At 40.3% G+C, this 72,089-nt stretch overlaps 2 pseudogenes; one reads left to right on the top strand and one right to left on the bottom strand.

Moving 5' to 3' along the window:
- The first annotated feature begins 40,612 nt into the window (after window positions 1-40,612).
- LOC142173841 (small ribosomal subunit protein uS4m-like) lies at window positions 40,613-41,668 on the top strand (annotated as a pseudogene).
- Window positions 41,669-42,753: 1,085 nt separating this feature from the next.
- LOC142173653 (cytochrome c biogenesis CcmF C-terminal-like mitochondrial protein) lies at window positions 42,754-57,710 on the bottom strand (annotated as a pseudogene).
- Between the last annotated feature and the right edge of the window lie 14,379 nt (window positions 57,711-72,089).

Raw genomic sequence — 72,089 nt, 5'->3', positions numbered from 1 at the left:
ACTCTGGAGCCCCGAGACTTCCTTATAGATACAGACTTTCCGTACTGCCAATGAAGGAATACACCATACAAAGGATCTACTTAACTAGCAAATGAGCATTTCATACTTTCACGCGCTACTTCCCAGTCCAGTAGAGGTCTTTCCAGTAAAAGGATGTCGTGTACCACAGTTCGAGTTAAAAAAAAAAGTGGCTGCGATAGAAAGAGAGGGCACAAGAGAAGCAAGATACGACATTCGTTAGAACAAAAGAGAGCAACAAAAAACAACTTAAGTAAAGATCTGGTTGATTCCATTCGTTAGTCACTAAGGGAAATGACTCTCGATTAAGAAAATACTTGCCACCTTTTTTGTATCCATTTCGCGGATTAGGTTCCAAACGAAAGATACCAAAAGAAACGAAACACGCTATAGGACACTAGCTGGCCTTTACTTGGGCCCATCCCAAGCTCCCGACTAAAAGATTACAATAAAAGAGAAGCATTACTTGACAGTTTTCGTTTGTTTGATCAAGTAGATTGATAGCGGATCGAAGGGAGGGAGATAGGGCTTCATCTATCCGGGTCGGTGCCAGACTACTTTGTGAATCAGTCCCTTTCCTTGTATTCAAGAGTCGGTTAGTTGATCAAGAAAGCGGCAAGACCGTAAAGCTTAGCCTTGAGTTGGACTGTGGTCCCACGAAGATGGTATCCTAAGACTGCCTAAGAGACTTTTTGGCTGTCGAAGGAAGGAAGTTCACTTTTCAGTGACAAGAAATTGACTAGTTTATTTAATTGACTTAAAGATCTTTCTTTATATTTTACTTGTTAAGGACATCGATCATCTGTCGGTGAAGTTCGATCGAAAAAATGAAAGCTTGATGAAACCCCGTCATTTTTAGCATTAACCATTTTTTCCCATCCGAAGTAATGTTATGAACTTTCACTCCATATCTATAATAGAACCTCGAGCCTCTTTCTTCTTTCTATGCAGCAGGCATTGATTGATAGGTTAAAAGAAGCACGCTGTGGAATCAGACCACAATTGTTTTCCTTACATGGCGAAAGTCGAGAGTGAAAATCTTGACTGGAAAGCATACGCTTGTTAGAGGTGATCCTCGCCTCCCCTTTTCGCCTAACCCATTCGTTCATAGCTTCGCCACTCTACGGAGGGTCGAGCTACCTCGCTCTTGAAACCTTGTAAATTAGCTTTTCTTCAATGAGAATATAAAGAAAACTAGCAATTTCACTCCCCATCCCCACTTAGTGTTTGAGCACCACCAGTTTCACTTGTTTTACACATAGAATGAATTCGTCAATTCGATGCAATAGAGGACTGGATGGATTATCCAATTCATCACTCGGTTGGTAGAGGTCAGAAAGGGTGGAGGCATTATCAAGTAAGTCGTTTATAAGTTGTCGTGCTCTCGCTACCGGAAGCTTGGCAGCGATAAAACGCAGTTCCACCCCTAACTGGATTGCGATAAAATCCGAGTCTAGGGATGAAGTGGCTTAGTTGAACATAGTGAGACTAAGGGATGAAAGGTCAAACCCAGAAACATGCAAGCGAGACCCAGCAAAAAAAGCTTTTCGCACGAAAGCCGTTGCTTGTTCCATAATTTGCTGCGGTGGGAAGTATAGATAGAAAGGTAGAAAAGGGGCGTCGGCTCTGAAATTATGGAATATTGAATCATTCCTTCATTCTATTCTGCCTACTCCTTTCCTGTCTGTGCGATGTTTTTCTTTTCTACCATGACGAATCAATTAATTTAATGTAGGCATCACTCTTTCCTTTGTCTTTCTCTACTATTCATTCTTGACCTTCTTTCCAAACTCGTTAACACCGGAACACCCGCCATGAAGGTCACTCAAAGTAACCTACTCGAGCTTCACCCTTTATATTTTACTGCCTGGAAAGAGGTTCGCTAGCCTTTTTCTTTCCCTGCACCTAAAAGTTGCCTTAGTTCCTTTTTTTTTTTAAAAGACCTAAGCTTGAAGTCAAGGCTTCTATGTTGCTCGATCTTTCTTGACGAAGAGAATGGCATACTTAGGTCTCGAGATGAGATTCTTAAAGAGTAACCGCAATATCAGAAGAAATTCTTCCTTGATTCCTTTGACCTGAGACTGCTACTTGTATTTCCTTTACTACTCTTTCTCTCTCCTTAGTTGCTTCTTGAGCCAACAAAGTTTTTGCTTGTCTTTCCTTGTTAGTTTTAATCAATCAGAAAAGGAGGATTGAGCACTGGCTTGGGAAATAAGACAACACTTGATGAGAATTGAGGAGTAGTAATGAATGATAAAGAGTGAAATACAGTCGCCCTCTCCACTTTCTTTTCATGAGAAGAATGCTCTGGTCTGGCATAAATGCCACTAGGTTATCTATGATTTGCATCTGCAAGAATGAATGACAGAAGATTGGAAAACGAGAAAGAAAGTCAGGGTGTCCGATGGATGAAGTCTATCTTTGTAATGTCAGGTTGAAAAGGAGGGGGGGATAGCACTAGAGTGTCGGGATCTTTCACTGCAGCTGAAGAGGCTCACAACTTACATCAAACTAACCTATCAATAGAAGAACCGGGGTTGATTTCTTTGCAATAGGGAATGCAGTTGAAATAGAGATTCGCTTGAAAAGAGAGTTGTACTACAAGAAAGTTGTAAGACATAAATAAGTCTATTGCTTCCATTCCGGAAATCAGGGTTGAGAAGTCTTTCGTCCATGAGATATAGCTCCTCAGTGCATACATACATAGATCCTGTGATTTGATCTATACTAGAGACATGAAGAACCAGAGGAAGACTCCATAGCTGATAGAACCAAGTACAAGGTCTGGACTGACGAGAAAGCGAAAAGTGATATGCACTATAGCTTCTCCCATTCCATTCCTTATTGTTGCTCTTTGTGCTTATATACGTTTGTTTATTTTTGTTACAATTCGTATTTTTGTATGTTAATGTTTCGTCGTAACATAATCGACGTAAGTTCGGGAATGAGATTATTTTGAGATTATAAGCATTATGCTATTTCAAACAAGTGATGAGTAAATTCGTGAAGGTGAGAGGGTAAGCAAATCAAAGAAAATGAATTTCGTCGAAGGTTGTCAATTTGGGATAAAATACGGTTCGAGCTATAATACCCGGTATTTATGGACTAGTGCCATACAAGGTACCACATGACCATAATAGTAAAGTTTACAATGTGTGTTAAAAGTGAGTAGTATTTTAAGTAATTTGAGATAATTCTTAATTATGTGGATAATTGGTTAATTATTGGATTAGTGGGGGATTAATGAGTTGATTAAGGAATTAAGTGGTTAATTAATGATAATTTTCTCTTATACTAATTTTGTTATCCCCATAGGGCATAAATGAGATGGGTGTGGCCAATTGTATATACCTCTGTTATTGTTGAAGGTAACTCAAAAGGCTGGATGGATTGTTAGCGTTACCTGCCATTTCCGGAAGATATTGCAAATGTACTAATAGATCTCCTTGTAAGGCACCCAGAAGGTGCACTCTAAAATAGTACAACTAGATATGAATACTACAAAGATAGGAACTGGAACCCTTGAAGGGATAAATATTACCTTAGTGTAGCTCCCGTCCCTAGTGGAGAAAGAATGTTAGACAACCCGAAGAGCCAGTAGATGGAGCAAGGGGAGCTAAAAGCAAAAGAATGTCTTGTTCGAGTTTTCAGAATAAAGTGATAGACATAAATGTTAGCGGGAAATAAGAAGAGAGTTAATGAAGCATTATGAGTAGGATGTGATACATGGATGACAATGGTAGATCTAAAAGATGACACTATTACAGAGTCTATAGTCAAGTGAAAGAAACGACGAGAGGTGACAGGCCTTGAGACAACAAAAGAGTATAGGCCATAAAGTCATTTCGTCATTTCTAGAAATATGTTCGTGACTCTAACGCGACTACCAAAAGGAAAAGTTAGACCCCTAAGTGATAAGAAATCAGCATGGACTGATGAACAATAAACTAAATATGAACTAGGGACTGAGTAATAGTCGGCATCATGAGAATTTCAGAGATTGCATCCCGGCGATAATAGAATGGACGACATAAGAATACCCTTTAAAGGTCATTCAGGAAGACGCTTTGCTAAAGCAAGCAAGGTCATTCAATATTGCTCGACTTTTATACCCTTCAAAAACTAAATTATTCGCTCAAAATATAGATCAACGTTGGATAAATTTGCAATATGTAGAGTTTGCCTAATAGTTGAGTTTGACTTTAACTACAATTTCGGCCACACAGAATATACAAGAATTTGGGTTCGTTCTGTGATGGCCCAAAAATGTCATCTTTAATTTAAACATTCATATCTGTGTTTTATGAAGATGTTGGGAGCTTACCTGCTATGAGTTACGTATCACCTGAATAGTTGATGTTAATGTCATTCATTTCCTAGAAATATATTGCTTATGAGACCACTGTTAGTATTGTTTTCATGTTATGTTATGTTGATTGGATTATGTATGTGTTGTTAGGATTGGTTTTTGGGATTCTCTGGTAGGTAGATAGGCCCAGTTACAAACGAAACTCTTGCGAAATTTTGGAAATTTTTGGAGTTAGAAAGATTTTCGAAATTGAAATGTGCGAAAGAAGAGAAAAGTTATGTTATGTGTTTGGGGGCAGACTCTACTTCTCATTCGAGGACTATTAACATGATGGACACCTATTGGGTATGATAATAAGTGTACGAGGCATATTATAAATGATATGGGCTCTAAGGAAAGCCCTAAGTCTAAGCCAAGTTGGAAAATTTCATAATAAACTAAAATTCCAAATGAGTACGCACAAGACCAAACTTTGGACGAGCATATCTACATATATATAAGGAGTTATGTGATGGAGAAACTATAAAATGAAATATCTTCGAGCCTAGTTTCTAACGCAACCGTTTGTCATTTGGATATGTATACAGAAAGTTATGGTCATTTTACTAGACCTGTGTCATATGCGCGTCCAGATGTGCGACCGCGCATATCTCTCAAGTTCTTCAACTAAGAGGTAAGGTTTCATACCCTAGTTTTTCAATTTCGGACTTGGGGAGGAGATGAAAACTCCAGCTTCGGCGCCGGCGACAACCAGTGGCCAGGTAAGCACCCTCTCTCCTCTTTCTCTATTTTCCCTTCTCTCCCCGACCACCTTTTCGTCCCTTTTTTTCTTTTTTCTTCTCTTCGTCTTCTTCTCAAAGACCTAGCAGTTGCATTTCCGGCGATTGTGCCGCCACCGGCCACTCTCTTTTCTTCTCTTTTTCCAGTCCCAACCCCCTTCTCTCTCTAATTTCTCAAAAAGAAAAAGTAGGAACCCGGTCTTGACGCCCCTAAACAATACCAATAGCACGAATCTTAAGCTATGGCACGCGGAGGAATGGTTCCATGAATCATGGGCGGATCTTAACATATTCCCCATCAGAGGACTACTACGACTACATCATCGTCGAGGCGCCCCGGTATGAACATGCCAGGTTGGTTGACAAACCCAAGGGCAAAGCCAGGGGGGGAGGGGGCAGCCGGAAAGGATAGTTCCTGAGGTTCTAGAAAATAATAAACAGGAGCGTGGGTACATACAAACCTGACGGATGGGATAAGAATCATTTTTTGGGCGATCAACCAACCCAACCCCAAAACTGACTCGGCTCGGAGAGATTTTGCATATTAAGTAAATAGAAAGAGAAAAACCTACTTCCGCTCGATTGCTTATTATAGGCCGAAGAGAGGCACTAATAGAGTATAGGAAGATGCTCATAAGATGGAATTAGCTTGATTGCAAGCTTACCAACCAATAGCTACAATACCACATTCCACCAGTCATATTAGTTTGATTAGCTTACTTTTCGCGACAAATTTCGTGTATGGAAATTAATAACTGCAATCACGAAGCAAATGTAAAGAAAAATTATTTTTTAATAAAACTTGTGAGTACAACTCTATGTATCCCCTGATTCTTGTCTCTAATTTGTTTTCCTTGATTCGAGGGCTGAAGCAGCATATTACTCGAGCACAGGATGATGTGGACCTCCTTGTAATTTACTTGATCATCAAGAATAGTTAGTAGCGCTTCGGATTGATCATGAGGGACTACTTTTCTTGATCACTTCTTCATGTTTTCTTCAATTTGAGGGACAATGTAGTGTTTTTCTCAAACAAAACGAGTTCCTTGTGATGTGTTGAATCTTCAATGAACGTCCATTAGCATTTAAGATTGATCTTTAGGAAGAACGTCTCGTGGGTCTCTCCTTACTTGTTAGAGAACCATGGAGAAGACAATTACGTTGATCCCTTCTTGTGATCGATTTTAGCACTAGCATGGTTTGCTTCGGCCGTGTCATTAGCATCAATCAGGATCTTTCCATCTCTCACCAACATCATGATCTTCTCCTTTAAAACAAAGCATCTTTTTCTGAAGTTACAGGGGGACTCTGATATTTGTAATACTTGGGATCATCCACCTATTTTAGATCTTTTACCGCGTCGCTGAGATTCAATGATTCCATCATAGGCTCTTTCTTTACAGCCTAGAAATCCTATAAGCTTTCGGGGCTCCGTAGAGATGGGAGCGGATTCAGTGAAATAGGAGGCTCAAGTGGTTCATCCGCTTATTCAAGGGATATTCTAAGAGGAAAGTACGCTATTCATCGGTGAGGGGTCTATGGTAGGTCGTCTATCTCTTAGCATCAATGGCAGGCCTACTATTACAGCTTGAGACTTCCTTTGCCTTTGAAAGGTTAGAATCCAGGAATCGTGGACTAGAGCCCTTATTCTAGGTCGATGTGCCACTAATACATTATACCTTTGATATATGGCTTTACCTGCGCCTCTTATCGACTGAGATCCCTTCGATGGATGTCACCGTGCTTGTCTCTTCTCAACTGGATTTGGCTTCTATCTAAGACTTTTTGAATATTGAATCTAAATACTAGCATCGGCCCTGACAAACACCCCTCCTTCGTTCGAGTAAAGGACGCCTAACCTGAAAGAGGAAATAGGGGTTTTCCTCGATGCGAAAGAGCTAGATCGGTAGATTATCTAGGACAGATTCCTACTTAGTTTTCTTAGTAATGGTAACGAAGGTATGCCAAAGGAAGCCCGGGCCAACCTACGTCTCAGTAGCTGCCCGAGAAAGGACCACTCAATCCAGACTGGTTCTCGCAACTGCCTTTTAAATAGAACCTCGAGAGGCAAGCCATGGAGCCTATGAAAGAGTATGCCCAAATGGAACCGAGAAGATCAAATGACCTCACAAAGCAGGAAGTGACCAGGTACAGTTGACTACAGAACCCTCCCTTTACCGTCGTTGCAAAAGCAAACAGCCAAAGCTTTCCTGTTGATTTGGCAGGCAGCCGATTTTTCATGCTTTGGTCTCATTATCTCACCTAGCGAGATCGCCCCACCATAGAGAGCTAGGCCTGGGTGCAAGTCAATATATTAGAATATCAGACGGATGTGGCATTCCCAACTTGAAAAGGGTTGGTAGACTTCAAGCTGGGTCCGCTAGACCTATGTAAGTAGGCATCGAAGAAGGGTTGTAGTAAGGAGTTTTGTGATTTGACTACGTTTATTTGAAGAACCTAATGAGCCAATTCCTACTCCTTCAGAGTCTTATGTGGAGCTTTCTTCTGTGATGCAATTCCGAGTGGAAGAACTTCTGACTTCCCCCAAAGAGCTTAATAGCTCTGAGTGAAGCTCCTAAGTTTTCATTAGCCCCTTTTCTTATTGAAGGAAGAAAGTTATTCAGCCAAGAAGGGAATAAGCTCTCAAGCCTCGGAGGAGAGCAATCTCTTGTGGAAAAAAGGCAATTGCCTGGCAAGATCCGACTAAGCCAATCTTGATTCTCTCTGAATGCTTCAAAGAAGAAGAGTCAGCCGGGAATCCAATTTATGCGCTTGTCTTCCTTGCTGGATGTGGAACTGTAATTCATCCTCAACTGGATAGAAGAACTTCGCCTTTCGAGAAAGAAGGTGCCCGACCTAAATTACTGGTGGAAAAAGATCTTTTTGTTGGTCAAGACCTTTTGTTGAACTAAGTAAGTTTGTTTTCTAAAAGAAATTGTTTTTCTCTCATGGATTTCTTCTCGTTCAAGCCAGAAAAGTTCCGTAGCTACAGCTATCCATGAGCGAAAGTGAAATTCAAGCGGGCGTGGATGCTATCGAATGGGCTCTTTGCCACATAATATGATGTCTTAGAATCTCATTCCTTGAAAGCTTCAGTTTTTCAGTTCAGAATCCGATGTGAGGAAAAGAATCCTAGGTCAAGGAAGTAGCACGGTATGGGATTAGTCACTTGTTCTCAGTGCAATGTGTGAAATGACTTAGTCAAGAGATCGATCTTAGGATACCGTCAAAGGAAGAAGGTGGATAGTACTTTGATTCTGATTCGGGCGGAGGAAGACTGATTTAGAGGGGTAGGCATTCCTGCCCGCACTTACACAGGGCCCCCCCAAGAAAAAAGAAATGTGGTACCAGATGTGATCATATGCTAGACACAAATTCGTCATTCTTATGCTTTAGCTTAAACGGTACAAAAGTAGCTATCTGGCACACTAGGGAGTCCTCACAGTATGAGTCCATACACTTGCTAGCTAAGACAGGATTCCTTTTCTTAATACCTTCCTTACCTCTCCTAAGGGTCTTGCCCTAGGCATAACCTGTATACAAAGAGTTCCAACTATCGAATCAAAGCAAAGAGGAACCTTTCCCAAGTTGACGAGAAAAAGAAAGGAAATGAGCCCATTGATTCACCTATCTGAAGTTGTAGGAATGAAAGCATTAGAGTCTTGATCCCCTGCTTAACCTAAAATAAAACCTCTCAAGCCAGGGCAAGAGTGACTACTCGATAGAAAAGGGGTTGCCCCTATGAATAAGGGAAGTGACTAGCCTTCTTTATTAGGCCAACGAAAGAAAGCACAGTAGAACTAGCGTAGCGGGACATGACAGCGGTTGGGGAGAAGGAAAAGCCACCAGACATCAATCCAATGAACAGACAAAGCAGCTTGGCCGAAGGGTCAGGAAGAGAGAACAACTATACTTTCTGAGTTAGAACATTAGGAACCTTACACCCAAGAAAGCAGGCAAAAAGTATAGAAGATTAGTGACGGGTTTAGCGAGAAAATTAGCTTACACCTATCTTTGATGAAAGAAGCCGCATATTTTGGTAGAAAGAACAGCCAGTGTCAGAGCGATGACTTCTGTTAAACTCTTCCTTTACATGAAGGGAATGAATGCCTTAATGGAAATGGAATGGAATCCGGGATCCAAGTAAATTAGGTTAAGGAAAGTATGAGTTCAATCCTTTTCTCATCAGGCCTAAGGAAAGTAGATCGATAGCCGTTCGACCTAAGGAATGTGCGATCAGATTCAGAATCCCCAATGTCTTGGTCTTTACCTTCGCTTTGAGGGACAAGCACCGCATATAGGTAAGTAGCATCTAATTGAATTGATTCACCGGATCTTCCATCTAAGAAAATGGAAAAGATGTCTGTTAAGGTCGGCTTCATGAAAGCAAGAAAGGAAGCAAGTTTAGCGAACAAAGAGATGGAAAGAGATTGATTTTGCCCAGCTGTTGTCAGATCAATTCCCATTCATTCTTTAATGGAATAGGGAACGGGTAGAGTTGTGGTTATTAAGAATGGGCAATAGCCTATGACTAAAAGTGCCGACTCTCTATGAATGACCAGGATCAGAATGCCAATCGACGAGATGAGCCTACAAAATATTTAAAGTTCATACTATGTTGACTGGTATCCTCACTTACGCAACCAAATTGAATTGATGGAGTAGCCAGTTCCCTTGAGTTATTCTCTTTGGTATCACCTTCTCTCATCGTTAAAGGCACCGCAAGGCACTCAACTTGAAGGAGTGGATGTTAGGCACGCAGGGGAAGACTCTGACTATGCGCTGGCACTAGCCTTGGGCATGGATTCTTCTTTTATTGAAGGAACGTGACAAAAGAGAACCAGAATCATACCCTTCACACATTCGGTTTGATCTTATCTGCGCTATTGCCCGATTATAGATGTACTGTATTAGATTAGTTATCTGTCTCCCCTGCCCTATTAGAACAGTCTGGTATGTAACAACACAACCTAAAAGGAAGCCATTCCTAATAGGAAGTTCCTAGCCGTCTTTCTTGAGGAGCGAGAAAAGAGAGGAAATAGACTATCTGGTTTGGCCACTACATTTTATGAAAAAGGTAGAGATGAATCCCCAAGAGTGGAAAGATCAGAAGGAAGTAGGCTCTTAGATAGGGCATTCCCGCTTAGCCCCTGGCTTACCTTAACCGTTGTTATCATGTTAGCACGAGAGTGGATCGGGGAATCGAAAATGGTTCTTTGATTGTTGAGTAAGGAAGCGTAGCAGGGGAAGGGGATAGCACCAGTCTTGACTCTAATACTATTCTTATTTGAGTAGATATCGGCATAACCACTGCTATTTCATCTGCAGCTCTTACTGTTGAAGGAACAAGTATTGCTTTGGCTTGATTGCTTTTACCAGGTCTAGCTAGGCTCAAAGTCGATTAGCCGGAGTTGTGTTAAGATAAGTGGCACTTTAATTGGAAGTAGCCATCGGCCAGGTCTTGGATAGATCTCAAGCGGGATTGAACTACTTTATTTGGTCTTTAGCTGGCCTACGAGCCTACTGAAAGAGAAGAAAAGGAAAGGTGGTACTGAAAAGGTACTGCTACCAATTAGGCTAGAAAGAAGACAGTAAGCGCCGGGTAAAGTGACTTACTTGAATGGTGAGCTATCCTATAAGACTAAGAAGCGGGGAGAGAGAAGGATAACCTCTTTCAAAAGGACAGAGCCCTTTGGCTGCTACTTACATATCTTCCATTCCGGATTGAACTAGGGTACGGAATTCAAGGGCAACGAAGGCCCTTAGATAGGACTTCATCTATGAATAGAAGAGATTTTATTTCTAGTAGAGCTCGTCACGACCATCATAACCTAACTCCAGGACTACTACGGGCACTGATCCTTCTATTCAAAGTTTTCTTTCTCCTCTTGAATGCAATTTGCCCTACAGCTCGCTAAAGTGAAGGTTATTTAGTAGTGTAAGCAAGTCACTCTTAACCCTATAGTGAATTCAGATATGTTGCCCTAGGAGCTAATGAAATTCATCTAGCTTATCAAACTTAATAGGCTACTGGTACTTATTATGTTCCAAATATATGAAAGAAGAGTTGAATTCCCTGGAAGAAGATTCGCCGAACGGAGAATAAACTGTAAATCTTAGTTCTCGAAAGCGAGTGAATCAGTCTTCCTTATAGCTCTTTCCTCCCTTTTCTTTGGTTGTGTTTAACCGCGATTAAATAAAAAGAAATGGTTTTTTAGCTAATAGTAATAGTCGAAGCGGGTAGAAGTCTGAAAGAGAGCGTGCTAACTAATATATAAGTATATAGAGCTAAGCGAGTATGCAAGAAGAATATATTGACCGTATAGGAATTTCCCCTTCATTAATCACCATTGAAAGCGCTTTGTCCTGCCTATCATAAATGCCCCCACCCATCTCTCTGAATTTGGAGCGCCGCTAAATAATGAGGTCCGGCATTTGCTTGAGCAGGAAGAAGAAAGGTTTGATCCACTAGGTTTAGATAATTTCCATGGGCTAATAAGACGGTGTCTAGGATGGCAGCCAACTATCTATCGGTAGGGATTATCATTTCCACTCTAGCTCTCAAAGACTCAATATCAGAGGAAGGTTTTTTGCAAATTAGTCTCGCATTGTATCTAAATTAGTATAATAAAATTCTAATATAATATAGTAAGGTTCGAGGCTCACTATCATAGGCGGATATAAAGTCCTATCTTGTAGTTACAGATGAAATTGATTTATCTTTCTCTTTGAGATCCAATAGATGTTGAAGGTGCAGATGGCTTCCATCGAGTAGCTTTTGTTCACTATTGTATTCCGTTTGCCCTCCCATCCTTGTGTTGGCTTCGATTCTAGTGATCGAGCGAGCAAGCAAGTCATAAATTCTTTTCGTTGAGATAGGAACAAAACTGATTTGGTTCAAAGAATTTTAATGCCAAGGTTCATTTTTTAATGAGCCCTAACTCTCGCATGAAGATTTCTTATTGCAGCTTTATGATGAGAGCTTGAATGATAAAATTGGGCGAAACAAAAAGTGGAAGCTTATTATAAAGAAAAGGGGCTTGAACTCTCAGCTTATTCAACTCAAGCTTTTAGATCTTCTCCTGACTCTACTCTTCCCAACGCAACTCAGTGCCTTAGAGAAGCTTCTTTACCGGCAAGGGTCGGGATCAACTACTCTGCCATTCCTTTATTGACTGGTCTAATGAAAGAAACTTTTTTTATTATCTTTTAAATTGTAAATAAAATGAACTGAAACTTTTTAGCATTCGGAATGCTCTTATGTGTAGGATTCAATTCCAGTATAAAGAGCTTCTTCAATAATTCCAATTCCTCGAAAGCCTAGAAGTACTCTTCCTCTGGTGACCCAAACTCTCCCTTATTAGGCTTCTTAGTTCATACCAGATCCATGCCTATCTACCCTGATAATTCATGAATCAATCCCAATCTCTGAGTTAACAAGGACAAGTATGGATGGATTTTGCTTTGGAGTTATAAAGAAGAGTTTGTCCTTCTTCAAAGAGATAAAGTCACGCGGCCCCTCAAGATAGAGGCTTCACTCATCGTTAGAATCCCTGGGAGGGCCAAATTACATAAAGAAAGGAGACTTATTTCAAAGTGGTTCAGGTAGCTCAGCTGGACTGAAAATCCTTGTGTGGTTCGAATCCACATCCACTTCACAACAAAGAAAAAGAATGCGGGGTAGAGGAATTGGTCAACTCATCAGGCTCATGACCTGAAGATTGTAGGTTCAATCATATCCCCACCTAATCAGTGGAACATTGTTCATTGGGATAGAAGGCCGGTCCAAACTCATCCAAAAAATGGGGCTAGTGTTCAGTCTTGGTTGGTTCCACCTCTTTGCAGGGTGATGACACCAGTAGCTGTTACGCACATATGACCATTTCTTAGACTATTGAATTCCAACTTAGAGCTCCTCTCCTTACAGTCAAGTGGCTTTCACTCCTTCTACTCTAAACTACTGTGTGCCTTTTTTCCGCTTTTCACAGTCAAAGTCAAATGATTGTTGGTGGCAAGATCGGCATGCCTTCTTGTTGTAGTTGACTTTAAGCACACCTGAACTACCCATAGTCGTCTATTTACGGGCTTGTACTCAATAGTCAGTCAATTCATTTTTCCAATTTCTATCGCACACTTCAACTATTTATTTATATACTGTGTGAAGTCTAACTAATGGAAAGTGCCTATGAATTAGTTCCAAGAAAGCGGCCGTTCACGTCAGGAATAGAGGTCGTTAAGGATGTACTTGCTTTTCCTTTTTTTCGTCGAGATGGGTTGGTGTTCAGTGTACCTCTTGTGACGCCTATGCTTTTCAAGCCTACATAGGATTCAAGATCGACAAGAATGCATTAGATGGATGCCCGGGCATTGAGAAGGAAGGACGCTTTTAGAGGCAAAAGACTATGGGGAGATATCGTCTGTGATCCATGGATCTCCGATCGGGAAACCGCATCCAAGCGTAGTGGCTAGTCTTCGCTTTTTGGACTTTTCAACTTAGCAAACTGAAACTTCTTAGTAACTAACGGTAAGGAAAGCAATTGAGACCCCGTTAGTAGCTGCGAACCAGAACGGATTGGGGGTTTGAAGAAAAACAAACACGAAGCTTCGTTCCTCAGTAAAGTATTCACTACTTTTTTTATAGGTTTCATTCAATTTGTTGTGGACTGGATGATGGAAAAATCTGCAAGTTACGACTTCAAAGCTTACCTTATTTAGAAAGGGAGAACTGTAATTGTGAAAAGATAGGAAGATCTGGCCAAAGAAGGTGATAGCCATGTAGATTCGTTCCCATGGTTCGATCCTTCCCAGTAAAATGTGGCGTGTTCGAATTCTTATTGCTTTTACGCGAGAAAGGGGGACCACCCTCTAATCCTAAATATTCCTTTCATTACCGATAGCGTACAAGTACCATGAGGGAAAGTTGAAAATAACTCTATTTAGGGAGTGCAATAGAGAACCTGAGATCCGATGCGAACAATCAGTTGAAGGAGCGGAGCTTAGAGCCTTTACTTTATGTAAAGTGCACTCACTCTAACGGCGTACCTTTTTCATGATGGGTCAGTGAGGAAATGGGAACAACGGCTTAAGAAATTAGGTGTAGTCGCTTTCATGGGGTGGAATCTTCTAGTTCTTCCTATTTGACCCGAAACCGATCGATCTAGCCATGAGCAAGTTGAAGAGAGCTCTAACAGGCCTTGGAGGACCGAACCCACCTATGTGGTAAAATACGGGGATGACTTGTGGCTTGAGGTGAAAGGCCAACCAAGATCGGATATAACTGGTTTTCCGCAAAATCTATTTCAGTAGAGCGTATGATGTCGATGGCCCAAGGTAGAGCACTCAATGGGCTAGGGTGGCCTCATTTTGCCTTACCAACCCTAGGGAAACTCCGAATACAGGCATGGATCATTTGTACTGATAGACCTTTTGGGTGCTAAGATCCAAAACCGAGAGGGAAACAACCCAGATAGTATGCTAAGGTTCCTAAGCAATCACTTAGTGGAAAAGGAAGTGATCGAGCGACGACAACCAGGAGGTGGGCTTGGAAGTAGCCATAATTTGAAGAAAGCATAATAGCTCACTGGTCTAGATCCATGGCACCAAATATGTATCAGGGCTCAAGTGATTCACCAAAGAGACGAGACCTTGAAAGCAGCTTTTTCAAGTGTCAGTAGCAGAACGTTCTGTCAATCGGGGAAGGTTTTTGGTTACAAGTCCTGGAGATAACAGAAGTGAGAATGCTGACATGAGTAAGAAAAAATCCGGTAGAAAACACGATCGCCTGCTAGTGGAAGGTTTTCTGCATTAAGTAAATCTACGCAGAGTGAATCGGTCCCTGAGGAACCCCCGAAAGGGCTAGAGTCTTTTGGGTATATGAATGTGATGAAGTTGTTTCGACTACAGAACCATGCCTGTCTGTTGGAGCGAATTGGATGATCAGGCCACGGGCTGCCCCCTCTTCCCCTCATTCTCCTTTCCCTAATATTAACCTTGAGTCATCAAAGCCTTTCTGACTCGGCCTGGACCGATCGCCCTACAAGACTAGCGCTTCAAAAGGTTAAAATCTCGGCCGTAGTTTGGCGACCTATCTTCGTTAGTGGCCTTTAGTCTTTTGATTTAGAGTAGGGGTCACAAGGGAGCAGAGCATACCGCCCTGCCATAGTCACGAGTAAGTTTATAGTCGCGACTGTTTTCATAGTCAACAAGGTTGAAAATTCCAGGAAAAAACTTTGAATTGTGAGGGTGATCCTCCCGATGAACTGACCGTACCCTAAACCGACAAACGTGAACAAGTAGAGTATACTAGGGTGCTTGAGAGAACCAGAATGAAGGAACTCGATAAAATGATCCTGTAACTTCGGGAGAAGGGGTATTCTCCTATCTTTTGATTAGGAAAGCGGCACATACCAGGGACTCTGCTAAGTGGTAACACGATGTATAGAGTCTGACACCTGCTTGGTGCTGGAAGGTCAGAAGGAGAAGTGTTATAAGCTTTGAATGGAAGACCCGGTAAATGGCTGCAATAGCTCTAACTGTCCTAAGGTAGCAAAATTCCTTGTCGCATAAGTAGCGACTTGCACGAATGGTGTAACGACTTTCCCGCTGTCTCCAACATAGACTCGGTGAAATTAAATTCTCCGTGAAGATGCGGAGTACCAAAGGCTATACGGTAAGACCCCGTGCACCTTAACCATAGCTACATAGTTACAACCTTAATCGAATGTGTAGGATAGGTGGGGGTGGTGACACATAACGACCAATCTTGAAAGACCACTCTTTTGTCTAAGGATGCCTAACCACAGAACAGATCATTCAGGGGGACGTGGGATACTGCGAGGTGGGTAGTTTTTCTGGGGCGGATGCCTCCTAAAGAGTAATAGAGGTGTGCGAAGGTAGGTTCAAGCTAAGATTCTGCTTGTGAGCATAATGTTATAAGCCTGCCTGACTGTGAGACCGACTGGTCGAACAGAGACAAAAGTCAGCCATAGTGATCTGGGAGTCCCGTAAGGAATGGCTCTCGCTCAATGGATCAAAGGTACGGCGGGGATAACATGCTGATGACTCCCAAAAGCTCTTATCGACGAATTTGTTTAGCACCTCGATGTCGACTCATCACATCCTGGGCTTGAAGAAGGTCCCAATGGTTCGGTTGTTTGCCGATTCAAGTGGTACGTGAGTTGGGTTAAGAACATCATTACACAGTTCGGTTCCTATCTACCGTTGGTGTTAAAAGGGAGAACGGCGAGGAGCCAACCCTAGTACGAGAGGACAAGGTTGGGCTAACCTATAGTGTACCGGTTGTTATGCTAATAGCAGCATCGGGCAGCTAATTTGGTATGAAAGAACTGCTGCGCCGCGGAAAATCGATCTCTATACAAGTTCTCAGATAAGGTTTATGAACAGAACTTTGATAGGCAAGAGGTGTAAGCACCACGAGGTGTGAAGCAATCTCGTACTAAACCAAACGACTTTCACTTTCCATAACAAAAATGAAAGAAAGTCGACCTATTCCTGAAATTGCGGTCAGTCGCGCTATCTTTTTAGTTGCCGCCCCCTAATTGCTCATTCGCAATTACTACCACAAGAAAGTTGTCCCTATCTCTAAAGGGGCTTATGCACTCCACGACTTTCTTATGTTATAGGATCTTGAAGACTGAATTTAGTAGCCAGCCCTAGTAAGAAAGCTAAAACACTTTCTCAAGAACATGGAGAGCAGGGACTCTTTAACCTGGCAAAATATAGATAAAGAAATGAAAAAATGGGGCGTTTGGTGGCCTATGCTGAATATTGTTTCTTAGATAGAAAGAATGGAAGAGGGGTACTTGTGTTGTGGTTTTTGTAGTTGCAAGAATGTTTTTTTCGAGAAAAGGTCCCCTCCTTCAATATCATGATTGGGTTGACCAGGCCAGATCATGAGTGAATAGAAAAAAAAAATGTACATAGCTGTTCCAGCTGAAATACTTGGAATAATTCTACCACTTCTACTAGGAGTAGCCTTTTTAGTGCTAGCTGAACGTAAAGTAATGGCTTTTGTGCAACGTCGAAAGGGTCCTGATGTAGTGGGATCGTTTGGATTGTTACAACCTCTAGCAGATGGTTTGAAATTGATTCTAAAAGAACCTATTTCACCAAGTAGTGCTAAGAGGCTAAGGTTTTAAAGTGTGCTAGGAGGTCTTGGAGCTGTGTCTAGTAGAGTCCTTATTATCGGTATGTTGTCGACCACATCTATAATTAGGAAGCTACATGGGCATTTAGGAATAATACCCTTCTTTCATGTTCTTGATCATGCGATAAAGCTGGTTGTAAGATTGTTCCTTCTTTAACTCCTGAGTTGCTCTAATTTTCAGTACATGGCACCTAAGAAGAAGGCAAGAACTGGCCAAAGAGCCAATGTAACCCAGGAGTGACAGTTGACCCTATAATTGATGATGCGGGTAAGCACTCGAGGAGTGAGAATATTCCTCCAGTTACTACACTGCCTGACTCTACTACAACATCAGACTACACCTGTCCCTACACCTACTGAGGGTGCAACGGTCCCTCCAACTGATATACCAATTCCACCTCCAGTTCCAGATTCTGATTCTTGTGTTTCTGATGTTGATCTTACAGATGTTGGCTCAAATAGTGGCATGCCAGGTCCAGAGATCAAATGTTGCACCCACTTCTTCCAGTCAGCCAGGGGATTCTACTAGTTCCCGGGTGAATAGGTTCCTCCAGTTGGATCCTCCAGTGTTCACGGGTACTAACCCAGAGGAGGATCCCCAGGACTTCATTGATGAGATGCACAAGACTCTCTGATTTATGCGTGCTATTGAGACAGAGGCAGTGGAATTGGCCTCCTACCGCCTGAAAGAGGTGGCATATTCTTGGTTTGAACTATGGGAGGAGTCCCGTGAAGAAGGGAGCCCTCCGGCGAGGTGGGGTGAGTTTGCCAATGCCTTCATTGATCATTTCTTGCCTGCCAGGACTAAGTCAGCCCGTGCAGCTGAGTTTGAGAACTTGAGGCAAGGTAGCCTGATGTGTGGGATTACCATATGAGGTTCTTGTACCTGTCTAAGTATGCTATTTATATGTTGCCCACTATGGAGGCTAAAGTGCACAGCTTTATGCAGGGACTTAGTCCCTTGGTAATTAATGAGGCCGCTACAACTGCCTTGAATTATGATATGAACAATGGAAAGATGGTGGCATTCGCTCAAGCCATAGAGACCCGCAAATTAAGGAACATAATGGAGCGAGAGGGTAGTAAAAAGGCCCGGTCTAGGGCAACTTTGCTGGTTCTTCTGGTTGCGGCAGGTCAGCCTTCAGAGGAGGGTTGTCATGGCCATCACAGTCCTTTGGTCAGTCTTCGACAAGTACAACGCCATCAGGGCCCAGTCAGCAGTAGCGGTGGAGCCATTTCAGGCCCAATCAGGGCAACAAGGGCTCATATCAGCAGGGTCATCATGGTGGTATATTACAGCAGTAGAGGAGACCCCCATTCCCTCGTTGTGGAAAGATGCACCTAGGAATATTCTACATGGACTTACCCATATGCTACAGATGTGGATTGTGGGGTCACATTCAGAGGGAATGTCGTTCGTCCCGCCAGGGTACGGGCATGGGCATGGCACAACCAGCCAGTTTTGCAGCTACTACATCCGCAGCACCTCCTCTAGCTCGAGGCACTCCAGTATCCGCAGGGCATGGTGCAGCTAGGGGTGGAGCACAGAGTTCGGGAGGATCCGGCTATTTTTATGCTACGAAGGGTCGCCAGAATTCAGAGGCTTATCCAGATGTTGTCAGAGGTATATTGAATGTCCAATCTCATGATGCATATGCTCTTATTGATCCCGGTTCCACTTTGTCATATGTCACACCTTATGTTGCAATGTAATTTATGATAGAACTAGAACAGCTTTATGAGTAGTTCTCTGTATCTACTCTGGTTGGTGAGTGATTGTGTTGTCACGCTACGTGGTCGGGACACCGTTGCCGATCTTATTGAATTGCTAATGGTCAATTTTGATGTGATAATGAGGATGGATTGGCTTTATTCTTGTTTTGCCAAGCTTGATTGCCGAACCAGGATTGTTAGGTTCGAATTTCCAAATGAGCCAGTTATTGAGTAGAAGGGTGACGATGTAGTGCCGAAGGGTAGGTTTATTTCTTACCTTAAGGCCACAAAAATGATCAACAAGGGGTGTATTTACCATTTGGTACAAGTTACGGACACCGATGCTGAGGCACCAACATTTGAGTTAGTGCCTGTAGTGAATGAATTTCCAGGACTCTTTCCGGAAGATCTCCCTAGGATCCCACCAGACAGGGAGATTGATTTTGGGATTGATGTGATGTCAGACACACATCCTATATCTATTCCACCCTAAAGAATAGCAGCGGCAGAATTGAAGGAGCTAAAGGAACAATCGAGAGATTTGTTAGAAAAGGGTTTTATCCGGCCAAGTGTGTTGCCTTGGGGCACACCAGTCCTTTTTGTAAGGAAGAAAGATGGGTCACTGAGAATGTGTATTGGCTATCGGCAGCTTAATAAGGTCACAATCAAGAATAAGTACCCACTGCCAAGGATAGATGACTTGTTTGATCAATTGCAAAGTGCTAGGTACTTCTCCAAGGTTGATTTAAGATTCAGGTATCACCAATTGAAGATCAGGGAGCAGGATATTCCAAAAAAAAGCTTTTAGGACCCGGTATGGGCATTTTGAGCTTCTAGTGATGTATTTTGGGCTAACAAATGCCCCAACAGCCTTCACAAATCTTATGAATAGAGATTTTAAGCCATTCCTAGACTCTTTTGTGATAGTGTTTATTGAGGATATTCTTAAATATTCACGAAGTTGAGAAGACCATGCCGATCATCTCAGGTTAGTTCTGCAAACCCTACATCAGCACCAGTTATATGTAAAGTTTTCAAAGTGTGAATTTTGGTTTGAATCGGTCATATTCTTGGGTCATGTAGTCTCTAGTGAGGGAAGTAAGGTTGATCCTCAGAAAATTTCAGCTGTGAAGAATTGGCCAAGGCCTATAGCGCCAACAGAGATTCACAGTTTCTTAGGCTTAGCTGGATATTACAGAAAGTTTGTGGAGGGGTTTTCTACTCTTGCCTCTCCATTGACTAAATTGACTTAGAAGGCAATTAAGTTCCAATGGTCAGATGCTTGTGAAAAGAGTTTCCAAGAATTGAAAGCAAGATTGACTACGGCACCGGTGTTGACTCTACCAGAGGGTATAGATGGATTTGTGGTATATTGTGATGCTTCAAGATACGGGCTTGGATGCGTATTAATGCAACTTGGAAAGGTGATAGCTTATGCTTCTAGGCAACTAAAGAATCATGAAAAGAACTATCCAACACATGATTTAGAACTTGTGACTATGGTATTTGCATTGAAAATTTGGCGTCATTATTTATATGGGGTCCATGTGGATATATTGATTTGGCATCCATGTGGTGTCAAAATTTGATATTTTGAGATAAAATACGATTCAAGATACAATACCTCGTATTTATGGACTAGTACTATACAAGGTACTACATGACCATGATAGTAAGATGTATAAAGCGTGTTAAAAGTGAGTAGTATTATAAGTAATTTGAGATAATTATTAATTATGTGGATAATTGGTTAATTATTGGATTAGTGGGAGGGGGAGGGGGTTAATGAGTTGATTAAGGAATTAAGTGAATGATTTTTGGATAAGTCTTATAACCATTTACGTGGCAGCCCATCACTATAATTAGTAAGATTGTTGGCTAAGTCATCCCCAAAAGTGGGGTCCCACAAACCTCAAATATAAGAGGTTGTTATACATAATTAAAGAGGGAAATACATAAGCTTGCTATAGCAAATGGAATTTCTAAAAGGAATTCTTATGAAAAGCTTTCTAGAATGGATGGAACTTTTCCAAGGAATTCTTATGAAAAGCATGCTACAACAGATGGAAATTTCCAAAGGAATTCTTATGAAAAGCTTGTTATAACGGAAGTAAATTCTCAAAGGAATTCTTATGAAAACCTTGATAGAAAGGATGGAAATTCTCAAAGAAATTCTTATCAAATCCTACAAGGTGCAACGTGAATTGCAAATTTTAAGGGAGTACGGTGCAATCTTTCTCATGAATATCATACGGAATTTTCCCTACTTCGATCTGCCATTACGTGTTTTGTCACAATTAACGTGTGTTGGAAGGATTGTCAAGAGAATCGGCTCAGGTATGTTAAGGCTATTCCGAGAAATCTTATTAACGCACTTCTTACGCATTTCATACATTTATGCATGTAAATTGACCCATGACCAGATGGCGTTATATACCCGTGTATTATATGATATTGGATATGGGAAATGGTTACGACGTTATATACGCACCACCACCTGATCAGCTAGTATACATTGATGATTTTGCCCATAGTGGCCGAGATGATATGATGGGATGCCCTCAGAGGCTTGATGATGTTATGTACACATATACCTATGCATGGTATGATATTTATATGCATATGCATGACACTGTAAATATTAATGATTCACATAGTTATTTAGATTTACATGTTGAGTCTTTTACTCAATGTTTCTCTCATGTCTATTGTTTACTGATTTTCATTCCTTACATACTCGGTACATTATTTGTACTGATGTCCTATTGCTTGGGGATGCTACGTTTCTTACCCGCAGGTCCCAATAGACAGGTTGAGAGTCCTCCAAGTAGGCAATCAGCTCAGCGGAAGGTGTTGGTGCCCCCCATTTACTCCGGAGTTGCTTATTTGAATAGAAATAATTAGGACATGTATTGATTGGTATGGAGGGGCTCTTTCCCAACCTTTATGATATTTATGTACTCTTAGAGGCTTGTAGACAGATGTCATGTATATGGATACTTGTATGGCCTTGTCGGCCTATGTTTTGAGTATATAAAGGATCATGTCGGCCTTATAAGCCCGTATGTCATATGTATAAGTTTGTATTATATGTTGGGTCATCCAATGTGGAGTGTTCCCTCATGATTTATTCTACTTATCTCACGACAACCTTTTTGGCTCATTTACCTATAATAGTAAGACAAGAAAAGATACGTTACGTTGGAACTCGGATAAGTAAGGTATCGGGTGCCCGTCGCAGCCCATCGATTTGGGTCGTGACAAAAGTGGTATCAGAGCAGTTCCGCCCTTGGGAGTCTATAAGCCGTTTCTATTAGAGTCTTGTTTATGGGTGAGTTGTGCACCACACTTATAAGCAGGAGGCTATAGGGCAATTAGGATTGTCACTCTTTCTTCTTACTCTAGACCGTGTGGTAGAGCTCATTTGTAAGAATTAAAACTCCTAAACTCTATGTTATTCGTAATAAAACGATACCTGCATCCAGAAAGATGGTTGGTAAGAGATATAGTTGCGAAAGAGTTGAGTCATAGGAACTCGATTTTTGCATCATGCTTATGATAGATAAATGTGAGGTCTTCATCAGAACATGTATGTATTAAGATGTGTAAGCTTCTTGTTAAGGAGCCCTAAGGCATGAATATCTATCCACCCCTATGGTGAAAGGCAATGAGAGATTCAGAAGATAGATACAAGTTTCAAAAAGTAAAAGAAGCAAGGTAAAGGAGGGTACGAGATACCTAGTTAATGAAGATTATCAGTATTACAATTCGGGCAGAGAAATATAAGCATTTTGGGTTACCTTTAATAGTAACAGATGTATGTACAATTGACCACGCCGATCTCATTTATGCCTCATGGGAGCTAACGGATATGGCTTAAGAGAAGGATGGATATCACGATATGAGTGGGGTTAGAGTAACCCAAAATGGTGGATGGATTGCTAGTGTTAGTTGACATTTCCGAAGGATATTGCAAATGTGGTAATAGATCTCCTTGTGAGACACCCAGATGGTGCACTCTAAAATAGTATAAATAGATATGAGTACTACAAAGATAGGCACTGGAAGCCTGGAGGGGATAAATATTACCTTAATGTGGCTGCCGTCCCTTGTATGGAGAGAATGTTAGGCAACCCGAAGAGCCAATGGATGGCGCAAGGGGAGCTAAAAGCAAAAGAATGTCTTCTTGATGTTATCAAAATAAAGTATATTAGCAGGGAAATAAGAAGACAGATAATAAAGCATTGTGAGTAAGATGTGATACATGGATGACAATGGTAGAGATCAAAATAAAATGATAGTATTACAGAGTCTATAGTCAAGTGAAGGAAAAAACCAGAGGTGTCGGGCCTTGAGACAACAAAAGAGTATAGGCCATAAAGTCATATCCTTATTTCGAGAAATAAATTTGTGATTCTAGCGTGATTACCAGAAGGAAAAGTTAGACCCAGAGTAATAGAAATCAGTATGGGCTAGTGAAAAAGATATACTGAACATGAATTAGGAATCGGAAGATTTAATAATAGTCGACATCGTGAGAATTTCAGAGATCGCTTTCCAGCAATAATAGAATAGATAATAGAAGAATAACCTTTAAAGCTCATTCAGGAAGACGCTTCCCCAAAGCAAGCAAGTTGAGCAAAGTTAAGCTAAAGGGATTGTATGTGCCAGTTACACTAAGTGTCACCCTTGTGAGTAAGGAATTTTGTTATCCTTGGTACAGAAGGATTACCACAAGGCGAGTAAGGATCATCTATGTTGTGAAAAGATGCCAAAGATAAAGAGGTAAAACATCTATAGTTCGATCGTCGTTGCACTAAATCATAGTACTCCCCTAAAAGGGGGAATATAGAGTGATGTGGCATTAAGTCAAAATTAAGTGGTTCTAGTAACTATGGAATGGTAAAGGAAGAATGGGATAAAAATGATAAAGGAATGAGATTTCACTTATCCGAATCCTATAGATATGCTACGATTCAAGAACATTATGCGAACACGACGTCAAGGAGAGGAAGTAAGGGTTCCTACCCGAGATGTTATTGATAGATAAGGAGCTAGTGCGAGACGTAAGTTAAGATAAAGGAAATAACCCAAGAAAGATTACACGGAATATTGATATAAGAATGGGCTAACAAGTAGTTAGTAGTTGATCTAGGAAGAGCCTAGTTATGGCTAGACAAGAGGATACAGACAAATCAACAGATCGTACAAGATAAATATAGTAAAACCCAATATAGTGAATTCAGCCTCGTAGTTATGACATTGTAAAAATTAAGACATATTCAGATAGAAGTTGGGGTAGTCAAGGGTACCGTATGAGTGTTATGGGAATAAAAGAGAGTGCTACTGGGAAGACAGTCAAAATATCAGTTCAGAAGCAACCCTACAAGCACAAGGGCGTGGAGGTAAGTAACAACAGATAATTATAGGAGAGGAAGAACATCAAAAATTCTATCGGGTATACGATGTAATAAGGTCGCAGCTTTATAAGAGTCAGAGGGTCTTCCCTAAGTACTACAATGAAAGATTAGCTGAGGAAATAAGGAAGAAGGCTTCAACCTAAGCACAGTGACCTAAAGAGGAAATGGTCTTGTAAAACCAGTCTTACTACAACATTGTATGCACTCCATAATAAAGTGTTACCTATTGTGGCTAATGAACGGGAAGTAAAATCAAATGTAATATTCGAGATCATATGAGTTTCACGAAAATTCTGACATGCGTGGAAACTAAGATAAGCTAAGTATGCATGCAACAAGGGGGCAGAATGACCAGGGAAAGTAATAGCTTCCATTTAAAGAGAGTTGAGATGGAATGAAAGGAATTATTCGATCAATGTTCCAGAGTTAGTTAAGTTATGGACACACTTAAGATTTTGGAGTATTATCCATGCAGCATATATGTTGACAATCATACAGCCGTAGAAGACTCCAGTATAAGTTAAAAGAAAGAATTGAGTCCAGGTCATAGATAAAGAATTTAATTGTTAGAAAATTGTATCATGGATATTCCATAGCGTCCATGAAGGACTAAAGTAATAACTAATACCATGAGCCGCATATCGGAAGATTTATTAAGCCTACATAAAGGTTGATCAAATGGAAGAGGAAACTAAAGAGTTACATCAACTAAGTTAATCATGAGTCTGATTATTGGACCCAAAAAAAATTATAGAAATCGTGATTGACAACATAGCAGAATCACTCTTAATATCAGGGGTACAAAAGAGATAGTACAATAGTCATATTCTATGACGGCTCTATGATAAATCCAGTTAGAAGAGTAGCAGCCTCATATTTAGAAAGATTATTGGCTAAGTCATCCCCAAAAGTGAGGGCCCACATATCTCAAAGATAAGAGGTTATTATACATAATTTAAGAGGGAAATATATAAGCTTGCTAGAACAGATGAAAATTGTCAACGGAATTCTTATGAAAAACTTGCTAGAACGGATGGAAAATTTCCAAGGAATTCTTATGAAAAGCTTGCTAGAACTGATTGAAATTTTCAAAGTAATTCTATGAAAAGCTTGCTAGAAAGGGTGGAAATTCTCAAAGGAATTGTTATGAACTCCTACAAGGTGCAACGTGAATTGCAAATTTTAAGGGAGTACAGTGCAATCTTTCTCAAGAATATCATACGGATTGTTCCATACTTTGATCCGTCGTTACGTGTTTTGTCGAAATTTACGTGTGTTGGAAGGATTGTCAAGAGAATCGGCTCAGGTATGTTAAGGCTATCCCTTCTTTCTTTTTGGCATGATCCATTCGATACAAACGAAACGACAACTTCCATAAATGACTCTACTCATAGAAATACTATAAATGCCTATGTTCTTGATTCCCCATGCGAATTATGATTATATATTCTATTCATGGGTCTCAGAAAAATACGTAGTTGATAAAGTTTATCCGAAAGGCATATTGAATTTATCATATTCCGAGAAATCTTATTAATGCACTTCTTATGCATTTCATGCATTTATACATGTAAATTTACCCATGACTAGATGGCATTATATACACGTATATTATATGTATATGGGATATGGGAAAAGGTTACGGCGTTATATCTGCACCACCACCTGATCAGCTGGTATACGTTGATGATTTTGCCCACAATGGCCGAGATGATTGAGATGCCCTCATAGGCTTGATGATGTTATGTACGCATATAGCTATGCATGGTATGACATTTATATGCAAATGCATGGCATTGTAAATATTAATGATTCAAAGAGTTATTCAGATTTACATGTTGAGTCTTTTACTCTATGTTTTTCTCATGTCTTTTGTTTACAGATTTTCATTCCTTACATACTCGGTACATTATTTGTTCAGATATCCCTTTTGCCTAGGGACGCTGCGTTTCTTGCCCGCATGTCCTGATAGAAAGGTTGAGAGTCCTCCAAGTAGGCTATCAGCTCAGCGGAAGGTGTTGGTGCGCTCCATTTGCTCCGGAGTTGCTTATTTGGTTAATATGATTAGGACATGTATTGATTGGTATGGGGCTCTGTCCCAACCTTTATGATATTTATGTACTCTTAGATGCTTGTAGACAGATGTAATGTATATGGATACTTGTATGGCCTTGTCGACCTATGTTTTGAGTATATAAAGGATCATGTCGGCCTTATAAGCCTGTATGTCATATATATAAGTTTGTATTACATGTTGGGTCATCAAATGTTGAGTGTTCTCTCATGATTTACTCTACTTATCTCACGATAGGCTTTCTGGCTCATTTACCTATAATAGTAAGATACGAAAAGATACATTACGTTGGTACGCGGTTGAGTAAGTTACCAGGTGCCCGTCGTAGCCCATCAGTTTGGGTCGTGACATCTAGGTATTCCGTGCACCCAGGTTCTACAAAAATGCATCATGATCTAAAGGACGTCTATTGGTGGAACGATATGAAGAGTAATGTAGCGGAGTTTATGGCAAAGTGTCCAAATTGTCAGCAAGTGAAGGTTGAACACCAACGGCCCGGTGGGTTGGCATATAACATAGAAATTCCAATATGGAAATGGGAAATAATTAATATGGACTTTGGTGTAGGATTACCGCACACTCCGTAGAAGTTTGACTCAATTTGGGTGATTGTGGATCGACTCATGAAGTCAGCACACTTTTTGCCGGTTAAGTCTACTGACACAACAGAGCAGTATGCTCAGTTGTATATCGAAGAAATAGTCAAGTTGCATGGCACCCCAGTTTCCATCATTTCTGACCGGGGTGCACAATTCACTGCTAATTTTTGGAAGAAATTTCAGCGAGGTTTGGGTACCCAGGTGAATCTTTGCACATCCTTTCACTAGCAGACTGACGGGCAGGCGTAGCGGACTATTCAAACGCTTGAATATATGTTGTGTGCTTGTGTTCTAGACTTCAAAGGTAGCTGGGATGATCATTTACCACTCATAGAATTTATAGCTATCATGCTAGCATTCAAATGGCACAGTTTGAGGCTTTATATGGGAGGAGATGTAGATATCCTATTGGGTAGTTCGAAATTAGGAAGGCAGAGTTGATAGGGCCAGACTTCGTGCATCAGGCCATGGAAAAAGTTAAAAACATTAAGGAGTAGTTGAAGACTGCTCAGAGTCATCAGAAATCCTATTCGGATATTCGTCGTAGGAATTTGGAGTTCAAAGAAGATGATTGGGTATTCTTGAATGTTTCCCCCATGAAAGGGGTTATGTGATTTGGTAAGAAAGGAAAATTGAGTACGAGGTATGTTGGACCGTACAAAATAATTCAGAGGATCAGTGAGGTGGCGTACAAGAATGAGCTACAACCTGAGATGTCATTAGTACACCCGGTGTTTCATGTGTCTATATTGAAGAAAGTAGTTGGAGATCCGACACTCATTGTTCCGGTTGAGACTATTGAGGTAAATGAGAAATTGAATTACGAAGAGATTCTGGTTTCTATTATTGATCGGCAAGTTCAAAAATTGAGAAATAAAGAAATTGCCTCCGTGAAAGTGTTATGGCGAAACCAACAAGTTGTAGAGGCTACTTGGGAGGCCGATGAAAAAATGAAGAAAAAGTATCATTATTTGTTTGAATGACCATGTATTTATAATGTTGTGATCTAGGAATATTATAAGACTTACTTTTTATGAATTATGTATGATTTGTACATTTGATGTTAAGGGTGTTCCATTCTGGTAATATAACCGCTTGTGAGGCCAAAGTTGGTGTTGTTTTGTATTATGTTACGTCGTTGGATTATGTATATGTTGTTAGGATGTGTTTTTGCGGTTCTCTGATAGGTGGATAGGCATACAAGGTAAACTCTGGCAAAATTTTTGGAAATTTAGGGAGTTAGTCAAGTTTGGGGCTGCTGGTGTGTGGTATGAAAAACTGAGTTGCATATGATCCTAATAACAGATTTTGACCCCCTGATTCGAGGACGAATGATCCTAAGTGGGAGAGAATGTAAGGCACCGTAAAACTTTGCAAAAGAAAATAATGTTTCGTGGTGCCGAATTGGTTTTACGTGTTCATTTTGAGACCGAAGAACAAGTCTGCAGGCTGCATAATGACCGCAGACACAGACAAGTTTTTGGCTGTTTTGGTCACCAATTATGCGACCGATATGCTGTCCGCATATCGATTATGCGATCGCAGACCTTGTTCTGGAGCTCTATTTTTGGGTTTTTCAAACCCGACCCTATTTCGTTAAATACACCCTTTGGGCCATTTTTGAACTATAATCTGACATTTTAGAGTAAGAGAGAGTGCCTTAGAGTGAGAAGGTGTTCTTCAATAATTGTTCTTCAATTCTTGCCCATGTTTTGGAAGATTAAGAAGGCAAACTCACTAGGTCTTCATCGTAGAGGTAAGATTGTACACCCTAACTCTCAATTTTGAATTTTTTTAGAAATGAGTAATTAACAAGATAATTTTTGGGCAGCAGAGTTGTTTATTTTACATACATGCGTTGTCAAAGGATGTAGGAAGATTGTTGAGCTAAAAATGGTAAAGATTGGGTCGTGGGATGATGAAATCCTCCATAAAAGGACCTTGAAACCTTAATGCACACCTAGTGTTTGATAAAATGCTCAAATGAGCTAGAACCATAATCATCTTCCTAATTTTGGTTCAATTTCTTATATTTCTATAGTAGATCGAAGTTGCTAAGAATTTCGGAACATTTTAGAGTTTAAGGAAGCTCAGTTGAGGTATGTTGGCTAAACTCTTCTCTTAGAATTGGATCCCACAATATTTATGTGAATTATGTAAGCCCCGAGTGGTTCATTATAAAATTCACTATTCCGAGTAAGATTGAGTTGGAAGATATATGTTCAACAAGTATTCCAAATGCTTTATTTATGCTATTTTATCAATTGAGGATTTGTTAAAAATATGGGCTGTGCATTAGAAATGTTCGATTTCAAGTATAATTCAAATAAAAGCTATTATGCCAAATTTTGTGAAGAATCTCTATGTGCCTTAGACCCTTAATTGCTCACACGTGTACTATAAGCCTTGATTTGAATTGGTGTTGTTGTTGTTGATGATGTTGAGGTTAGAAAGAAATAAAGGTGAGCATGAAATACTAAATATCGCCAACGTGCCAAGAATGATCTTATAATTATGGCCATTAGTGCCAATGAAATGAAACGATGTGAAAGTAATATGAGATACGATGATTGATATAGAAAGTTTGATGTCTCGAATAAGACAGCCTAGCCGGTCGGGTCGTGATCGGACACCACGCCGCACACATGGTGGTGATTGTGCTGGAAATTGCAACTAAAATTCTGATTGTGGTCGATGTCCCTAATGGATAGCCTAGCCGATCGGGTCGTGATCGGACTCCGTGTTAAAGATGGTGGTATTGATATTGAGAGTAATTGTGGTTGATGTCTCTAATGATATATCCTAGCCGATCGGGTCATGATCGGACTCCATGCTGAGAGTACGGTGGTAGTGTATTGTGAATAATGGTATTGTGGACAATGGTATATTGATAATAAAAATATCCCAGTGTGAGATATGGAAATTAATTGAAACACTGTCTTGATCCTAAACTGAGGTTTGATGTTGATTAAGGCTTCCATTAACATTATGATAATCTTGTTTGTATTATTCGTCGTTATACTGAGAAGGTGTTTAGTTATATATACAAGTGCTATTCGACAGTAGTAACGTCCCTTTTGCTGGGGGCGCTGCATCTTTAAATGGATACAGGTGGTTCTACAGCAGGATATATTGGTGAGCCCTACTTCATCCCGGGGTCATCAATCTTTTGTACTTTGTGTATTCTGTTTGAGGTATAGCCGGGGCCTTGTTGCCGGCATTATAATTGTACTCTTCTTTATCTATAGACAAACTATGTTATGTTGTGGTTGTATTACTTGTCCCACTTGAGACTTTAATAAAAATGATGAAACTTATTGGTAATTAATTGGTATTGTAGACATGATCATGTTTTTGTCTACTTAATGAAAATATGTATTATCTTCATTCGTGGATGAGTTTGGGTAGAAGGAAATGTAACTGGCTTGCTCGGTCGGGTTCACTCGGTTGAGCGCCGGTCACGCTCCTCGGTTTTGGGGCATGACAGGAGAGGACACACACCGTTTGGTGAGTGAAATACGAGGAAATGCCGATTCAAGTGTCTCCTAGGAGGCACCGGGCATCGAGTATACACCCGGTACCCAGCTTCCCATAAATGATACGACAATGGAAGATCCTTAGACATAATAGCCCTCACTACAGGAACAAGGGATATGGAATTAACTAAGGATCTTAACATGTGACAGGAGACAGGAAAAAAGTCCTTAGTCACACTGCGTACGAAGAACCGCTTAGCAAACTCCAAAGCACCAACTAAGGATACTAACGATTTCTCTAACGAAAATGGAACATTCAATGGAAAACTTAGCTTGCAATAAGGCCCATCCACCCGCTTATCTCTGATGATGATATCATCGCCGAGGATAGCATAGCGTGTAAAAGGAACTCCTTGATATACTTGGGCTGCTACGAACCAAAACACCAAATAATGAGTTAATGCAAAGCAGACCAAGCTCCGTAAAAGCCCAACGGTGCTCTTATTACAAAACGAACTCTACCTCGAGGAAGCCGACGACGAGAATTTTGAATCGTCAGAAAAGAGTAGTAACCATACTTTCACAATAGTGTTGTCCACAAGAACATCAATGTTTGGTAGCAGAAAATCATCTTTGGGAACATGCTTTATTGAGATTTCAAAAATATATGCGAACACGTTCATTCCCTTTGGGAATGGTGAGGATGTTCGAAATCCAATCAGAATAATCTACTGCCTTAATGAAATCAGTATAATAGTAACATGACAACTGAAGAGAGGATGATGTAGACTCTTCAACCTCTTCCCGGTGAGGTAATGATGTATAGCAAAATTCGAAAAGTAGCTTCTAAGTGAGATGATCTCGGCTTGTCCATATAAAAATCGGCTGATCATTCCCTCATATGTTGTAAGTGTAAGCAATGTCTGTGTGATAATTAGTCAGGTAGAAAAGAGTCCCAACAAGTCTCCTTACAAGTAGATGGGTTATCCAATAGCTCTCCAGCATCCGAAGCTAATTTCAGATACTGTTCCGGTTTGCATGCAGAAAGACCAACTTTTGACAATAAATCCAATGAATACTTTCACTGGGTTCCAAAACTCTTTGCGAGCTCATCACTTTAATCTCCAGAAGAGACTTTGAGTGTTCTAAATATTTCATATCAAACTAGGTTCTTAATCTTCTCTTAAGCTCATTTATCAAAGCTCCACATCTCATGACAATCCCAATCGCTTCAGCTCATGTTTAAGTTCTAGAGATACCCGCTGCCGGTACCCTATTTGAAACTTATCATATAGAGATGTTATTTCCTGTTCTCTCGGATGAGCTTGGGGCGAACAAGCATATTATATTACAAGGTTTTAATACTAGTTATACGCCCATGTCTCTGTTGATTAAAACTTTCCGGATGTGGCTTCATTAGCGGCACCACAAGAAGCATGTAACCATGCAGACGAGGAGCAACAAGAAGAAGGAAATAAAGTCAAAGGGGTCTAGAGCAAGGTCAAGAAGTTAGCTCATTAGATGGATGGCTACCCATGGAGATGGTAGAAGATATGTACTTAGATCTTACGGTTAGGATGCTTGCTCCAAATGGAAGAGAGACGGCTTTCCTTTCGGATGTTGCAAACACACAAACGAAACACCTTAGTCAGCGGAAGAAGTCACTATCAATCTGATCTAACAAGAAATGCTTTACCAGTAAAGTGAAGCAAGAGACATTCGATCCTTTCTTAGGGTTCCAAGTAATTCATCCAGCGCCGAGAAAAGTATCCGTTTGTACAGCGAGGCAGCAGAGGGGAGTTGGCACAATATGTAATCCCTAGGGTATCGGTGTCGAAGAAGGGGATCACTTAATGCTACTACAGGCACTCATTAGTTCAGATGGGGTAGCGTGAAGGAGATAATAAAAGGACGCGCTGAAATTAGTTCCGTATCCAGGTCTTCTGGAGTCAAAAACTTCCTCATCCAATAGAATTCTTAGTTAGTACCATTCAACTAAGCCTATTTTTGATGAGTGAAGCGGCTAGGCTACATGCTTAGCCTAGTATTCCCGGATTGGTATTGGATAAGAATAATTTTGCTTTATTCCCACTCATGAAGAACAATAAAGTGAGGGGAGGGCTTCCGTGGAAAAAGGGTAAGTTTGGGATGAGAGGGTGAACACTAAAATAGTAGTCAACAAATTTGTCTATTTTTTTATGAAGGTGAATTTATAAGAAAAGGTACTTCCATGTGTATAAAAGAACAAGGGAAGGAGGCCCCTAGTCCAAGTATAATAGCATAGGGGGTGCAAGGGTGAATATGCTAGAGGGAAGGAGGCCCCTAGTCCAAGTATAACAGCATTGTGGATCTCATTCGTATTCCAATTTTTTGGACATAGTTAGAGTAGTCATTTAGGGGAAAAGTCCTTTTTAATTATTCTATTAGCATAGCATTAAGTGGTAAACCTTTTACACTTTAGGTTTTACCATACTATACATGCAAACATAACGAATAAAACCAAACAAAGATAGTTAGCATAGATAGGAGTCTATCTCCAGTAGGCACCAGAGTAGATCTACACTAAAATAAGAGAACACCAGACATGAAAGCAATTGTCTCAAGAGACTTATTGAAACCTTATAAAACTAAAAAGAGTCAACAGACTCTTTTAGTTTTCTCGCGCACCAAGGAAGATTGCCTCCACGATCAGTGCTTGCTACTCCTAGCGTAGTCCTTGGAGTCTTTCTTCTATTTCCTGAATTCTTTGACGGTTTGCTTCCATTCGGGCTTCAATAGCAACCGGGTTCATAGAGCGAAGATGTCTCAAGAAACCATTTAACATTATTAAAGTCTTTTGAAGAAAAGTTTATACATTTTGTATTTCAACGTTAATTTCAGCAGGTCGTTGGGGAATGTCATGAATTTGAGCAGGGAGGGCCATGGCTTCTCGATATACACTGGTAGAAAATTTCTATTTTTATTTTTTTTTGTAGAGCACGAAGGCTTATCGAACTTCTTTTTATAGAGTGTATAGCAATTCTGCCAATGCAATACAAATTGCATGGTTGGCACAATATGAGTACTATAACCACGCTTCCAGTATGAAAAAACAAACTTTGCAGAACCCTTTCACCTAATGGATCGTGGTAAAGTCAGCATTGGATTATGCGGATCATACACCTTACGCTAGGATTTGGTAAGGATATTTACGAGACTGAGGTGAGATTTAAGAGAAAGACAGGGGTGGATTTTTTTGCTCTAACTGGTTGTGAGCATGGGAATTGCGTTGCAGAGCAGAGGGCAGAAAGGAATTTGGTGTTGCCGGTTTGATGACTGTGAGAGGGGTTGAAAAATTATTGGTTTCTTTTAGCAGGTATATTGGTATGAATTAATTTATTATAGATTATAGAATGAAGAAGATCCATACAGCACGAGCAGTTGAGTACAGTACTAGCATGCCTTTGTTTTGTTGTGTGAAGAAAGTAAAAAACATGAAAAGCACGCACCTCAATCACCCTGCCTGTGTGAATTGAACGAACTTAAAAGTACAACAAACTTAAGCTGGGTTTCCATCTATTTTTTAGTGTTCCGCCATTTCTAACAAAGTCTAAAGGACATATTCATTGCCGATTTGCGGTTCGGATGGAAGATACTACTGAGGTTATACACCAAGTAGACACGTGATTTTGCTCTGGTAGAAGTGCACGCGCAATTCAGCTCTGGATAAACTCCCTGAGGTCCAGAGAGAGATGAAGTTTATAGTCAACCTCTGCCTCTCAGATAGCTTTCTTTTCCAACACTTCTATGTGGAGATGGATGTAATATTAATATGATTGATAGTTTAAGTTTGCTATTTGCACTTTTCCAAAGTCTCAAATTTAGGGCTTGCTTCCGGCCTTGTTTCGTAGCGAATTTATTGATTTGAATACTTCTAACACTAAATTCTCTTTTGTAATTCTCTTTTGTAAATTCAACTTGGCTTGTACCTGGAACAGAGAAGAAGGGTATCCAATTGAAATCTAGTTTTTTTCTATTTTTCGCTTAGATGTGCTCGGCAGATGAGAAAGCTAGAGCGTGATGACAAGAATTGAAGAGAGAATCACAGCTCTCAGCTATCACATTCAGAAAGACTGCTGGCCTAATTTTACTCAATTAAATAAACTATACCCTTACAAAACTTATTATTACTCCTGCACAGTTTTTCAATTTTAATGTCATTCTCACCTCTATCCCTGACTGGGTATTTGATTTTAGTCCCTTTTAAGGAGGGTATCTTTTTTGTTAATATCAGCCCGACTCGCATGGACTTCCGATCTTTCTTAATTGACAACTTTATTGCAATTTTAAGTTGTCTAGTTACTCATACACAAGCAAAACAATTATGGATATGATTGAGGAGCGCTAGGAAGAATGGATCTGGGAGATGCCCTTGAAGATCACTTACCCAACTCTGGACGGACATGAGTGGAGAATTGTCATCGGACTTGATCCAAAAAACATAGGGCGGAGTTACCTTATTGGTGAGTCTTAGCCGGGTTAGTGTTTAAGGAAGAAAACCTCATTGTTGGTTCTTGTTTATTTAAATGGTGCCAAATTCAAAAATAAAAGGAAAAAGATGCTTGTACGCACATTAGATTTGCTAACTCAATGGATCCTACTGTGTCTAGATAAGGGTTTCTGCTTGTTAGCTTTGTATTGGCTCCCATCTTATTTAACGAGGCCATTAGTTGAATACTGATCAAAATTATTTGAAATTTTTAAACTTTTCCAATATAGAATAATTAGTTATGTTAAATACCCCGAAAAGCCAAAACCTCTTATTCTGGTCATTTGAAAAACTACGACTAGTCAGGAAATGCATAACAGAAGAGACGTCGTAAGTAATAATAGCACAAAAGCAGGTGGCGGAGATCCGCAAAGCTAACCGGATGCCTGGGGCTTAGGACAAGGAGTGTCCGGAGTCTCTTAAGAAAGGACAAAGACTAATTAATATCATGTTTACACCGACCGGATTTAAAAAAGTCCTTCACCCCTTATCTTCTCGTCTATCTTCTTTATGTTATGATCGGATCGACTGGCTTCTTTCAAGCCCTACTTGAATTGCTTTCTTCAAAAAATCTTTCTTTATTAAGAGTCCTTTAAGAAGCTAAGCTCCTTCAGATAGTAAGATTAGCTTAACTTCATACCTCTAAGCGCTCGTGACTATCCGATTGTCACGCCCCAAAATCGAGGAGCGCGACCGGTGCTCATTCGAGTGAACCCGACCAAGCAAGCCTGTTAGATTTCATTCTACCCAAACTCTTCCGTGAATAGAGATAATACATATTATCATTAATTAGACGAAAATTTGTCCATGTCTACAATACCAATTCATTTCTAATTGTTTCATCATTTTTAAAGTCTCAAATGGACAAGTAATACGTCCACAACATAACATAGTTTTTCTTTCCCCAGCACCAATACACAACCCATACTATGTCTACGGAGCCTCTATAGATAAAGAAGAGTACAATGATAATGCCGGCAACAAGGCCCCGGCTATACCTCAAACATGATACACAAGTACAACAGATTCATGATGCCGGAATAAAGTGGGGCTCACCGTGTCAGCTGGGAAAAAGGTGCACTGCTATCACTAATCAATATCTCCTGCTGTGGAACCACGTGCATCCATTGAAATATGCAGCGCCCCAGGCAACAGGGACGTTAGTACCATCGAATAGTAACAATGAAAGCCTTAATCAACATTAAACCTCAATTTAGTATCAAGACAATATTCAAATTAATTTCCATATCTCACATTGGGAGATTTTTAGTATCGATATACCATTGTCCGCAATACCAGTGTTCACAATATGATCACGACCCGATCGGCTAGGCTATCTCATTAGAGAATCAACCACAATTTCCATAAATACCAATACCACGGTAAATTTTGTATGGAGTCCGATCACGACCCGATCGGCTAGGCCATCTATTAGGGACATCAACCACAATTACTCTCAATATCAATATAACCATTTTTAACATGGAGTCCGATCACGACCCTATCGGCTAGGCCATCTTATTTGAGACATCAACCTTTTTATATCAATCATCGCATTTCATAATACTTTCACATCTTTTCATTTCATTGGCACTAGTAGCCATAATTATAAGATCATTCTTGGCACGTTGGCCATATTCAGTATATCATGCTCACGTTATCAATTTCAAATATCATCCTCGTCATCAACAACAAACACAATTCAAATCAAAGTGTGTAGTACACAAGTAAGAAATTTAGAGTCTAATGCACATAGACATATTTCACAAAAATTTGGCATAATAGCCTTCATTTGAACTTGACTTAAAGTTGAAACACTATTGATGCACAACCCATATTTTAACACATCCTCAGTTGGTAACATAACATGAATAGAGCATTTGTGATGCTTTTTGAAAATATATCTTTCAACCCAAATCTTACTCGGAATAGCCAATTTCATAATGAATCACTTGGGACTTACATAATTTACATGAATATCGTGGGATTCAATTCTAAGAAAAGAGTTTAGCCAATATACCTCACTTGAGCTTCCTTAAACTTTAAAATGTTCCGGAATTCTTAGCAACTTCAATCTAATTTAAAAATATAACAAATTGAATCAAAATTAGGAAGATGATCATGGTTCTAGCTCATTTGAGCATTTTATCAAACACTAGATGTGCATTAAGGTTTCAAGGTCCTTTCATGGAGGATTCCATCATACCACAACCCAATCTTTACCATTTTTAGCTCAACAATCTTTCTACGCCCTTTGATAACACATGCATGTAAAATAGCCAACCCTCTTGCCCAGATATTATCTTGCTTATTATCCATTTCAACACAAAATTCGAAATTGAGGGTTAGGGTGTAGAATCTTACCTCTAGGATGAAGACGTAGTGAGTTTCCCTTCTCAATCTTCCAAAACTTGGGCAAGAATTGAAGAACAATTTTTGGAGAACACCTTCTCACTCTAGGGTACCCTCTCTCACTCTAAAATGTCAGATAACAACTCAAAAATGACCCAAAGAGTGTATTTAACGAAATAGGTTCGAGTTTTAAAAATCCAAAAATGGAGGTCCGGAACAAGGTATGTGATCATATAACCGATATGCGGACCGCATATCGGTCGCATAATTGGTTACAAAATGGCCAAAAGAACTGCCTGTGTATGCGGTCCGCATAATGCACTGCATAACAGTTATGCGGTCGCATAGTCGACCGCATAATTGCTTCCAATTAGCCCAATTAACTGGCTCACTCTGCGGCCATTATGCGGTCCGCATAGTGGTTCTGCGGTCGCATAATGGACCGCATAAATGCACTTTTCCGGCAAAGTTTCCTTTACTTTCCGGTGCATTGTTCAACCCAAAAAGTCCGAGCCTCGGCGAGCTTGCTCAAACATGTAAGCCTTGTCCAGCAGCATGAAACATTATTTTTTTTGCATATTTTACCGAGCTTTACACTTAAGTTCTTCAAAATTTTCCGGGGTGTTACACCGATGATAGTCACTTCGCTTTCCTTTTAGACTGAAAAAGGAAAACAGAAAGATTGAGCATAAAAAAAATATAGAGAACGAGCTATTACGTGCAAACAATGGAAATTCAATAATAAGAGTCTGATCTTCTCACTTAAGAATGTGCGATTCCTCCGGAGTGAAGTTGTTGGGGGGAAGAGAAGATCAGGAAGCTAGTTTAATTGAGGAATCCACTTTCTTTAATGTGTAGTAGCTGGTCTACAAAAGCATGAGGCATGACGCTTCTCCTTTTTTTAGTCCACTCTCCCTTAGAATACGGAGCTGCTTGAAAGCAGATTTCGAATTTACATAGGTGAATGTAGAGATCACCGGTGTCCTACTCGAGATGAAGTACTTGTCGTCCCCAAACTAGAGATGAGGGAAAAAGGCTCGAGAAAGCATCCTTGGAAGGGGGAATATCTGAAAAAGTGTAAGCGGGGAGCCCATCCCTCTTGTTCTTACAGAAGACATAAGGGGGAATACACGACGGACGGAAAGTAGGGAAACATCCTTTTTCTGTATTCTCTCCACAGAGGAAGGAAAGCACCACCAAGCCAACAAGAAAGCACAAACTACCTGAGGTAAGACTTAGGGCCTTGTGCACCATCCAAGAGATTACCGGGGGTCTCGGTATCAGGGGGCGCGGGAACAAGAAACTCCAGTAAATAAAAGAAAGGCAATAGGAGTCCTCTCAATAGCCGAGGGCCCACTTCCCTATATGTACTTACAGAATTGGAAAAGATTGATTCTCATAGATTAGACAATACACATGCGCAAACAAAAAAATCAAACTATCTTCTTATTGATACTATATACTTATCCTTTTCCCCTATAGGTCCACATTTCTTCAAAAACAAAGATATAGCAACTAAAAGAAAGCTAAATTGAATCGGAATAGGATAAAGAATGCACAAAGGATCAGAGAGAAAGAGGATTCTAAAAGCAAAAATCCTAGAAGACTAGATTGTCAGACTCGGATGTAGCAGTAAGATCTCTATCTCCAAAGAAGGCATGAGGGTTTTCTAAAAGTCTCCTCTCATTACTTATGGATAAAGCTCTTAAGCTTAAGCTTTTACGAACTGAAAGATCTTCCCATTCTAAATAAGAATGAGAGTCTTTCAACTAGATGTGCTCCTTTGGCTGGGTTTGAGAGAGAGAGCGTGAGATAGTTGGTCTAATAACTAGTCCAACTTCCTTGTATCTGAAAGCGATGACAGGATGTTAGGTCTAGTAAGGAGACTTTTTGGATAATTTACTTCCACGAATAGACTATTAGGCTAAGAAGAATAGGTTGGAATTGATCCCACCATTGAAAGAGTGGTTTTGTTCTGTCAATATAGCTTATCGAGTAATGAATATGAACACTTTCAATACAAAAAGAGCTCCTTCCGGCTAAACTCTAGTTGGACAGTATTAGTTCAGTTTGAGAAGTTAAGGAGGCACGAAGAGCTAACAAAGAGTCTTTATATTTGACTGTCTGAAATCAAGTGGGAGATTGAATTAAAAAGGCCCCTTACTATAGATAGGGTGTTAGCGTTGTTTTTTGAAATAAGGTCGTTTAGGTTAGACTAATAAGATAGAAAGGGGCAAGCCAAAACTCACTCTACTGAGTTCGTCTTTCGGGGCTACCTACTTTAGGGCTTATGTAATATATAAAGAAGAACCCTCTTAGGCCTTTTTGCTTAAGGGCTGCTCGCCTTTTGAATAAAAGGAAGTGGGAGAGCAGAGGTTATATTAGTAAACCGATGCATTAGCTGAGGCTCCCATGTCCCGCCGACCCTCCGAAAAAGTAAGGGCTCATAGGGTGTCACAAGCAAACTGAGTAAAAGCTGGGTAAAACTCATATAAGCAGAGGAAGAGACACATTCATGAAAAGCGAGAAGCCCTGCCGTAGGGGACTGACAATTGATGAATAAATCTTACTTATGTTTATGGGTAAGAACATATATTAGTCCGTATCATGGGTCTATTAGTTACAAAAGGCGAACATCCCCTTTCCAAAACATTAACATAGGTCCTCGGGCAGACATCGAAAAGGGGACGAAAAGAGTCTATTTACCTTTTCAATATTTCAGAATGTATCATGGCTCTATATATTTATTAAAAAAATATTTCTGCCTCTCGGGTGAACAAATAGGCATGGGGAAGAGTGAGAGGGGAGCTACGAGCCCTCTCTCATTGTTCTTCCCGGACCACCCATCTCTTCCTTCCCCTTCGCCCGGCCCGGTGAGATCAGATTTCTAGAATGAAGTGAAGTGATAGGAAGAGAAAACTGCTGGTGGGAAATCCCTATTCATGAAAGCCCATTGTAAAGGGGAAAAGGAAAGTGTGCTCTTATGCACCAGCTGAAGAAAGGAGCTTTGGAAGCTTACCTTATTATTATATTAAAAGGGGAGAGGGTGGAAAACCTATCCGACTAATAAGAAGAAAGGGGCGAGCCAAAACCTACTCCTACAAAGTTGCTAGATCAATGTAGTACATTATACAGCAGCCCACTAGCAGCGGAGGGGGTTCGATTCACGTTATACGCGATGTGGCGAAAAAGGATGATTCAACGAGATAGGCCTTGCCTTCATTAAGATTTAAAACTTGTCGTCTAATTTCAGGAATTGTTTGGAACAGAGTACTTACAATGATACAACACTGTATTCTCTGAAGATTGAGGAACAAGAAGAGGTCTATTAAGAGAAAGATTTATTCTAGAGAAAATCTTAACAGTTACATCCAATCACAAACTACACGAAAGTTGTCCCCTATATTTATGGAGATTTACCCATCACAGAGATGCACGGAGGAAGAGAACGAACTGAATATATCCCTTTTCTACTCAATCCAGAAATAAGATCGGACGTTATCCCGGTTCGTCTCCATTTTCATGAAACTATCCCGGTCATCAAAGGGTTTGTGTGAATAATAGAATGGTTAACATTACTAATTTTAAACTCGCCCACGGTGATATAATATGTTTTTAAGAAAATGATGTGAGAATCCGCGGTGAAGAAATAAAGAGATCCCTCTATATCGAAATCTCAGTTTAAATAATAATAGGAAAATTCCTGGATCACCCGTGGATAAGAACCAAAACAGAATGGTTCCGCCTACTCAAAACTAAGAGGGGATGTCGCCAACTACTAAAATACCAGTTTTTGCAACAGTTGTGTTGTTCTAGGCAAGAAGAAGACTTAGAAAGATCAAAGAAGTCTGGATCCGAAAAAGTATGCTTAGGCAGTTCTTTCGCTGATCAAAACAGAATGAAGAGGAATTTGTATCATTTCAATTCCCTATTCTTATCGAAGAGAAGGAACAAGAAAAAATGAAATATTCGTACTCGAACAAGAAGTCCTATAGTTTACAACTCTTCTTTATATAGTAATTCGACCTATTGCTCCGCATCCTCCCATCAGTTTACTGAAAAGATAAAAATAAAAAGGATCGAACTACTTACTCATTATTCGGAGATGAATCATAGATCATCAAAAGCTGTGGTATCTTATGGACCTAACATAGGTCACATACCTCACGACATAAGATTGAAAGATCCAAACCTTCTTCTTCGGAGGGGAAAGGGACATGGCCAAAATATATAAATATCGGCGTAGTCGCTCATAGGGACATATCTACCCGGATAGAGGATAATCTAGGCCAATTCATAGATACACCTCTCTCCATATAGATAGGTATCTCCGTGGATAGAGATAAAGATAGGAATCCATCTAGATCTTGATTCACTATTTTCATATTTTTTCTTGATTCTGATTGATTGCCTTTTTTATTACGACAAGTTTTAAATCTTAATGCAGGAAATGAAACATCATTTTTTAATTATTACGTATTGGGTCGAAGCGTAGACGAGCGAGCAGAGCCAAGGAAATAAGGAAGCCCTTCATAGAGTAGTCGACTAGTAGTAGAAGACTGCTGGCCTGAGCTAAGGCAGCCTCTCTCAGGAAAGATGGCCCAATTTCTCTTCTTTCTTTTTGTCCAGAAGGCTAAAAGGTGGGGGAGAAGGAAGCCAAACCTCTAATCGGCCTGGACACATAAATAATTCTCTGCGTCGAGAGATATTTGAGATTTCGTAAGTAACCCAGTGGGTGCTTTCTAAGAAGGGCTTGGAAGAAGAAAATGAAATAGGAACAACCGCGTTGGTCGTAATAGATCGACTTCCATGCTAGTTCGTGCTCCAGCATGAAAGTTACATTTTAGGGAAGGACAACATACTATGATACTTTCTGTTTTGTCAAGCCCTGCTTTGGTCTCCGGTTTTATGGTTGTACGTGCTAAAAATCTGGTACATTCCATTTTGTTTCTCATGCTAGTCTTTCGCAACACTTCAGGTTTACTTATTTTGTTAGGTCTCGACTTCTTTGCTATGATATTCCCAGTAGTTTATATAGGAGCTATAGTCATTTCCTTCCTATTCATTGTTATGATTTTCCATATTCAAATAGTAGAGATTCATGAAGAAGTATTACGCTATTTACTAGTTAGTGGTATTATTGGACTGATCTTTTGGTTTGAGATGTTCTTTATTTTAGATAATGAAAGCATTCCATTACAACCAACCAAAAGATATACGACCTCTATGAGATATACGATTTATATCAGAATGGTACGAAGTTGGACTAATTTGGAAATATTGGGCAATTTACTTTGTACCTACTATTTTCGTTTAGTTTTAGGTTTCCAGTCTTATTTTATTAGTAGCCATGGAGGCGTGGGCCACAGGTCGCACATATGCCGCCAGGTCGCACGACAGAAGAACACCCAACATAAAGATGCACACTCCTCCATGTGAAATATTCATCTTCATAGGAGCTTTTTGATACTAGTCGTGACCAACAGCCATCAGCTTTCGACTTGCCAGTAAGGTAAGAGCTTCAAGCCCGGTTTCAGGTCGCGCACCCTCCACACATGCACCGTCCAATGAAGGGGGGATGGGAAAAGCTTTAGGCCCAAAACCTTCGACCCTTATTTAAAAATGGGGGTGCCCGAGGCACCTCATCTTCTCATTTCGTCATTGCTCGTTCCCGTTAGGGCGAAGTGTTTGGACTTTCCTCCTCCTTGACCGCTTAGGCTTCGCTGACCTATCGCGTGGTAAAATAAAAGAAAGTACAAAAGAATAGTAAATAGAGCACACCGTAGAAAGATTATAAATATGAGAAGTCCCCCTTGGATTCGAGAAGAAGCAAATGAGGAACCGGAACGAAACGGAATAAAACGTTTCTAGCTCTAGTTTCTGATGAGCTTCTCCTAATTATGTCAAGTAATAGAATAGGGAGGATTGCTCTGACCAAGACTCCACTTTTTTCTCCGTCCGCGGAGCGTATGAATTTCCTGGAATGACTAATTTTAATGACTTGACCTTTGGGTTTAAACCCATAAACCTAGTCCACCTGCAGCCATGTTGATCAAAATGACTAATTTTAATGACTTGACCAGTCACTAGCCCTCGTATTATAAGATTCTCTCACCCTGTGGTGGACAATCCATTCCCCTTAGTCGTAGGTGCTGGTTCTATTTTGATTTGAATGGGCCGGGGCTACCGAGGTACATATGGGCGACCCTTGGCGTGTCTCGGTGATACAAACAAAGAAAAGACAATGGTTTTTAAGATAACAATGAACAAAAAGACAATCCTTACCAAATGAAGAAATAGAATAATCTACTTTTTTTCCCTTCTCGTTGATTCCCCCCGACAATCAAGCTGCATTTCCTTCTAACAAGTGGCTGAGAGTTAGCAAGCAACCTTGGCCTCTTGGTAGGAGGTTCGATGTTCCCTTCTTTTCCGGTCCGACCGCAGTACGACACCTGAACTCGAAGCTACGATCAGATCCGATTGGATCTGGTCCTATCCGACCCAACCACAAAACTTAGAACGGCCGGCCTGTTTGGACGGTGGAATGGGGAGAGGGGGAGTCGTGCCCATTCTCTATTAGGGCACGAGCAAGAACATAAAAAAATGGAAAATCAAATACATGAACATGATATAATGACATATTCAAAAATAAGTTATTCGATTTGATAGGCTGCCAGCGGAAGGGAAAGAGTTTACCGACCGCATAATAATTCATTCTTGTGTGCAGCGTGTGGACCCATGTCTCCCGAACGATTATAGTAAGGCCGCTCATCTAATATAAAATCAATGAGTAGATCTCACCTCCCCTTCCCCATACCATAGCCGGAAGGGATAGTGTATCCACAAAAGAGAGAGTACGAGCCCTTGCCCAACATTTAGTTTAGACGCGGCTCGAATGCCTTTATGCTATAGGTTGTGTTAAGCATGCTTCTTTGACAGTCATGACTATAAAGGGCCAGGCAGTAAGCTCTCTATCGACATTAGGGGCTATTCATAGTAAAAAAATTACTAGACTATATGGATTCGAACAGAACTTCAACTTCTACTTCATTGATTAAATCAGGGGCAGTGCTAGAACATAATGTTGGACGATCTCCATTTCCATATGGTAATTGAAGTCAAACAAGAGCAAACCAGGTGCAATTCAATACTTATTCCTAGCAATGATTCCCCAAAAAGCAAAACCTCACTAAACCGAGGCCCATTGCTTTGGGGACTACACTATATAAGAGAATGACTAAGGTTATTGCCAATAGTTTCTATTGAGAGACATGCTGGCTCTTTAAAAAGAGCGCCCTCCCAATCTCATTTTGATAGGAAGAGATATTGATAATTATCCCAAGGAGGTTTACTACTCAACTGATAGATCAGGTGAGCTAGCCATGATCACTAAACTCACCAAACCAGTAGCATATGAAAATTTGAATCATTGGTTTCTATACGCTTAGGGAAAATGGTATTTGCCGAGTAGGATATGAAAGTTTATTTATATACAATGGAAAGCCCCTATAATCTTTGGACATCCAGTGGAGTTCATAAAAGAAATCAAAGAAAGGTCCGCGACAAAGCTGTCCCCTCTCTCCATATCTCTCCATAATAACAAAGCCAGATAGAGATATTGATCGTTCAGAATTGATTCAAATGTCGAGGACCCACGAAAACATCCATCTTATTCGTGCTCCGCACAGCAACTTGCCCAGTCAATATTATATGTCTATGCTAAACTTGGTGATCTATTTTCGTTGTTCCCTTTAAGAGTATGTGATATAATCATTCTTATCTCAAAAGAGAAGTACGCATTGTCCCCACTTAAGTTATTAAGTATTCCCAAAGACGAGGAACTTTTCTTTTATGTTGACACTTTATGTCAGCCAAGGGACCCTGATCATAAATGGGTTGTTTGTCCCGGTGAAAGGGACGCTCTCGTTTTAATCACTCTGGTGCATAAGTTGAATAGTTGATCTATGCGTTCATCTATCTTTCAAGAGCAGTCGTGTGGTTTTCCCAGAGATCGTCGTGAGTTCTTTGCTAAATTAGATGGAGTGGGGAAGATTAGAACTATTTTCATCTTGAATCTAGCACCCTCACAAGGTACTACTCCTCATAAAAAATATTATGAAAGCTGGCACCCTTGGTGCGTGATAGCTACGTAATATCCTTAGGTTCCTCCTTTTTTAAGATACCAGTTTATGATCAAAATGGAATTAATTGTTATATTATGGAAGTAGGGATCCCACACGCTGGGTTAATCACTAAGGTCTTATACAATTTTATGTTGGATGATCTTGACCGGGGATTTAAATAGATATACCCTAGTCTTTCTTATTATCATTACTTGGCTGAATGTTACGTATTATATCCATTGTTTAGTCTCCAAAGCGAGCAGCAGTGTAAAGAAGAAATGAATAGTATCCTCTTAGAGTTAAATCTTGATGGGGATATCACAACTATTCTACCTGGTGGGAGTGCCCACGTGACTCGTGATAGGCGTTTGATTATTCTAAGTCGAGATCACAGTCTTCACGTTATCAAACAGTCAATATTCATTATTTAGTACAATTTGTAGTCAATATGTTTTATACAAAAAGGAACCCATGCAACGATAGGAAATCCTATTTTTAAAGAGCCAATGCCTTAAGACAGACCCTAATAGCAGTTGTCGCCAACTTCACTAAGTTGTGGTTCTAAAAAAAAGATTTAGCTTGGTATATTCCATCAAGAGAAAGTCATATCTATATATAGAAAGCAAAATAGAAATTGTATACAGGTGCTTACACTTTCCTGAGGATTCTAAGACCCGATCACCCGTCAAAGAAATATCCTTAGGTCTTAAGTCTACAGCTCCGTAGCTTGTGTCGCCTACATAGGGTAGATGGCATTCTTTATTTTAGGTCTTGATATGAAAAATATCAAGATATGCAAAATAAATTGATGGTATTCTTTGTTTTAGGTCTTGATAGATTTTTCTATCGATTGAAGTTATTATGCTGGCTGATTAAATCTCTTCCTAACGCCTTTAGGGGCTGTGAAGAGAGCCCAGTTCCAGGCCCTCTTTTAGAAAGAAAAAATGGGTACAAAAAGAGGGCTTGGGGGTATATATACTATACAAATTGATGATGGTTTATCATAATCAGAGCAAAGATCAATCTAGGTCGAGATGAATGGAAGATGCTTGTGGAACTAGTTTTTGATAGGGTCTATCTTAGCTCGAAGGAAAGAACAACCTAAGTTACACCCCCAAAGAATATGGATTCAAATTAGTTAGTATTTGACAAAGAACCTAATGGAATTTAACAAGCAGTAACCGGAATAAAAGTTTTCCAAAATGGTGTTAACCGGTAATAGAATGTAGCTAGATAACTGATGCCACAACATCCGAAATATGTGGATGAAGTTCGTGGTACACTAACTTAACCTTCAAGGTCAGATAGTGCTACAGTGAACATCAATCCACTATCTAGCTCAAAATTAGCCTCACGAACTACTAACACTATTATTCGCGTTGCCCTTTTTTTGTGCTATTTCATCATAGGCTATCGAAACTTGCTTCTTAGCGCTATGTGGGTAGAGAATTTATCTATTCAGCCCCCCAACTTCAATTACAAACTCTTACTTCTCGGTCTAACATGGACTAATCCCTTAGCAGGCAAGAAACTCCTACTAACCAGACAGAAAGTAAGTTTCCACTCCCTACCAAAGCGTTGTCGCACCTCTACTATTTTCGGCGTAACGAGGTTTTTGTCTTTACGAGGGCACCCCCTCGCTAGATTCAATCCCAAGGGTCAATCAAGCCTTTGAAACTAGTGAAAATAGTCATCATAGTCTGAGTTCCTGCTTTCAACGAGACTTTCTTAGCTTGTCAAACATTCTCTCCTTCACCAAGAAAGTTATCCGGTAAGCAAGATCATTGATTGATGTGCCTGAATAAGGTTGATCGATGGTAGCTGCTTGGAGCTTTCTCTATACCTTAATTGAACTGCCCCGCTCTTAGCTCGGGTTCTTGCTTAATGAGGCATCCCTTGTTTACTCTTGGATTGGACTAAGTGGCAATTCTTACTGTGGAAGAAGACCTTGTTATTCTTCTCCTTCAGTGGATAAGTACACTAGGGCTTGAATGCTCTTTTAACATGTATGTGGATTACTTGGTCGATTACCTGATTGCACTAGTCTCATAGCCATCTCTTTAGGGTCCCGCCATTCCTTCTTGTTAACACAGGAAATCTAACTCATTCTAAGGTAGAGATCTTAGAGTCCTACTTAAAGTGAAAGGTAGTTCTGTAGTTAAAGCAAGGTGAGTAAATACTATGGGAAAAAAACCTATGTTCTTACGCGGGATAGGAATAAAGGCTACTAAAAGTGGAACTCACGAAATATGTACTAACTAACCTTAGAATGGGGATGCCAATCTTATACACAAAATACCGCTATCTTAAGGAACCTTGCAGGGGGCTGCGTATAGCATTCTATGATTTTAATACGAGAAAGAAATCAGACCTATAACCTCACTGTAGTGGCTTGTAGAGTTGCTTTGCTGCGGAAATCTCAAGTAAAAACCTATTAGAACTGTGGGCTTCATCCGTCTACTACTCGACCTTAAGTAACTACAGTTAGTAGGATCCATCTAATAGCTTAATGACTTGCTTGGGTCATCTAAGAGGTAATGCTTCCTCCGATCGAGCCTAACTTTCATTATTGAGCTAAATCCTAGCCCTTCATGTTTACACGTTGATCCCTCTATGATGGAATTCTTCTTCCTCTCCGACTCTACGATATTATTCTACCAAAAGCTAGTGATTAGCTGACAGTATCGTATCTCGGCTAAGGGCCATCTCCACTACTTAAGATTGTCGAATCTAATCTACCTTCTATGACCTAGCTTATGTATTTGAACCAGTTACGTTGATTGATGAACCTGACTTTACTTTGACGCGTTGGCCTTTCCCTATATCTTAATTAATCGGAAGAGTCAGTGGCTATCCTGCACAGGAAGAAGTCAACTCTTTCCAAAGCAAGGGGGCATCGCTCTAATCACTTATGTAATTATTTTTATGTAATAACCCTTCATTTGAATGCTTAGGTTGTAACCTTTATAGCGATAGCGTGTCAAAAAAGATCTTTTGATCATAAAAAGGGAAATAAAGACCGGCCATATAAAGATAAAGCATACAAGAAAAGTGCCAGACTCCGTATGGAAAGACAGAAGCTGACAATTTGTAAAGTCAAGATCAGCGAGATCATCCGCCTGAGCGAGCTCAAAATGGGCATTTCCGGCCAGTTTTGAGTTTAGGAGTCGGAGTTTAAGACTCGGCAAAGGCATCAGCCTAGCTAGGAACCTAAGTAGAAGAGTAAACCCCTAGAGAGTAAGGTAAGGCCTAAAGCCTATCATTGACCGAATAACGAACTTAGCTTCAAAGCTTGAAGTGAAGGCTTTACCTTTCCTTTAATCAAATCAATGCCAAAGAATACATCAGAAGCTAATTAGCACGTAGGCAGCGCTGCGCCGTCTATTTTACCGTTTTAGAGAGAATTTGAGTTATGAGACTAATCCCAAAAAAAAAAAAAGTGACCAATCTTTCTGTGGAGGCAGCGAAGGGATGGTAAGGCTTTGAAGCAAAGCAAGTAGATATTAGAAAGAAGTTGAAGCTATAACAACAAAAGGGGAGAGAAGAAATGACCTATGAGGTATCCTATTTTGAACACAAATGGTATCAAACCTCAATTTCTTCTTTTGAATACTACTTATAGATAGACTACAGAAGAAGGGTTGGTTGCATACCTACTATAAGGTGGGTGCCCCACTGAATCTGTCTCTAACTAATTTCATTTTAGTTTCGTTGCAGGCTAGATCTCCTTTTGATTCTGGTTTAGCTCACTCAAACTCTATTTGCTAAATAGAAGTACATTTAATGCTTCAGTGGCGAGCTTTGTGCGTGAGAAGCAACTAAGCAACATCCAATGTTTTCTTAACACTTTGTACGCTTGAAGGCCCCTTCTCTATAGAAGGGTAGATAGACGAGGCCTTTGATCCATCAATTTTTACATAAAGAAATGAAAATCCAAAAACCGGGGAATCCATCGGTCAGTTAACATCTATTTTTTCAAGTAGCACCCACGACAAAATGTCCGGAATATACATCTTTTTTTGGGATGGAGACAGGCGTGCTAAAATTACTTCAACTTGGAAATGCCATACATAATATAATAAAGAAAAATAAGGAATATGCCAGCAGAGGACCCTGCTCAAAATAAGTTTTTAAGGTTTTCCCTTAAGAGAAGTTTCGGATCAGGACTTGTTTCAATAGCCTTTCAGAGGAGTAAAACACCAGGAAGAATGGATACCGATTTCGGGGGGTAGGTTATAGTGTTCGAGCGATACAACTCATAAACGATTGGTGCAGGATTGTCCACTCATCTATCCAAGTTACGTAAAAGACATATTTTGATGTTTTTCCCTTCCTTATGAGGGCACACTTTGCGTCCCAAACTTTCTGTCTAAAGCAAATGCTGGAAGCCTAAGATGGTGGTTTGGAACATCCAAGAGGACACCTGATCTACCCTCTCTTCCCTTGGTAAAGAGGAATTTCAAATCTAAATCAATCATTTGATCCAAAAAAAGTACCTGGGCCTTAGAGGCAACGTCTTGGAAAGCGAAGGGAATAGGAAGACCAAGAACAAAGTCACTTGACAAAAATAAGGTCTTATTTGAGTTCAAAGCGAGGAGCCAGATAGAGATAGATTACAATTGCAAAAGCCAACTCTAAGAAGCAGCTTTACTTTAAAGAGAGGCAAGAGAAAAGCAAAGTAGAGAAAAAAAGGGGAGCTTAGCATATATAAATCGATTACAAACTAAAGAAAAGATAGATTCTAGTTATCCTACCCGACTACACAAGATATTCTACATGTGGTTAACAAAAGAGTCACTGGTTATTGGCCTCAAGAGAGAGACGAGCTGACTAGAATCATAACGTTAAGATATGGCTAGGCTTTCTCTCATGGACCTTTTTATATTATATTACGATATATGACCGTTCTCCTTTTCATCACTTTGGCCTGGAGCCAGTCTAGGGTGTAGGCTTGCTTCGCATAGGCTCGAATCGATGGTAACTAAATATAGATAGAAGAAAATTCTTAGGTTGACCAAGGATAGGAAATCTACTATATCTACAGATATGGGAAAGGTTGTTGAGAAGGGGACAAGTGATCAATTTGTTCTCCTTTCTAACCGATCCATTGCGTGTCACGTTGCCATATCCAAAGAGGAAGAAGGCGTATGCTCAAGTCTAAAATCTTTCCTACCAATCGTATAGTCAAGCTTGAGTGCCTCCCTTTTTTGATGATCTTGTCACTTCTCTTAAACTATAGCTTCAAGCTACTATTGATGCAGGAAGAAACCATTATAAATAGGTATCTCTACGCGTAAGAATGAATATATGATTAATTCAAATACATTAACATGGCAAGAGTTGACCATGCAGGGGAAGTGACTAATGAGCGGGGTACCTTAGCTTATGCCAGGTTGAAACCTTCCTTTAATAAGTCCCCCACAAAAAAGCAAAAGAAGAAAGAAAAGAATTTCATAGTTCTTTGACCCAATACCTGCTGAATGGGAATTGTTTAACGACATGATGAAGATGTGCTTGTGGTCAAAATTCTTCCACCATGGAAGATGTACTTTGATGGTGCAGCTCATCAAGATAGAGCTGGAGTCATCTTTCTTACTTCTGAAGGAGAAGTTCTGCCGCAATCCTTCACCTTGTCGAAACCTTGTTCTAATAATCTCGCAGAGTACCAAGCCCTCATATTTGACTTGAGATGGCTATGGATTTGAAAGAGTTGCAACTCTTTTGGAGATTCAAAATTGGTGATCAATCAACTCCTTGGTAATTATTCAGTTAAAACGCCTGACCTGAATTGATTTCATAATAGAATTACGCAAACAAAAAAGGCTTATTGGGTGTCTTGGTGATGTGACCATAAAGCATGTCCCAAGAAAACAAATAGACAAGCAGATGCCCTTGCAAGACGCTCAAGATCTATAGCTGCTTGGCTTGGTTGGAATGCTTGCCTTGGGGCAGAAAGGCCAGGCTTTGAAAATAGTTACTCTATCCTACGTCGAGCAAGAGTTTGCTTCCTTTCCCTAGCAGGGTCAGAATTGACTTACATCCGTTCTCTAACTATTCTTTCTTTTGCTCCATTCTCGAGCTCCTCGATTAATAGGTCCGGGAGAGTAGCTGAAAGCCACTTGAATGTAAAGAGAGGAGTCATGATCTTCTTCTCTTTCCTTTAGTAGGAATAGACAAGTCTCAAACTTTCCCTTAATAGGAATCCAAAAGTGGAGATCAGCCTACCTATCTAATGATATCGGCCTAACTCAGATAGTGGAACTCTCCTTCTTCCTTCTCGCCTTGGTAGCATCCTCCTTCTTATCTAAAGAGGCTTCCTTCCAAACAGAGCTGGGGCCTAGCCCACCGGCAGCCTTAGAAAAAGAATTCTTTCTCTCTCCCGGTCCGGTTTGTTGGAACCACTTCGTTCGGCGGATCACGGAACTATGTAGAATTGGACTATCACGCCCTCTACTCTAGCTTATTTTTTTGAAATTCTTTGCCTAGTAGAAAACATCAGAGTCTTGTTATAAACCAACTCCCTTCCCATGGAAGAAAGGGTAATAAAAATCTTTCTCCACCCGTTCGAGGAAGTAAAAACAAAAACCCACTTTGAATCAAATTCCCCTCTTGAAGTTGTAGCTACTTGGTTAGTGAATTGTAACTGGAGCTTAAGGAATTGCTTATTCACAAAGCCTTATTTTAGGCAGGCAGCGTGCTTCTATGGCTCATGTATGAACAACAAAACTCATGCAGATTGACCTGGATGATCCCTAGGGGGAGTACAAAACTCGTGATAGAAGGACAACTTCCCTTTCGCTGAACGGAATCAATAGAATTTCTTGGTGACCGGACACCACTGCTTAAGAGGAATTGCCAATAGAGGTATAAACTCCCATGGTAAGACTTCTCAATAGGTAAGTTTCCCCTTATCTTTTTCAATGCTTTGGGTATAAAGAACAACAAGAAGGAGCTCCGCTTTTTTCCCTAGCACATACTAAAGCAGAGTAGACTGATCGGACGACATGCGCATCAGAGAAATAGAATGGATTTCACATCGATGGAAAGAAAGTCGTTGTCTTTCTTTGTATCGGTAGTAGCATCAGCCTCATCGCCTAGTATGTCTTGATAGTGGTATAAGGATTTCCCTGTAGGTGGTCCGCCTAGTAGGTAGTAGCATCATCTTCATTGCCTAATATGACTTGTCTTTCTTTGTATCGGTAGTAGCATCAGCATCAGCCTCGGGGTAGAATATGTCGAAGGAACAAAGAGGACGAAGGTTCTTTGGTGAATATTCGTAGGATATGACACTCAACAAAAAGGATGGAGATGTTTCGACCTACCCGTAAAAGACATGTTTAGAAAATATGGGGATTGGGGCTATTGATCCGAAAAGACGAGATGGAATTTCTATTGAGTCTTCGAGGCGCTGAAAGCGAAGCCCTAAGATTGATCTGATTGCTCCCATTGAGTCGGTCTTAGAGCCGGTAGATCAGATTAAATGAGGGATGGAAGGATGTTCCGATATTCGAATTATTCGCAGGGCTACACGACGGTGGAAGTAGAGTGGCTGGAGCTCCTCTCCTTACAGTCAAGTGGATTTCACTCCTTCAAATCAATTATATCGAGAGGCCTAACAAGTGACAATAGTTCACAGTCCGAGTGCTAATTCAAGTTACCTTTCAAACAGATAAGATTTCGAATCTACTTATTTCGGGATGAAGACATGTCAGCCTTATGACTGCTAATTGAGGCTTAAGGTATAGCAGTAACTGTATTAAATGTACTAGCAATGACTTTTGAGGAATTATTGATTCAAAACGTTCTATCGCTACACACCTTTTCAACTATCTCAAATAGCGCACTAGCCGTAACAGAAAAAGGTGTCGAATACGGCCACTCATCCGCTGAGCTGGCCGAAAGAAGTAAGCAAAGAGTCTTACTTTAAATAAAAAGCCTATTCCTTTTCTAGAAATCCTGCAAACTATTAATCGAAGTACTTAGTACTCACCGCGAAAATTGGTGGAAATTAATTGGCAATGAATCTATCCCAATGAAGTTTTAGCTTTTCCTTAGCCCCCTTCTTTAGCACTGGCTTACTCACAGGAAGCTGGCCTAGTAGACGACTCTTAGTTAGACTGGTACTAGGAGTTCCCCAAAGCCCTATCCCATATAAAATAGAGAAGCTATATTAACGCTATAGCCCAAGAATAGATCTTATTAAAAGAAAACAACGATCGTCAGCGGAGATCGCAATATGAAATTTTTAGACATAATCCCCGGCATCAAAGAATTCCAGGGATTTTTGCTATTTAAAGTAGGAGATAGCCAGGTATTCTCACAGAGAAGTCTTGCTCTGGCTTGCCCAAAGCGTTCAAAATAAAGAATTAAGGTTGTCTTACATACACACTGGTGGAATTTCATTTTCTTCCGCTTTGTAAAATAGTAAGAGGAGAATTGAGTAAAATATCCTTGTCCGTAGTTCCGGCGGATTCTTTTATATCTTGCAAACCCCTTATTCTATACTCCCTTATTCTTGAAAATACCGTTATGCACCTTGAATTTTGGCTTTTCGTTCTTTCTGCTGCAGCTGTTTAGCTATATTCGTCTCCTTTTCTTAGTCCCCATCAAGAAAGAAAGCTATGGAGTTCAAGGCTTCCTTGATTGGAACTACTGGCTTGTCCATCTACTAGATGGGACTACTCCGACATATTTGGTGCTACGCCCCTATTATCCCGTCCTCGAGACTAAACTAAGACACATCCCTTCTTTGCTTGGGGTTTGGTTCGGGTTTAGCTTCTGCAGGTCAAAATAAAATACAAGGCCGGGGCTTTCTTTCCTGCGGTTTCCGATATTGCAATGGCAAGCAAACAGAAGGTTTCCCTCTTTCAGGTATAGGTTTTCCCGATTGATTGGAATGATTTTAGACTGCCACAGAAAAAAAAGCTATCCCACCCTAATATCCTTGGTACTGTCCCTGCTAAGAAAGATCCGAATTTCCCAGAGAGTGCTTTTCTGGTACGGTGTAACCAACAATTCAAGGCTATCAAGGGAAGGAGTTGTAGGACCGGAGTTCTAGCTCGGATCCACAGAATGACCAGTTTTTATCTCGAAAACCTCTCTAGGGCAGGTTCTACGTGGGATTGGATATCGAAGGTTCCTTCCGAAAAATTGGGATATGGAATCTGCATTGCCAAAAAGGTTCTCCTTGTCTCGGGAAACCTCTCTTCTTATAGGATTCATAGAGTGGAGTTTCCCTTCACGGTTGGATTCCACATATCTAATTGGCGGAAAGAAGCACTGGCTAATACTTAAATGGAGACGGGGCCTCCAGTGCAATCAGATAGCAGATCCTCCTTCAATGTCTTGACTTTAGGAATGATTGATTGTAATATAAGGATAGAGACTTTACTAAGAAGGTCTTATGTATTCTTAAAAGTCTTTATTATTTTTTTATCGTCTTGCTTAGGAAAGACACATCTCCGTCCAGACAAGATCCTTAGATGATCCTTTCTATACCGTATGTCGTATCTCGAAGAACGTCTTCCCCGGTTCGAGACAGGTCAACAATCGTGGAATGCCCAGGATGGTCGCTATAACGTCTTTTTCGGAACGGTAATAAGGTCCAACGATGAATCTAACACGGAAGACGGTTACTGTGCCTTAAATGACACGATATAGGCTTTACAAAAGGTTTTCATGAAGGATTGTGGGATAGCCTTCCACTCGGACTTGAGATCCTTCCCCTGGCTAGCATGCTATCTTAAATAAAAGGAATGCACATAAAGAGAAGATAACTTTAGCTTCACTGAAAGAAGAAATGCTTTTTTCTTTCTTTTATCCATACCTTTAGCTAGCAATCGTTCTCTGGAAAATTCTAAAGCTTTCGGATCTGCTGTGGATAATTCCAGTGCCAAATTGATGTCCTGTCGGGAACAGAAGGAGCGAATCTCTTTCTCATTACTTACGCAATTTCGGAAGAGTCTAGTTGATTGGATTCACTCACAGGAAGAATTCAAGTGAAATTGTATTTTAGTTCAAAGAAGACTCCTCCGACTACTTAGGGGAACCCACTCTTCCTCCTTGCGTTCGATTAGGGGCCCCTGCCCTCCATCCTCTCAAGTACCTCTTTGCTTCCTCTGCTTGATTTCATATAGTTTATTGCTTAGGTAAAAAAGTTTATTTTGGCTAGACTTTCTTCTTTTCTTAACTAGGATATATTTAAGAGAAGAAGAAAGTCGTGCTTACTCTCACCTTCTTTCTTGTGTTGTAAGAGGGGCGAAATGAAACCAGAACAGCAAGCATCTCAACTAGTGACATTCCACGCTACAACAGTTCCACTTCAAGGTGAACGGACTCCCGCAGCACTATGTATTTCCCTGAGGCGCCTAGCCTTTAGTTCATTCGCAAGAGAGAAGGCCTAACAAGTCAGTCCAGTAGCAGTTTCATTGTCCCTTTTGAACCCTAGCTTCTCCATCGATACAAAAGCCGTCAATCGCATGTGCGATGTGTCTAGAGTTTACCGTTGGATCAGACCTCAAAAATAGAAAGACAAAAATAACAGTGTCTTTGTGGCAACTATGTTATACCATTCGTGCCCTTCATAGAATTAAAAAAGGGGATTTGCCACATCATTGAGTGATCTTTAAAAAGGAATTCAGCCTTCACTATCTTCCAATCTTCAAAGGACAGTGGAATTAGGCTTTATCCGATGTAAGAGCTTCTTCTTTCGTCCTCTAGTCTTCTTTTAAAAGAAGGAGGAATGCCCCAACCACGATGTTGCGCATAGAAATACTCCCTCCATACCATGACCTCTCTATATATAGATAGAGGAGTCTTACAAGTCTTAGATAGCTTTGATAAGACTCCCTGCCTTAAGAGCTATTTCAAATGAGACAGGAATGAAAGCAAGGCCAAGAGGGGGAGAGAATAGAATACTAGGGGAGAATCCTAGGACTTCAAAAAAGTTAGGAGAATGGTGCCTATACCCGAAAGCACATAAGATTGCATTCCAAGACATTGAATGCAAACTAAATAGAAAGCTAATGGAAGGCTGAAGGACCTGGCCCACTAAACTAAAGGATAGGCGTATGGAGGAGTAGAGTTAGTTAAAGTTGCACATGACCTATTGCCTCCACATCTCCTGAAGGTAGAGTAGAGCTTATTGATGAGGATGATTCGTAGTTCTCATAAGAAAGGAGATTACTTATGCAAGTACCCTTTGAGACTCAATTACATCAAGCAATGTAATCGTACCAAGAAATTACATTACACCTTTTCTAGGGTTAAAGACGATGCTCTTATTTGGGGATGTGCTGGGGGTAATAATTATTCTATATTGCTGGGGTAAATATCCCTTATCCCAACCCGAACTTGGTTTATCTGATGCTTGGCTGAAGATTACTTGCAAGCACATCATCTGTCTCTTAGTCCTCTTTGGGCAACCTTTTATCAGAGAAAGAAAACATATATTCTATCAACCTTAGAGAGAATCTCTAGCTTATTCAACACATACAGGCTCAGGGAAAACATCCTATACTTGGGATAAGTGAGCACAAGAGTTTGTAATGCATGCTTTTATTAGTACTTGAAATAAGATTTATTCCTCCTCGCCAATTCCCCACTTCTAACTTACTTACTACTTACTCAAACAATACTGGCTTGAACAAGGAAAGCGGTCCCTTACCTTCTCTATTTCCTTCCATCGTCTGGATCTTTCACAGAGAGCAAGAACAAGGACCTAGAGTAATAAGGAATTCGGGATAAAAAGTATATATTGTTTTCATTACACGCGTACAAATATCTCATTGAAACCTTGCTACTGGATTGAGATAGAGGCTTCCCTGTGGTTGACTGCTTTTTCTTCCTTTTTCCATACTTCAGGAGGAAGAGATTGTCGGGTTCAACTTCCACTGGTGATGGCGATTCCTTCTTGAAAAACAGTATATTCAGTTGAATCTTCATATTCTAATAATAAGATCGAATCAATTCCTATTCGAAAAGAGGATTTCATCATACCTGGCTTTCCTAACCTTACAACTGGCACTGAGACTTTACTTTATCAAGCTGGAAATAGGGAACTCCTTTTTGGAACTGCCTTTGATCTTTCCCTTGCCGTGTAGGTAAAGCTAGAAGAGCCTCATTGGCCCGACAGCTGACAAGCAAACCTTCCATTCTTATGTTTACATCACTTCTCTCTTTCTCGCATTGACCGGACAAAGGTTTCAAATGAGCATCCCATGGGGCAGAGAAATGCCACGATCTTTAATATTCCTGCTATCCCAAAGAGCGGGGAAGGCTAGAAGGAAGGGATTGAGCTTGAAGGCTTTCATGGATTGATGCCGAGACTAGATTTGAAACTAGAATTTGGTAAGGCCAGGTATTCAGTGTCTGGTTTGAAAGGACCGGGAGGAATAAGGTTTGGCAAGTGAAGGGGAATTCCGCTATAAGAGAAAGAGTGCCTCAAGAATAGGCTTTGAGCGAGAATCTGATTCAATTCAACTATTGTCCTGTATTCCATCCCCGATACTATTCTATTTACTCTCACAAATGAGCGGTTAAGACCGATTTCAACACAATAAAGGGGATTGTCACTGGAGGTTAAATTTCAGCTTCTGAATTTTGATAAATTGAATCTCTCGCCCAAAGTATTATTTTGTGTCGTTCCGTATATGAGCCTCTTCAAACCGGGCTTATTTCTATTGATTGATACCCCATAGGATGTGGTCAGTGAGAATTCATTATTGGGGACAGACAGACCGGTAAAAGAGCAGTAGCCACTGATAGGATTCTCAATCAACAAGGTCAAAATGTAATATGTGTTTATGTAGCATAGGGTAAAAATCATCTTCTGTGGCACATGTAGTAACTACTTTACAGGAAAGGGGGAGTGATGGAATAGACTATTGTGGTAGCCAAAAGGGCAGATTCCCCTGCTACATTAAAATACCTTGCTCCTTATACAGGAGCAGCTATTTATGAATATTTTATGTATCGTGAACGATACACTTTAATCATTTATGATGATCCCTCCAAACAAGCACAAGCTTATCGCCAAATCTCTCTTCTATCCAGGAGATGTTTTTTATTTTCATTCACGCCTTTTGTAAAGACCGCCCTTCCTTATTATAGGAATAAATTCCCGATTCTACAGGCACGTGAAGTGAAGTGATTCCTGGGTGGGGATCACGAAGGCAGTTGTCGTTCTTCTGTAAAAGCAAGGGAGTAGGGAAGTCACCTTTTCTCTAAGGATAAATAGCTAAATATCTCAGCTCTATGTTCTTGAACCTGTTGTATTTTACCAACAAAAACCACTAGTGGGCCAGCGGGTCTCTTGTCTATGGAATGGACAACACCTATACCCGATTCCTAAACTCCAACTCATGCTCATGAAAATGTATATTTTGATGTCCACACGGCCGAAGGATCCAATAGTGAATTCTTCTTTTGTTTACTCGATGCTGAAGCTGGTTCGAAACGATCAAATAGGTCATGCCTTGTGGAGTCATTGAAACCAAAACTTTCGGTTTAGTGTATATTAAAAAGAACAGAGGAAGGAGCCTAGCCTACCATATATAGTAGAGTATTAGGCCTAACTCACAGGAAGATCTAAAGGCTATTAAATAGTCGGCTATGTAGATGATGGATGAGACTCTGGAAGAGTGGGTTTCTGCTGAGGGTGCTTCTGATGGGCTTGTGAACAATTCGGTAAAAACCCAAGTGAAAACTATGTATGTATAGTATAATTATCGCTTCAAATCAATTGAATCAATGTAAGCAATGTTTTTCCCACATGCCTATTCATTCATACTTGGTTGGATTCAGTAGTTCATCTTATGCCAACGATGGAATAGCCTATTTTTCTTGCTATTACTTTCCTTCATTCAGGTATGGGGGCAGGGAATATGAAGCTCGAGTAGGCTTCGTCAGTTTGAGAAAGTAAACGACGAATCCGAGTGATCGAAGGTTCAAGTATTGTGCGAATATTCAAACGTCTATTCATGTGAGAACTTCTTGCCCCTTTGGTTGACACCACCTTAGCCTTAGTCAGTAGGGGGTTGACTATTAGATAGGGACTATAGAAGTTCATGGGAAAAGGTTAGTGGAAGAGATCATTTTTCCAATGTTGGATACACCGAAGTGGACGATAGGCAAGAGAAGACATAGGAGTGGACCGGACGAGCATAAGATTCATTCAATAGTCAAGCAAGAGATTATGCACCACTTTGAAATACTAATAACTAAATTGAAAAGAGAGCAGGACAGGCCATAGACGAAAGTGAACTATAGACTACTTACGAAAGACCATAGGCAATGGACGAAAGACCAGCAGTTTGGCACTAGTCGCCGAGGAAGCTAGTGCGTGTAGATCAAATCTTAGTGGAGAGACCATACATAGGAAAGTTACAAGGACAAGTTATCAACAGGGGTCGATGGCAGGTTCGACTACGGAGAAGTCAATAATCAAAGATTATGCGGAGGGTCCAGTAGTCACAGATAAACCAAGCTGAAGAGTCAAGCCTATTTGAATTTGTTATTGGAAAATGAGGAGGAAGACATCTGTCATGGAGAGGCAATCCTCAAATACGTACTTTGACCTGATGGCTTACCTGTTCTATAAGAGAATGGTTCAACTGGTTAGGCGGCCTGGCGCATTATTCACTGCGCCTTATTTAAAGCAGTGTTTGTCATCCGGGGTCATAAAAAAGAACCATACCCTATTGATAGTGTCCATGTCCCTTAATAATCAGGATACCCTCGGATTCTTCCCTTCAGATATTAATGAGGTGGGCGGGAACGTTAGAGCCCAACTTATTATATACAGATACAGATATTCCTTATCATTCTAATCTTCATATAGTTCCAACAGGCCTATTCTTTTACTCTCCTATAATGTATAGTATATTCTTTCCATATTGCTACTAGGATAGATATTCTAACAACAAACTGCCTAGCTTAGCTAGTTGGCAGCTCCTCATCGTGAACTGCATTAGAAAGGGCATCCGATCTCTCTTTATGGGCCGTTTCCCTCGTATCTGACCTATCCGAGTTAGCCCTTCCAAGCGGACAAAGAGGTGGGTCATCTGATCTTGAAATAGGTCATCCCGACTATCCCTGATCTTTTATTTGTTCATTTCATCAGGTATCTGAATCATATGATTCTGATGATTCTAGTTTTCACATTCATTCTACAGGACCAAAACGAGGCCTTTCCTCGCTAGTTGGAATAAAAGCATCAACAACAACCTTCATTGAACCCCCTTATTCATATCCTTGCTACCTATGAAATGAGTCCCTCTTTCATTCACTAAAGAAGATGCGGCTGATAGATGGATGAATATATATTTGATGGCCAGTTCTATGAAGAAAAATCTCGAGTTGGAGGCATCGATGGGAAAAAAGCCAATTGATTCGGTTTTCTCGAAATCAACAAGTAGACTTGAAATCATAGATCCATTTTGTGATCGACGCGACTCAGACAAGAATCCTATATCTTACCTACCTAGTGTTGTTCTAATTGAATTTTAAAGATCTCGCTCGCTGTCAAAGCGCATTTTGTGAAGTGTTCTCCCGTCCGTATCACCTGAGATAAAGTCAACTAGATACCGTGATCGGAGTCGTGGTTTGAAGATGATGATTTGAAGATTCATTCGATAGAGAAGGGAGTCTTGGTTGCCGATACCGAGGTTGAATGAATCATTCCACCTGGCAACAGCAAAAGTTGAGTTTGGCAAAGGTCAAAGGGGAAAGCAAGGAGGAATTCCACTTTGGAAAGGAAAAGGGCAGTTCCAATTGAAGGACCCATTCTCAAGGGGCAAGCTTACCGGTGTCCAAGTGTCAAGTCCGGAGGGCTTGTGTCCGCCGAAAGATTTCTTTTTTCTTTTTAGTCTTTCATTGCAATGAACCAAAAGGTAAGAGGCAGGGCTCGGTCTCAAGGTTTAATTTAAAGTCACTAGTCAGTCCAACTGCATGAGTGAAAGGCAAAAGTAAAGATTACGTGCAACTAGGTGTAACGTGTCAAAGGTCACCAAGTCATTGTAAAATGGAATAGGTTGTTTTGCGCATCCAACAACTGAAAGAGTTTGCGGAGAAGGGCTGAGTTGCGTAATAGCTGATTCGTAGGTCAATAAATTGTTGGATTTGAAATCTAACTCTCTACCTTGGGCAGATAGGAATTGATACTTTCAGTGGTCCACTCTTCTCTCTTCGTGATCGAAGCTGACCCCAGAAGTTGGGTATTCCTTCTTAAGAGGACACTAACCCTCCCGATCTTTCTAGCCGGGGGCTCAATCTTTCAAGATTCAGTCTTTCCCCTTCCGGTCCCAGGGAATCGCTCTTATAGTAGGAGGTTTACTATGTCCCCAACTTTTCTTTATTAAGAAAGTTGGTTGTCTACTATAATTAGATTAAGATCGTAAAAACACAAGCTTGTAATATAGCTAGACCAAATTCAATAAATGGAGTCCGGTAATAATATTATGAAACTGAACCTATATGGCAGAAAGCAGAAGCAGCGGGTACGTCTGTTTGGGTTCATTCATGTCCAATAAACTTCAAACAAAAAAGTGATTCGGGTATCATAGTTAAGTGGACAGGCGAGGGGAGGATGGGGGAAGCGTAAAGACAAGACGAAAGCAAGAGTTCCGGCATCTTCCTTTACTAGTTTTACTTCTGTATAATAATCGCCCCTTTCTCGGTAAAGCAGAGTGAGCAACTTCTTTCTTTGCTACTACTGCCTTACCACAAAGAAGTGCAATAACTGTGCTTACTTCTTCCTTCAACCCTCAAAAGAGCACATGCATCACGGGATTCTCTCCATCTCAGTAGTGGATTCCCCTGCAAAGGTACTTGAGTACGACTACGGCTATGAAAAGCTTATCGAAAGAGGAGGAAAGAGCGTAAACTCGACTCTAAAAGTTTCAATTGCTGTTACACCCCATGTTTTCGTACATGAAAGTATTCCATAAATAAATCGATGGAAGCCCGTAAATGAGATGTTACATCCTGCATTTTCGAATGTTAAAGTTTCGTCGTAAGTTAATCGACGTAAAATTCGGAAATGAGGTTATTTTGAAATTATAAGCATTATGCTATTTCAAACAGGTGATGAGTAAATTCGTGAAGGAGAAAGGGTAAGCAAATGAAAGAAAAGGAATTTCGTCAATGATTGACATTTTGGGATAAAATACGGCCCGAGCTAAAATACCCGGTATTTATGGACTAGTGCCATACAAGGTACCACATGACCATGATAGTAAGGTGTATAAGGTATATAAAGTGAGTAGTATTTTAAGTAATTTGAGAAAATTCCTAATTATGTGGATAATTGGGTAATTATTGATTTTAGTGGGAGATTAACAATTAATTAGAAGTTTGTGGTTAATTATTTAAGTACAATTTTGGATAATCATTAGGGGACAACACTTCCATGTGGGATTCTAGACTTGTGGCAGCAAATTTCCATCTAATTAAGTGCTAGAGGAGGTGGTGGCAAAATTTAAAGACATGGGCACCTTATCTCATTCTTGTTGAATAATTATATTCAAAGACCTCTCTTTAATTCACAAAAATGGAATGGAAAAAGTGATTTGCTTCAGCAAGAAAAGCACAACAAAAGGCTTCTTTAATATATAGAATTGAGATGCTTTCATCCAACCTCCAAGTAACGAGCCTTCGGCAAAAGAAATTATCCGAGGATATATTACAAGACTTCTTAGAAAACTAGCAATGGGATTTTTGCGATTATAAGGGAGTACTGTGCAATCTTTCTCAAGAATATCATACGGATTTTTCCTTACATGCAATCAACAGTGTTAAAGGGATTGTCAAGAAAATCGATTCAGGTATGTTAAGGCTTTTCCTTTTTTCTTTTTGGCATGATCCAAATAATACAAATGAAACGAGCAACATACGCAACTTCCATAAATGACTCCATTCATAGAAATAATAGGGGTGTGTATATTCTTGATTCCCCATGTGAATTATTATTATATCTTCTGTTCACGCGTCTCAGAAAAATACGTATTTGATAACGTTTTTCAGACATGCATATTATTTTTTTGACATTCCGAGAAATCTTATTAACGTATTTCTTATGCATTTCATGCATTTATACATGTATATTGACCCATGAACAGATGGCGTTATATAATCGTATATATATGTATATGGGATACGGGAAAAGGTTACGGCGTTATATACGCACCACCACCTGATCAGTTGGTATACGTTGAGTATTTGCCCATAGTCGCTGAAATGATATGATGGGATGCCCTCAGAGGCTTGATGATGTTATGAACGCATATACCAATGCATGGTATGACATTTATACGCATATGCATCACATTAGAAAAAAATGAAATGATTCATAGAGTTATGCAGACGTATATGTCGAGTCTTTTACTCCATGTTTTTCTCATGTCTATTATTTACTGATTTTCATTCCTTACATACTCGATACATTATTTGTACTGACGTCCCTTTTGCCCAGGGACGCTGCATATCATGCCAGCAGTTCTCGATAGACAGGTCGAGAGTCCTCCAAGTAGGCGATCAGCTCAGCAGAAGATGTTGGTACACTCCGTGTGCTCTGGAGTTGCTTGTTTGGTCAGTATGATTTAGATGTATATTGTTTAGTATGGTGGGGCTCTGTCCCGACCTTTATGATATTTATGTACTCTAAGAGGCTTGTAGACATATGTCGTGTACGTGAAAGATTGTACGGCCTTGTCGCCCTATGTTTTAAGTTTATAAATGATCATATTGGCCTTATAGGCCCATATGTCATGTGTATATGATGATGTAATAAGCAAGATACATTATGTTGGTACCCGGTTGAGTAAGGTACTGGGTGCTCACTGCGGCCCATTGGTTTGGGTTGTGATAGTTGCCTCCCTCTCTCCACTCTATAACTTAAAACGGAGCACGGCAAAAAGCCAACCTGATTTTGTGTTTTTCATTTGACGAGGGAAGACCTTAAGTACTGAATTAATTTAATTACACCTATATCACGAAAAAGAGTTGCTCTAGCTTTAGCGCACACCCTTTCTCCTATGAAGAAAGTGACTCTTTCTGATTCATGTCTGGCCCTTCCTGGATCTGGATCATAGTATACCGGCCACTTTGTCCTTGAATTCATTCTATTTCATATCCGCTGATCCGTGGAAGAGACCAAGGAAGAGTAAGATAGATTTCGGGCCGGCAGGGGGATCTAAAATATATTCCCCAACGGGTCCTGACTTTTCAACAACAAAGGCAAAAACTTACTCTTTCAAGTCAAAGCCAAAGTCGAGTAGACTAAGATGGAGTTTAGTTTACAGTTGTTCCAGGGCTATGGGTTTAGAGTGCATTCTATTCATTCTTTATGAAGTTCTGTGCAATCCTTATGTCATAAAGAAAAAGTAAGTATGGTGCCCCGATAGACCCGCATACCGAGTGAGTTTCTGTCGATCCCGATCCAGATGTGCCAAAGATTGAGGACTATGAGGGTACAATGCTATCCTTGTACTTTGTTTTTTGCACATGGCCTAATGTACACTTGCCCCCTTTTTCTCACTCATTTGTTGGTTTGTCAATTTGAATCTATTTTCTTTATGCTACCGAAAGACGGAAAGGGAAACCGACTCGTTCCTTCCCTGCGGAGGACAAATCAAGGCCTAAAGTTGGTTCGTCGAGCAAGAGGAGAGAAGGATCAACAGGGATTTCATACCCTATGCTAGTTCTTTTTCTCTCTCCCCCATATATTCCTTTAATAAGTCCTCCACCAATTCTCGTGTCACGACATCTATGATTGTGAAAGTCAGGAATGAACAGTTGGAATAATCATGTTCAATTTCTTTTGATAGTTTTAGATTGTGGTGCGTTGTAATCAAGGGCAAGAAGGAAGTTCATGGAAAGGTAGCTCACATACCTTTCGAGGCCTAATTCATTAATAATCATTTCAGCTCTTTCCTACTTATGACGTCGACTCATCTTGCTTGGAAGTCTTAAGAGCCCAGCAAAAACTAAGGTTTCCTCTACAGTCAATTATGGAAAAAGCACATCAACTTGTGTCATGAAACCCACCTAGAACAACATTTCTCAATTCAGTATGGAAGTTAATACAAAATCATGTACATTAAAAGTAAGACTTATATATTCTTTGTTTTAAAGCAATAGAAAGAGAGAAGGAAAAAAGAATTATTGATGGATAGGTAATATACATCCTATTGATAGCTGCATTATATGGAATGTCATTGTATATGACAGTTCCTCTGACATTTTAATTCAATCTTCCTCCTAATATCTTTAACAAGGTTGTTTTCCCACTGCCAGAAGGCCCCATTAAGGCAAGAGTTTAACCCTTCCAGTTATACCCTTGAGTATCTGCTTGTAATTGTCATGCTCAAACTGGGAAGCTACCTTTGATACATCTGCCTTGACAGGATTGTTGGAGAAGGCTTGGCTAATCTTCACCTTATACTCAACATCCGCGAACTGCATTCAAAGACCATTTAAATGGAAGAATCCAAAGCTCTGAAACATATATCAACAATTTTATTCTTTGAAACATTTATGAGAAATGAAAGATTGGTTAGAGAAAAAAAAAGTACCTTGAGAAATATGGGGAGGGGTTGATCTTTATCAGCAATTGATGTATCATCATCTACCTGTATATGAATTTCAGAGCTTCTGTTTCTGAGGTAAGCTTGAGACATGAACTCTATGTTATGGCCTAAGCCATTGCTTCCAGCAATCTGCATGGAGCCAACAACTGGAGGGGACAATGACAAATCCTCAATTTCATCTTGTCTAAGATGCTCCATTATGTCTTGAACTGCAAGCTAAGCATTGCTCTATCCTGTTTAATGGTGTTGGGCAAAGTTCATTGTTATATAGAGTGGATAAGATAGGCATAACCAAAACTCTGCCTAAATCTTGAAGCAGTTGAGCCACATGCTTTCTATGGGAAACTATAGACTCTTTCTAATTCTAAATTTCTAGTTATCACACGCAGTTGGTGCGCTTGACTTTCTTCAAAATTCTTTTTTTAACCATGTATTCAAATGACACTGTTTAGGGTATTTTAACCCAGCAACGACGTACTAGCTGTTAATACATAATTAACTAAATCAAAGTGTTCCCTCTCTTATATCTAAGTTTTTTAGATGAGACGGTTCACACAATTTACCATAGTAGAGCAGGCAGAGGTCCAGGATTCGAGTCTTGCTGCCACTTATTAACAGTGGAGATAGGAGATCCAGTTAACGAAAAGGCTAGGTTGCAGCTATTCAAGCATTTCAAAGTCTATCTATAATGATTGTTATTTCATATTGGAGCTTCTGCTAAAGGAAGTGGAGATCCCTAGCTTGAGACTCAAACTCCGGAAATCGACCTGCCAACAGACATTGTGGGAGAATACTCTTCACCATCATCTAAAAATGTTGCTTAGCGGAAACCTTGAAATAGGTTCAAGTTTGACTGCATCAAGCTAACATTGACATAAGCTCTTCTATTTGAGATTACAGAGTCACAACTGATTGTTAGAGTGTAATTGTCAACCATATGCAACCAGGGATGGAGTTATTCCATCACAGTGGATTCCGTGCCTAAATGTAATGTATAGTCTGGCCTTAAATTCGATTAGGGGCATGTTGTCCTTTCTTCTACGCCTAGTGCCTTACTTTCTTAAAGAAGACATATGCCCATTCAATAAGAATTTCTATTTCTAGAGGTATACCCATTTAGCGATATCCCACTTTTCTTCCTGAAAGTCAAATGCCACACCGGATACGCATTTAGTTACTTTTCTAAGAGCTCCTTTCATTTCTCTTCTTTGCTTCTGATTAAATAGCACGGAGACTCGCGCAAAGGGTTAACAGTTGATAGGCAAGTCAAGCCGTAAAGCAGTAAATCCACTAAGAAAGGCATTAATAGCTATTCACTCACCAACAACAATGACAATGCAATAGTGGAAGGAGAAAAGAAAGAATGATCAAGTCGAGTGTTGTTCGGTGTGAGGCCGAGGTAGCTGTTCTAAAACTGGACAGGAAAGTAAAGTATGCACTTAGGGATTTTAAATTTGAAATGGACTTGCAATCGGGGGAGAATAGAACTCTGGGTCCCGAATTTCCCCGTCGACTTAGAGATTCGATTTCCAAATCCAAGCTGAAACGTAGTTGCTATAGTGAAGTTATTGGCTTTCGCTTTGCTAAATCGGATTGGAGATGATTCGAGCATCAGTGTTTATATCTATGATATATGAGAATACGATTTCATATCAATATGTGGGTACACTAACATCCGTGTGATATTTATTTTGTCATTTTCTTTTTATGATATTTCTACTCAGCTTGAAAAGAAGCCTCTCTTAAGTTCAAGAGTTTAGAAAGTCTCTTAGCATGGGAAGGAGATTAGACCTCCTTAGAAGGAGATAAGCTAGAACTATCTTTGTATCTACGTGTCTCAGTAATTATAGAACTAGATAAAATAGAGCAATGAGTTGGTTGTTAGAATGAATGAGTGAGGTCGCCGCTTCGCCTTATGGAAACTAACCTTAGTGTCCAAATATTGTCGCAGGAAATATGATTTTTGAATCAATAATCGAAGCCTATTGAATCAGCTTTTGGGAATAGAAGGGGAAGGGGAATATGCCAATGAACTTTAAGCAGGGGACAAAGCTAGGGATGGCAAGGTTCTTTATCAACGATGCGACATTAACGCAGTTGTATGTACTTGCATTTCTGCTATTAGCATTCTTTGATGGCATAGAGTCAATAGTTGACACACACAAAATAGAAAGAAGGGCTCTTTGAATGACTCTGGTGCTATATAATAACTTTCCAGAAGAGGGCTAGTCTAAAGGCCTTGCCTTATGAATGAATAGAAGGATAAGAGGAGGGGAGCGAAGAGAGTAGGCTACACGTGACAGACTCTGCTCCTATTGCAAATTCTCTTCTTGCCACTTATCTGGTCTCAACCTCTTCCGGTCTTAAGTTTCTTACTCCTTTCCCAAGGTACGAAATCTCTTTTCTGCATTTGACCTGAGACTGGGAGTTGAACTCGCAGCGGAAGCAAAAGAAGCATGTAAGCCCGTAACTAAAGTCAAAAGGAGGGCTAAGAGCTTCCTTCTTTCTTGACTTTTCTCGGTTACTCTTTCCCAGTTCCTAGCTCTAAGACTGGTGGAAGAATGGGCAAGAGTGGCTTCGCTCCTACACAATCCTACACGAAGGGTTGTAATACTAGGAAAGCGGAAAGCATGGGTAAGGCAAGAGGCTGTGGACGACGTGACCCATTAGCACTGGATGAATGACGCAAACTTGAGCGCCTAAAGTCACGAGAGAAGCACGCGAGTTCCTTCAGGGTAAAGGAAATACCAAAAGTTTAGGTCATGCAGGAATGCAGAAACGGAACAAAGAAAAGCTTGACGCTATCCACTAAAGACTAAACCCATCAAGCGAACAAGTCGCTAAGGCTTCCACAGACCGAGGCTTATAGCAAAGGAAAGACTATTCTATCAAATCACAACTTCACCAAGTCTCTAATCAGGGGCTTTATCATGTTAGCCAATATGAAGAGTGGCTGTTCTGTTAATAGAGTATACACAACTAATGCACTCCACGATTTCGAATACACTTATAAGCTCGCCTCGATCTTAGATTTTTCTTTTATATGCTTTAGTAGATAGAAAGACTCTTTGACGGGCTACTCCCCGAGCAGAACAACCTCACTGTCTCCCGAAGCAGCCTAGTCACACAATGCAGTTGGAGCTAGTGACGAGGATGGCACCGTGAATGCTTAGCCAGAGTAGACCAAGCTAAGCAAAGATGAACCTATCCCAAGCGTAGCATCAACTATTATATCCTCCCTGCTGCTATAAAGGAGTAAGGAGAGAGATAATACATAGAAGCACTTTTCGAAGAGAGAGAAAGAGACCTCCCTAACTCATAAAGGCTTAGACTACGCTGAGGAAAGAATGACACTTTACAAATAATAAGAGGGGTAATGAGAGAAGAGAAAGAAAGCTAACCTAAAGGTAATTATTTCTCTAAAGCGCGATGCAAACGTGAAGGTCATTTTATTTACTAGCACTGAAAACCATCAAGGACAGGCGTAAAGCACTCCTTACTGGTTGGCAGAGACCCTATTCGATGGTATGGACCTATTCCCATTTATGGTACAATATCCCAACCAGTAAGGCTCAGTAGACCTAGTCTCCTTTGAGACCTGCTGCCGCAAAAGCTCTTTCTGTTGCTCCTTCGCTTGCGGATTAAGCTGTAGAAGGCAAGCAAGAAGACCTTAGTAATTGGAAATTTCAAGGATCAGGGGAGATGTGAAATGTTTATCTCGGTTGGGAATCAAGCCCCAATACAAAGATTTGTGTGCCAGGTTGCTTTGCTTTATTGGATCAACCAGTGTGCAGTGGGCAAGCTCTTTCCCAAGTCGCTGAGCTGTTTAACAGAGGGAAGGTCAAAGAGCTATGGGGATAGGAGTGTTCTCAATCTTATCATTCCGAGACAAAGCCTAGGTCGTCGAACTAAAGAATCTCAGCATTGGCCATAAAAATGCGTTCGAAGGCATGTTTATGGGACTTATAGGGATGGGTCTAAAACTTGAATTTCTGCTATATCAACCTTCCAAACCAAAAGGGGATTCCGCTCCTACCACTAAATCATTGTTTCGGCCCCTGCTTCCAGAAAAGTTGGTGCAAAAGTCATTGTAGTCCAAATAGTGTATTTCTGGTTAGGGGCCTAAGACTCACAAAAGAAATTGTAGTTATTCAATCCTTCTAGTTTTGGTGAATTTCGCTCCAAATAGCATAAAAAGAAGCTTTAGTTCAATTAGGGGGAACCCTCTATAGTCAACCTGCTCCCAATATCGACAGCAGCTCGTATTCAAGCTCTTGTTTCGGTTCCCGCAAAAGAAATTATTGCAGTCTCAATTGGATAAATGAACAGCTTTGCATCTATTTCCTATTGTAATGACAAAGGTTTCTCTACTGATCAAGTGTCAGATAAGTTGGAATTCGCTTTCAGCTCTTAATCTTCTTCGGGAGACATGGAAAAAGCCAAGCCTCGAGAGACCTAGCGCTAAAGCAATTGTAGCGGCCGTTGCTCTATCTGCTTCTTTCTCTTCCCAGGAATGAACAATTAGATAAAAAAAGAATTTTCTTCTTTGTATATATATATATTATATATATATATATATATATATATATATATATATATATATATATTATAATAATATTAAGATTAAGCAAGCAAGAAAACGGATGCGTGAGGCTAACGCTATAGGCTTGAGCTTGTTAGTGCTTAATCAATCTATTGCTTGTTCCTTTCGTGACTCAAACAGACGGTACGCTTTCCATCTCATAACGATTCAAAGGGTAGAGGGCAATATATTTGCTTGCAAAGCAGGCTATTCGCCTTTCGGAGAGGATGAGCCTATTTGATTCAAAAGGCGCTACTAAACTACTATAGTACAACTAGTGTTAGTAGTACAACAGAATGTTGTTCACCCCGTAAGCCCTTCATATGCAAGCCCTACTGAATTAACAAAGGCGAACGACATTAGTACAGCTGTTAAGAATTCTCTCCGATGTTGACTTTGTAAACTAATAGCCCGGTAGGTTACTTTTGAATCAAAGTAGCGACGAAAGGGGGAAATAGCTCAATCAGTTAGAGTGCTAGTCTGTCACGCCAGATGTCACGGGTTCGAACTCTATACGAAGGGCCTTTCCTATCAAATGACAACCGCCTCTTCCTGCTACGAGGTCCTTGAAACAAAATCGCCCCCCGCCCGAAAATGCCTATTCATTTCTCGTTGGGGGTCAACATGCTCGTTGTCCTATTACAGCCAGCTCCCAATAAGAAAAGATTCATTCTTAAGAAGTTCATTTGATGAATTAACAAGTCTCACCACCTTCTTTTGAACTATATCTATTTCCTTTAGCACTCTAGACACACTGACGGAATAAAAAAAAATACAGAAGTCCCGCGGAGATGATGACCGCAGGTGGAAAATTACTCGATAAATAGAAGACCATGCTGCCGTTTTGGGCCAACAAGGTCAAAATCTTCGTCAACGCAAGTAAAGGACATGAGAATCAGTCCAAATCCAAGAAACACCCATGGAACCCACCCGTAAGGAAAAATATGGCACCAACGGATGTGGCCATACCTAGAAAAGAAAGTTGGCCTAACTCCAGTTTGTTTGATGAAGTTGAATAGTAAAACACCTTTGGGCGAAAGGCAAATAGGGCTCATCCATTATTTCATGAAATGCTTCCTTCGCTTCCATGCCAAATTGAAACTCATCGAGTTAGCGATAGGCTAGGAACCTTTGGCTCCCCACACGGTTATGGCCGGCTACACGGGAAGGAGCCCCTCTGCTTACAAATTTGCAAAGGATTGGCAGCAGCAAACTGAGATTGCTAAGGCTTAAACCTTGGAAAGGGCAGCTAATGTTCGAAAGGCCCAACGGATCACCATAGGATAGAACCCTTGCGACCTGCTCCCCTCTGACTTAGGACTCACTACCCGCTTGAAAGCCCTACTTCTGTCTTGCTTAAGACTA

This window comes from Nicotiana tabacum, chromosome 19, assembly GCF_000715075.1.
Source record: "Nicotiana tabacum cultivar K326 chromosome 19, ASM71507v2, whole genome shotgun sequence".
Classification (NCBI taxonomy): domain Eukaryota; kingdom Viridiplantae; phylum Streptophyta; class Magnoliopsida; order Solanales; family Solanaceae; genus Nicotiana; species Nicotiana tabacum.
Note: the sequence above shows the minus strand (reverse complement) of the source record. Positions and strands in the feature narration are given on the sequence as shown.